The sequence below is a fragment of the Mauremys mutica genome, chromosome 8 (assembly GCF_020497125.1).
Source record: "Mauremys mutica isolate MM-2020 ecotype Southern chromosome 8, ASM2049712v1, whole genome shotgun sequence".
Lineage (NCBI taxonomy): Eukaryota > Metazoa > Chordata > Testudines > Geoemydidae > Mauremys > Mauremys mutica.
Genome location: NC_059079.1, coordinates 63,198,984 through 63,270,630, shown reverse-complemented (window position 1 = coordinate 63,270,630; position 71,647 = coordinate 63,198,984). Strand labels below are relative to the sequence as shown.

The window sequence follows — 71,647 nt, the reverse complement described above, 5'->3', positions numbered from 1 at the left end:
GTATGGTGGATTCTCCATTACTGGCCATTTTAAAATTAATATTGGAGGTCTTTCTAAAAGATCTGCTCCAACAATTATTTTGGGGCAGTTCTCTGGCCTGTGTTATTCAGGAGGTCAGACCTGATGAAGATAGTGGTCCCTTCTGGCCTTAGAATTTATAAATCTATTAACCTCAAAGATCTCTGAACTTTTTACTAACAAAATTAAGCCTCCGTGCTAGGGCTAGGTTAATATTTTTCCATCAGCACTTTTTTTTTTAATGGAAAATTGAGTTTTGATGAACCGAAAATGTTCCTGGAAAGTATCTGCTTTTCCTCAAAATCTTGGGTTTTTCACCAGAAACCTGTTTGGCTGATAACTGAATTTTTCTGGCAGGTTTTGGCCAAAAATGTTCATGTTTTGAGTTTTCATTTCTTTCAATAAGTCAGAATTTTCTGGGGGAGGGGGAACCTCACTTTCCAGCCAGTTCTACTCACAAGGGCCAAAGGAGGGAGGTGCTATTGTCTTATCCATTTTGCGAAGTGGGAAACAGAAGCACAGAAAGATGAAGCTACCTGACCAAGGCCAAAGCATGAGTCAGTAATAGAGTTTAGGAGTAGAATCCAATTGTACTGCCTCCCAGTCTGTAGTTTTAACCCCCAAACAGCAGCTCGTATTTCACAGCATGGGACTGTGCTGAAGAAAACTGAGTACCCCGTTGCTAGAAGGTCTCTCTTTTAGATGAGACCATAAACTGAAGTTCCTTCCAATCATTTCCGGCCCAGTTAAAGTTTGCCGAGTGCTTTAAAGAGAAAGGGATAACCTAGCCACTGGCCCTGATTTTAGTGCTCATGGGAGTTGAGCTGTTTTGAAAACTTAGCCATGCCCTGGCGCACACATTTACCCAGCTGGTGTGGAAAACATTTTTTTCCTGATCAGAAACAGAATGAAAAATCTGCATTCAAAATGTTTTGATTTTCCCAGGGGAAGCTTCATACTAATTCAAAACAAAAATGTTCATTTAGAAAAACTGCAATAAAACAATTGAAGCTGAAGCAAAACGAAAATGTTCACTTCAAATGTTACTACAAAACAAATGTTTTCATTTTAGAAATTTCCAAGGGGGGAGGGAGGAGAAATTCAGTTTCAATAAAACCATATTTTTCAGCAGGAAAACTTTTGGCATGCAAATTTTTGAATTTTCTACTCATAAGCTTTTCTGAAAAGTGGCTTAATTTGGATGTGGCAATGAATTTTGTAATCCAGGAGACCTTAATACTCCTGGTGGATCAGCTTTTGCCTCATATTCACTTCCATTAATCTCAATATAAACAAAAGCTCTGAAGAGGAAAGTTGAAAAGCTCCTGGGGGTACACTTAAATCAGTCCTTTCTAATAATGTCTGTCGGCCTCTCTGTGGTAGCTACCGCTCCCCCAGGAGAGGGCATGTGTATGCAGCACTGTGGTGAAACACGGAAGGGTGTAATTAATTCTGACCTCTGGCTCCTGCTTGCTCTTTCCTAATATTAAATTTGACTAGTGATATTCTGGTTTTCAATTATCTTGGCTTTCTTGGGGGGTTTCCTGCTAGTAAATGGAGTTGGTTCAGGCTGTGCCTTCTGCCATGCAGAACCGCAATTAGGGAAGCGGCAGGCTGGGGCCAAATGCTTAGATGATGTAAATTAGCAGAGTTCCATAGACTTCAATGGATGATTGGCAATGGTGGATCTACAGTGATTTTATATCAGCTGAGGATTTGGTACTAGCACAGGCTTTATATTACTATAGACCAGCTTGTCCTAACTTCGTCGCAACCCTGATCCGAGTGCTAGGCTGTTCAAGGTGAGAGCTTCAGGTGAGATCCCGTTGGCTTTTTGTGGACATGAAAGATCTCATGATAGGTCCCTCAGAGTAGAGATTTGCACCAGGCTTTTGCCCTCAGCCAAGGATTTCTCTTTCCTCTGTTGCTTTTGTGAATGTGGTCTGTCTGGCTATTGCTTTCCCATCCCAGAGGCAGTCACATGATTCCTGTGTGCACAATAGAGAGACCCCCAGATTCTGCCTCCAATGAGTTCAATGGGGGTTCTGATAATTTATTTATACTGGAGCAGGCCCATGGCTTGTGAACTGTTATGGGGCTCTCAGGGATTAAAGACCCTATAAAATATAAGTGATTATTATTCTTACCCATTATCCTTATCAGTAAATGTTAATATTAGAAAACCCTTTGCCACGCCCTGCCTTCAAGGTGATGTTTGCTTCTTTGTATTATAAACAAGGCCTGAAAGTTGTCAGGTTTTTAAGTTTTTTGTCTTTTAACACTAAAATACAAGGAACATCAGCTGTTCCTTGGTTGTCCTGGGAGGATCATTGGAATGTCTTAGGTTGTTAGTTCTGACACCTTAACCAAAGAATAGGGACAGAGAGGTCCTTTCTCCAACATGTTAATTAGACCTTTAAGTTCAGGAGGATTCAGCAGAAAAAAATGAGAGTTGTAAATAGCCAGGCAACAAAAAATCCCTCTCTGTTGCTCATCTTTCAGTCCTTGGGTTTTGTGATCTCACCATTTCATGAGTTCTCTAGTCACCATCAACCTCGTCGAAAGCAACTGCTGCTGACAAAGGGGTGCCCTCTATGAAGCATTGTTGATGCAGGGGTAGACAATGGCAAGTTGTTTCCTGGGTTTGGTTGCTAAACCCTTGCTGAGCACAGTTTGCAGTGAATCTTGCAACTGACCATGAGTATTTTGGGTCATGTGGATAAGCCTAGAGAATCTCACACAAACTTCTGAAATTCGGAAACGTTTAGACACCGTGTTATTAGTTCTATGCCATGCTTATGCACTTTCGAGACCAACCGTCAGCTGGTGTGCATTGGCATAGGAGCTCCACTGGGTTCAACAGCACTATGCCCAGGGGCTGGTCTGGCTCCCGGGTTCTAGCTCAGGCTAGGACTGAAGACGTTGCAAGCTCTTGAGAGGCTGTGATTGTGGTATTTTCCTCAGGAAGGAGAAGGGCCAGAATTTGGCAGCGCTTGAGTATTGAAGGCATCACCTACCTTGTTCAGCAGTTTGGAGACACCCAAAAGCTTCCAGGTGAGCTGGAGTCTGGGTAACCAAGGTGGCAACTTTGCAGAGTTTGAAGGCTTGAGCTCAGGGTTTTCCTCATCCTCAGTGCTGAATTCAAATCCTGCAGCATGGACAGCCCCAGTTATAGAACTGAAGTGCCTTCCTCCTGCTGGCTTAGCCACCCAGTCCTGGGGGAGCTGGCCAGCAGTTTTTATGGCCAAATTTGGATATAATGTGGTAAAGCAGCACTTGGTGGGGTGAGGGCTGTGCACTCTGGTGGATCAAAGCAAGTTTGATATAACGCGGTTTCACCTATAACACGGTAAGATTTTTTGGCTCCCGAGGACAGCGTTATATTGAGGTAGAGGTGTATATGAATCTCTACAGTGCAATGCCATGGGAGTCTGCCTTACTGAATTTGGCAGCCCAAGAGGTTTGGGCAGTGCAGATTCAGCTGAGGAAATTTGATATGATTGCTCAGACCTCATCTGAACTTTGAATCTTTTATGGTTCACCTGAAGTGTAGCAAAGGGCTCAAAATTCAGATCAAATGCTCCAGAGTTTGGAGCTGAGATTTTGGTTCACACCCATCTCCACACCAGCAGCTTGTCTGCAACGTTTTAGTCCCACTTAGCATCATCCCTCGTTACCCTTTCCGAAAGGGAGACGCTGAATTGCCAGAGCTCTCATGCCATGGTTGTGACATGGGAGAGGCTAACGTTAATGCACTTGATAAAATAATATGATTTACCCTTGGTTGCTAAGTCCCCTCCAAGCATGAGAGGATGCATTCTGCTGGCAGGAATGAGGAGGAACTGAGACAAGGGAGCTGGGTGGGGGGAAGGAGGGCAGCTAAAAACCACACTTGCTGCAAAGCAATAGAATTCCCCAATAAACCTGAATCTGCTGAGAATACATTTTACTAACATGCAGCTGAGTTGGCTGCTTTTGTTCTGGGGTTTGTTAAGCATTAGCTAAAGAATGCGATGGTCCAGCCTGCTCGGTGTGAAACCTAATTCTTCCCCTTTCTGGAGCCATGGCATGGAGCGCTCAATTTTTTTCTCTCCATAGGGCTGCAAGCCCTCCGGTACTCCAGCCAAAAACCACTCATATTTTAGCAAGCTTAGCTCCAGCCTGGTTGCCAGGCAGTCAAGCAAAACACTTGTCCGCCCCAGGGGGAGGGGACGCAGACATGGGGTGGGGGGGAAGGGTCATGCTAACGACTCAGAAAAACATCCCTCCTTAAAGCCATTTGAGAAGTGTTTTTTTTTTCCAAACACCTTTGGATATTTTTTTCCCTATGGAGAGAAAATCCAAATAGCAGCAATTGCTATGGGTTAGAAAGGGTTAGAAAATCCATGGGTTAGAAAATCCAAATAGCAGCAATTGCTATGGGTTAGAAAGGGTTAGAAAATCCATGGGTTAGAAAATCCAAATAGCAGCAATTGCTATGAGTTAGAAAGGGTTAACGTTTTATACCTATTTGAGCTTGCACTGGGGTGGAATCCTCCAGTGAACCCCATTGACTTCACTGGAGCCAGGATTGCATCTTAAATTTCTGTTATCTATTTTCTAGAGATGGGCCATACCTGACCCTTTAACCCCATTTCCCTCACCCCCTTAACCAGGGAGTGGGATTGCTCTCCCTGTGCCTTGATTCTGCAAACAGCCAAACTGGCCAGAAGTTTTGCCAAACCCAACCCACCACCACCTCCTCAGTCCAGCTGAACCGTAGAGGAAACCGGAAAAGCTGTGAAAGGTGTTGAGTTATCAGCCCTGAAGACTGATCCCTTCCCCTGCCTCTCGCCCCGTCACCACCACAGGTCCCCTCTAACCACCCTGCTGGGATGCTTTCACCCAGGGCGAGAGGCGCTGCACTCGGAGGGCAGCCCTTCAGAGTTACCAATTCCCAAAACAGCTGCATGCCCCCCGATACAATTCTAATGGGAAAACATGCCCCTTTTCATGCCGTGGCTGTGTGTATGTACCTTATGCAGTGGTGTTGTCACTGTGTTGGTCCCAAGAGATTAGAGAGACAGGGTGGGTGAAGTAATATCTCTTGGACTTAGTTTTGTTGGTGAGAGAGACAAGCTTTTGAGCTACACATGAGTAGAACCATAGGTTAGAAGGGAGTGCAAGGGTCAGCTAATCTAACGCCCTGCTAAGATGCAGGATTTGTTCTATAGTAGCAATCTTCTGCACAGGACCTGAAGAAGAGTTCTACGTAGCTTGGAAGCTTGTCTCTTTCCAACAAACTTGGTCCAATAATAGATATTACCTCACCTACCTTGTCTCTCTGTATGTATCCTACTCCTTTGGCCAGTGTTCTGGGAGATAAAATGGAGGGAGATGTTTCACTTGGGCCATTTTGATCTTTTAATTATTGTTTTTTCTTTTCTGACAGAACCAAATTTTTAAAGGTCCCAGGTTCTAGGAAAGGCTCTCGTACATGCCCTCAAAAGTGGGTAGAGGGTTTATGTGACACATGCATTCTCCTCCCCTAGCAGTCGGACAGAGGTCTGGGATAGCTTGGGAGATGGAGACATGGCATGATCAGCGTGGAGGGAGTGTGGTGGCTGATAGAGGAGGTTGGCAGCTGGAATTGAGAGAGAGAATACCTGGCATCTCAGAGGAAAGGAGCCAGGGTCTCTGTGTCCTACCTTCTGTCTCCACCTTCCCCTCCCCCCCCCCAACGAAGTAGAAGGACCCCCAGATTCTTGCTAGCCCAGTGGCTGCTGCACTGTCTCTGCCACTCCCGCACTGCTAGGGGAGCCATCTCTGCTTGGCGCCCCTGCTGGGCAAAAGGTGGACTCAGCACAGTGCAACAGGTGAGGTTGCTCCTGCTGGGTCAGCACAACATAAGGACAGCTGCAAATCTGTGTGAGTGCAGCCAGTGTGAGTGCCTGGAAGGTAGCGTTGCCAGTTTTGGTTGGACGTATTCCTGGAGTTTTCATCACATGATATAATCTTTAATTAAAGATTAATCTTTAATTCCCGGAGACTCTGGGGCAATCCTGGAGGGTTGGCATCCCTACTGGAAGGTGGTTTGAGAAGGGGGTCAGGCATCAGCAACCTGACACAAATTGGAAACCTGATTCCTTTTATCTGCCAAGCCTTCCCTGAGAGCATCGTCACAGGTATTTTGTCAACATAATGAAAGCTCTGCACCTGTCTCTCTCCCCCATTCATATGTACCCAGATGCATGTAGAAATAATGCAGAAAAGGAAACGCACCGTAACACCATCACCATCTTCTCCCAGCTCAGGCCAGCATGATCTGGAGGTTCCCTACCTGGAAAGCAGATTCTGGCTGTTTCTTTCAATAAAACCCTGTTGTGGGCCAGTTCCTCAGTTGCTGACATCTGGTGTTGCTCCATAAATGCATAAAGCTATGCTGATCTACACCAGCTCAGGACCTGGCCCCCGTCCCTGGTTTGGAGCTGTGACAGTGAATGAGAAGGCAACCTGATGCCAAGACAACTCAATCCAACATAATTACCTCCTGCAGAGCAGTTCCACTAGCTGCCTGCTGCAGTCTCCACTGGCATCTACTCCTGTCCTTTTTGCTCTGTACATCACTGCCACGCTCGTTCCCAGGGAGATCTCTGCTCTCACCAGCTGCCTTTCCACTCCTCCGTCTTGCATGTATTCAGATCTCTCTTCACAGCACCTAGGCAAACAATACCACATGCATGCTTGTGCACTGCTTTGAATACACATGCTATCACACCGTGGCACTTCCATACTTGCTTACATACACACCCATTCACGCTAGCGCCTCCATTCACCCAAACACACATGAGTGTGAATGTCTTGTCATCTCTCACTCATCAGTGGGGAGTTATGCCAGGGCCAGTCCCTAGGCAAAAGCTGGCCAAAATCTGCTAGGGAGTGTAGCCCCTGCTTCTTGCCTGTGTGCCCCCACGAGTGCCAGGTGCACAAAAGGCGCAAGCGGCAGGCACAGCATTTCCCCCAACTGAATTGTCCAGGCACAGATTGGGAACACGCTGCACCTTCTCCAAGGGTGGAACAGCAGGTACGTGGATGTGTGCTATCTGGGATGCATTCTGGCTGAGTCAGATTAGGGACCCAGCATGCCCCACTCAGCTGCCAGCATGGAGAGCCCCCTGGCTGCATCACTGCAAACTGAGCCACAAGTGGCCAGAGATGCTTATTGAGAACGACAGCCAGCAAATGGGTGTCCAACTATCTAGCCTTCAGCTTGCCACCTTAGGTGGGTGTGTCTTACATCAGTGCTGGAAGGAAGGGAGGGGGAATTACCTTGTGGGAGGTATCTGGAGTACGGATGAGCAAAGCAGGGGCTGCTCTCTAGTCTTTATCAGTGGGTATTGGCCTGGAGAGGACAAAGAGAGACTATTTAAATAACTTATTGTGACTTAAATAACTGAGGGTCTATGTCTGGAAAGGAAAAACAGAAGCACATGCTTGGCCTTGTTATCCAGGGACATTGTGCCTGGAGGATCCATTCACACTATCGCAGCCTTCCTCCAGAACAGCTTCTCGTTCATGTCCGCACTGTATGCAAATACGACAGCTCATGAGCTGGCGTCCCTTTCTGCAGCCTCCCACGTACAGCCGTGATTATTCTCTCACACAGCATCAGCGGAGCTGTCTGCTGTGCAGAGCTGGCTAATGTTCAACTCTGGGGCTGCAGGGGGAGGGACATGAAGGAATCTGTAAGAATGAGCCAGTCAAAACCCCCTTGGTTTTTTGTTTCTTCCTTAGGAAGTGGCTGTGGAGAGCCTTTGGCTGGACTGCCTGCACAATAGATGTCTCTGCCCCAGAGATGGGTTAATCAGTGTTTGCTTGGCCTCTGGACTTGTCCTGTGAAGGAAGAAGGGTGGTGCTGAAAAGTCTGGCACCTGCAGGGGAGGGGAAAGCAGAGGGAGGCCTGGGGGAAGGGAAGCAGTCCCTTCTGCTAAGTACTATTGTACTGTATACTGTCAGAACCAAAAGTCCAGCTTCATTGCTGAACAATTCCCCACAGCTCCTCATTCACGGCAGTTCAAGAGCTTGGGGTCTGCATCATAGCCCCTGTTTCCTGGGGGAAGAAAATGCTTGTGTATAACCCACATTTTTGGTTGTTAGGAACATCTCAACACCCTCCCACCCCCCCGATTCAGCATGGTTTGGGACTGAGGGTGCGGTCAGGCACGTTATGAAGAGAGACTATTTGCAAAACTGGCTGTTCGCCTGGATTTGGATTCTGAACAGCACCAAGGGGGCCCAGGTTCATGATTCAGATCCATCTCTAACTTAGTGCTGATTGAAGGTACCAGGTTGTCAGCCCTGGAGGTTGACTTGCTGTTTTTTACCCCCAGAAGACGTACAGTCAGGAAGTGTGATTGCAGCAAGTGGGGATCAAAGCTAGCTCCAGTAACACTCGCCATGAGGCCGCGGCTGCTCTAATATGTAACCAAGCTCTTTAGCAGATGAAACTAGTCCTTGCAGCTGCCCATCCTGCCGTGGCTTCATTGCTGTGTTACCCAAGCTAGCTTTGATCTAGCTATGTCTACATGTGCTGCAGTCAGACCTCCTGCTTGCAGTGTAGACATACAGCAAGGGCAAGGATTCCAGCAGTCCCTCACATGTAGTACTCCGCCCCACCAATGAATCCTGAACTCTGGCAAGTCCATCACTTTGTCCCTTTTGTCTTTCCGGTCTTTGGCCCCACTGGGCATGGGATTGAAATAACTGATTCATGTCCATGTTGCACCAAACACCCATTTCTGATGGGCTGATCTAAAATGACCCATCCTGACCTTTGCCCAAAGCCAAACTGAGACTTCTTGAGTTACTGGGTTGTTTGACATTATAATGGTTGCATGCCTCTCTGATCCACTGCCACTGCTTTCTGCAACCAAGTACTAGAAATCTGACAAGAGCAAACCAGGTTCAGATATGCTGTCTTTCTTGGTCCAAAGTAACTGCAGTGTACATGATCACAGTGATCCCTTCTGGCCTTAAAAGCAATGAATCTATAAGAGGGATGAACTTGTCCCCTCTTTTTTTTTTTTTAAATAAATTGCTCCAGAGAACTTCAGACAGACACTTTTGCTCTTCTATCCCAGTGGTTTTAAAGCTTCAGGTCATGACCCAGTACTGGCTCGCGGAATGCAAGGCACTGGGTTGCCTTGCTCAGCACTGAGGGACCTTGTCAGCTGGCCAGTAAAAACTACTAGTGCCTACCTCTTCTGACACCATGCTCTGCCCCGGAAGCAGCCAGTAGCAGGTCCGGCTCCTCGGTGTGTGTGGGGGGCTATGAGGCTCCACATACTGCCCACCCCCCAAGTACCTGTTCCGCACTCCCATTGGCTGGTTCCCGGCTAGTGGGAGCTGGGAGGGCGATGCCTGTGGGTGAGAGCCACGCAGAGCTGCTTGCGCACCTCTGCTTAGAAACTAGACCAGCTGCTGGCCACTTCCAGGGTGCAGCGCAGTCCGCGGTACTCAGAAAGGTGGGAAGCCTGCCCCTGAACCCTGGCTGCGCTGCTGACCGGGAGCTGCTGGAGGTAACCCTGTGCCCCAATCCCCTGCCCCAGCCCTGAGCCCCCCCAAACCTGGAACCCCCTCCTGCACCCCAAACCCCTCATCCCTAGCCCCACCCCAGAGCCTGCACCCCCAACCAAGAGCTCTGACCCCCACCCCAACCCCCTGCCCCAGCCCAGGGCCCCCTTCCACACCCTGAACCCCTCATTCCCAGCCCCACCCACAGCCCTCACTCCTGCACCCCAATCCTCTGCCCCAGCCCTGAGCCCCGTCCCATACACCAAACCCCTCATCCCCAGCTCTGTTGGGCTGTGGGCATCAACAATTTTCTTCAACTGGGTTGCCAGAAAAAAAGTTTGAAAACCACAGTTCTAACCCATACCCACTCCTTCCTCTTAAGTAACATGGGCTTCTTTTCTCCTTTTCCCCATTGCTGGTGCAAGGCTCTTCCCCACTGCAACCAGTGCCATCAGTAACAACTTCCTTGTAGCTTTTCACCTCGCCTGCTCTCCATCTCCTCTATAGCGTTTGGATGGCTCAAAAGAGTGAAATCAGCTGATGGGATTTTCATCTCCGCATCACCTGCTTAGAATCCTTTGATACTTTGAGTTGTGACCAAAAGTTACTACAGACTCAGGTTGAGCTGGTCAAAAAATATCAATTTTTCTTGGCAAGAAAATTCAAAAAAGATTCATTGTTTTCATTGGTGATGAAATTTCCTGTGGAAAATATTTTGGCTTTGCAATGAAATCCCCAAAATTAAAACCAAAAACTTCTGGTTTCCCATAAAAAGCATTTTTTTGCCAAGAATTTATTGGGTTTTGGTAAAAATGTTCAGAAACTGAAATCCAAACTGGACTATTCACTGAAAACAAAAAAAAATTGACTGAAAAACCTTTTGGTTTTCTATCCTTTTTTTTCCCCAATGAAAAAACTGAAAAAATAATAAAAAAATTGAATGTTTTTGGCAAAAACTCTCTTTTTTGACAAAACAATCATCTGTCATCGAAATTACCATCAGCAAAGAAACTTCAGCCAGCCCTAGTCTCCCGGCTTCTCATTGTGCTGTGCGGCCAGGTGCTTCCACCCCCAAAAAACCACAGCTGGGATTAACCAGCCTCTTTGTCAATGCAGGGACGGAGAACTGCATGGCACATGTAGCCCATTGGACTAGCTTGCTTATGTAAGTAAGTGTGTAAGTGTAAGGGGGAAGTTTGTCCATAACGACACCAGCAAACCACAGAAACATGAGCTAACACCAGCTTTTGGAAAGAACATCTAACCACAAGAGTACCATGGCAACGAATTGATGTATATGATAATAAGTTGAGATCACTGATATACTAACCTATAGAAGGACACCTCAACATTAATAGAGTGAGGAAATACAAATATCAGGTAATCACTTTGATTACCTGTTCTATCATTCCCTCTGGGGCATCTGCATTGGCCACTATTGGAAGACAGGACACTGGGCTAGATGGACCTTTGGTCTGACTCAGTATAGCCATTCTTATGTTCTTAAGGAAGAGTGGAGAAACCCCTACTGAATATGCATAGGCATAGTGGCATCAGCGTAATATATTATGAAAAGTTACATCTCAGCCTGTGGGTAGGGGAAGAGAGAGATGTAGCCCTTGGGAGGTGCCAGGATGATGGCCACTGGTGGTGACGAGGAAGGTGATGGGTGATGAGGAAGACAATGGCTAACTTTTCAGGTTGTTCTGCAGGGGATGGTATGAGTATATGGATGTGCAGATGTGCATGCTGTAGTCTCTCTATCTACTTTACTGAGTTAAAGTGTTTGACTTTGCTAAATGTATTAATAATAGGGCTGTCAAGCAATTAAAAAAAATAATCATGATTAATTGTGCAATTAAAAAATCACGATTAATCATGCTGTTAAAAAATAATAGAATACCATTTATTTAATATTTTTGTATGTTTTCTACATTTTCAAATATATTGATTTCAATACAACACAGAATACAAAGTGTACAGTGCTCACTTTATATTTATTTTTTATTACAAATATTTGCACTATTTGCAAAAGAAATATTTGCAATTCGCCTGATACAAGTACTCTAATGCAATCTCTTTGTCATGAAAGTTGAACTTACAAATGTAGAATTATGTACAAAAATAACTGCATTCAAAAACAAAACAATGTAAAACTTTTGAGCCTACAAGTCCACTCAGTCCTACTTCTTGCTCAGCCAATCACTCAGACAAACAAGTTTGTTTACATTTATGGGAGATAATGTTGCCCGCTTCTTGTTTACAATGTCACCTGAAAGTGAGAACAGGCATTCGTATGGCACTGTTGTAGCTGGTGTCACAAGATATTTATGTGCCAGATGCACTAAATATTCATATGTCCCTTCATGCTTCAACCACCATTCCAGAGGACATGCATCCATGCTGATGATGGGTTCTGCTCGATAATGATCCAAAGCGATGTGGACCAATGCATGTTCATTTTCATCTGACTCAGATGCCACCAGAAGAAGTTTGGTTTTTTTAAAAAAAATGTTGGTGGTTCGGGTTCTGGTGGTTTGGTTTCCGCACTGGAGTGTTGCTCTTTTAAGACTTCTGAAAGCATGCTCCTCCACTTGTCCCTCTCAGATTTTGGAAGGCACTTGAGATTCTTAAACCTTGGGTCGAGTGCTGTAGCTATCTTTAGAAATCTCACATTGGTACCTTCTTTGTGTTTTGTCAAATCTGCTGTGAAAGCGTTCTTGAAACAAACATGTGCTGGGTCATCATCCGAGACTGTTATAACATGAAATATATGGCAGAATGCGAGTATCACAGAGCAGGAGACATACAATTCTCCCCCAAGGAGTTGAGTCACAAATTTCATTAACTCATGATTTTTTTTAATGAGCATCGTCAGCGTGGAAGCATGTCCTCTGGAATGGTGGTTGAAGCATGAAGGGGCATACGAATGTTTAGCATATCTGGCATGTAAATACCTTGCAATGCCTGCTACAGAAGTGCCATGCGAATGCCTGTTCTCACTTTCAGGTGACGTAAATAAGAAGCAGGCAGCATTATCTCCTGTAAATGTAAACAAACTTGTTTACCTGAGCGATTGGCTGAACAAGAAGTAGGACTGAGTGGACTTGTAAGCTTTAAAGTTTTACATTGTTTTGTTTTTGAATGCAGTTATGGAACAAAAAAAATCTACTTTTGTAAGTTACACTTTCACAATAATGATCTCACACTTCAATACTTGTATGAGGTGAATTGAAAAATACTATTTATTTTATCACTTTTACAGTGCAAATATTTGTAATAAAAATTAGAATATAAAGTGAGCACTGTACACTTTGTATTCTGTATTGTAATTGAAATCAATATATTTGAAAATATAGAAAAACATCCAAAATATTTAATACATTTCAATTGATATTCTATTGTTTAACAGTGCGATTAAAAGTGTGATTAATCACTATGTAAAAAATTAAGCACGATTAATTTTTTTGAGTTAATCGCATGAGTTAACTGTGATTAATCGACAGCCCTAATTAATAAACAATATGTAAATACAGAAGAGTTCCTACAATATGAGTGTAGCAACTGTGCGCATCGGGCTTCCCCATTATATAGTAACTTTAATAATATTGGGCCTGATCTTGGGACAAGAACCTATCAACCCTCAAAGTGATAACCAGGAATTCTTAAGCAATCAATATCATTAATACATAATCTATAGATCAGGCTACAGATATTGCACCCTAATAGGGCCAGACTTCCCCCTTACACGCGATTTCCAGTTTCTCAAAACTTAAGAGTGACCATTAGATCATTTATCTGTGCCAAAATCCATAGGCCTCACGCTAAATGGTGAATCCAATGGCTTACAGGATACAGGCCTGTAGGTTCCTTGCAATACTGCTTTATATAATAAAGACAAGGAAATGAATATAATAAAGGCAAGCTAGTCCTATGGGATACAAGTATTCAGACTGAGCTTCCTTCTTATCCCAAGCAGTGGTCAGGATTGAAGCATGGTGCCAGAAGACAGGGTAAAGCTGGTGTATTGCTGTCTGTGCTAGATGTCTTTGATGCAGAATCCCCCAGACTGTCAGCTGCCACCCAAGAAGAGGAGAAATTCCCATCTCAGCTGAGTGCCTCTCTTTCCCCTTGTGCCTGTCTACCTTTTAATTTCTCTCCCTCCACTCCTATTAAATATTTAACTCTGAAAAGCTTCTGGGGTGCAGCTGATCTGCAAGACAGCTCTGCCAAATAAAGTTGTAATGCATTAGGCATTCAGAACTGAAGCGAGCCTATGAATCTTTTGAGATTTGTCCATCACTATTTAATAATGGAATCCCTGACCCACCACAACCCATGCTAGAAGGCTACAGAGGCCATTATTCATATGCTACGCAGATAGCTAGTGTGCGGGCAAGACAGCAGCCTGGAAGCGCCTGTCAATCACCCCCCCTCTTATTGTGTCACATTAAAGTGTTCTCGGAATCTCATTGCAAATGCCTCATCCCTTGTGAGAAACGTTAGCTTGCTTGTCAAACACCATCTTCTCCGCCAGCCCTGCTTTACACTTGGTAACTCCCCACACTACAATCCCTGCTGAGGACGCCAGCAAGATTTCAGCAGAGGATTTTCCCCTACCCCGGTGGCTTGGACAACCCACCCAATCCATACCTGTGTGCATGGATCCCCTAGAAAGCTGATCCCCTAGAAAGCTTTATTCCACCTCTTGGGTCTACTGGCATTCATCAGAGCCTCTGATTTCAGTTTATCAGATGGTGAAAATGGACCAATTGACTTCTCATCCCATCCCCATTGCTGTGCTCTATCAGTTTTGATGGAGAATTCACACACGCTGGGCTTATGTGCATGGTGAGAGAGAGACTGTTCCTGTCGCCGATAACTCATCGGCTTGGCTGCATGAAGTGAGCCAACAAGGTTGGCTGGTGTTCTGCCTGCTGCAGTAACCAGAGCTTGATGGGCTCTTGAAAAATGGAGCTGTCTGCAGGAGCAGTAAATGTTTGCAATTAACTTAAATATGTGGTGGATTTTGTGTTTGTGTGTTTTTCGAGCAGGAGAAGAGCCAAATATCTGGCACAAAATGCAACCAGTGTATGTCATTCACTCGTCCTGATCAAACCACAGGGTTGTCAGAATTTGATGGAAGCTGGCCTCCTGAAACACCACTTAATCAACAGTTCAGATGGCTTCAAAGCCTCCTGATACCATTCAGTAAATCAACACCATCTCCATTTCAATGCTGTGTCCATTAGAGTATCTGAGGTGTCCCACAGCAGAAGCGGCAAGCGTTTGACCTCTCTCTCTCTCTTTCTTTCCAGTCTCTGCAGTTGAGCCTTCCTCTGGATGCTGGTAGCTTCTTCCTCAGCTTTGCTCTTTGTCTGGTGCCTCAGTGATTCAGAAATCATTTATTGTGACTGTTCTCCTGTTGTATTAAATTTATCCACATAGGTGGAACCTGCTGAATATGCCAGATCTTCAGCACTTCACAAATAGTAGTACTAATATAGGTTGTGATGCACCTGAGCATACCAGGGAGGTTCAGGCAAAATCCACTTGCCATGCTGCTAAACGTTCTAGATCCACCCAGGTCACACACACCCGCTGTGCTGCTGAATGTTCTAGTCCCACTGCAACAAACCATTGATTTATATGGAATGTGAGTGGACAGTTGCAGCTCTGTGAGTGCGCGACACTCCAGCAGTGGTCAGCTCAGGTAATATTTTTTTGGTGTAGGCGGTAAGTTGGAAGATTGCTGTAATTTATGAGACAAGTGAGAGATTAGGGTTACGAAAGATACTCAGCTGTTGGGCTGTCTGGAAAACAGTCGTTCCCTTTTGTGAAAAAATGTAAGCTTTGGGCATTTGTGTTTGTTCTGGAGCAGAATAAAACTGAGACTGCTTGAAATTTTTCACAAAATAACCCAAGAGCCCTGCCTCAGAATAGTAAATAGCCTGGTGGTTAGGGCACTCAGCCAGGACAGGCAGGACTGTGGATCAAGTCCCAGCCATGAATCAGGAAGATCAGGGACTTGAACCTATTAGAATTGTTTGAGGGGGTCAGCCAGCATGTGGACAAGGGGGATCCAGTGGATATAGTGGACTTTCAGAAAGTCTTTTACTAGGTGCCTCATTAAAGGCTCTTAACAAAGTAAGCTGTCATGGATAAGATGGTAGGTCCCCCCATGGATCAGTAACTGCTTAACTGATCTGTAATTGATTAAAAGAAAACAAAGAGTAGGAACAAATGGTCAGTTTTCACAATTCAGAGGTAAACAGTGGGATCCCCCAAGGATCTTTACTGGAACCTGTGCTATTCAATATATTCATAAATGATCTGGAAAAGGGGGTGAACAGTGGGATGGTAAAATCTGCAGGTGACACAAAATTTCTCAAGATGGATAAGAACATAAGAATGGTCATACTGGGTCAGACCAATAGTCCATCTAGCCCAGTATCCTGTATTCTGGCAGTGGCCAATGCCAGATACTTCAGAAAGAATGAACAGAACCGGGCAATTACCAATGGATCCATCCCATTGTCCACTCTGGCAGTCAGAGACTTAAGGACTCCCAGAACATTGGGGTTGCATCCCTGACCATATTGACTAATAGCCATCGATGGACTTATCCTCCATGAACTTATCTAATTCTTTTTTGAACCCAGTTATACTTTTGGCCTTCACAATACCCCCTGGCAAAGAGTTCCACAGGCTGAACTTCCTTTTGTTGGTTTTAAACCTGCTGCCTATTAATTTCACTGGATAACCCCTCATTCTTGCATTATGTGCAGAGGTAAATAACACTTCCTTATTCATTTTCTCCACACCAGTCATGATTTTATAGACTTCTATTATATCCCCCTTAGTCATCTCTTTTCCAAGCTGAACAGTCCCAGTCTTCTTAATCTTTCCTCATATGGAAGCTGTTCCATACCCTTCACCATTTTTGTTGCCCTTCTCTGTACCTTTTCCAATTCTAATATCCTTTTAGGGTAGGTCTATACTTACCTGCCGGGTTGACGCATAGAGTTCGACTTCTCGGAGTTCGAACTATCACGTCTAATCTAGACGCGATAGTTCGAACTCTGAACGCGCTCCCGTCGACTCCGGAACTCCACCACCGCGAACGGCGGTGGCGGAGTCGACGGGGGAGCCGCGGACTTTGATCCCGCGGTATCTGGACGGGTGAGTACTTCGAACTAAGGCAGTTCAACTTCAGCTACGCTATTCGCGTAGCTGAAGTCGCGTACCTTAGTTCGACCCCCCACCCTAGTGTAGACCAGGTCTTAGAGATGGGGTGACCAAAGCTGCACGTGTAATGCCGAGAGACCCAGGTCATCGTCAGCCAGGATCAAACCTGTGATCTCTGCAGCTTACTGTATGAGCCTCTACTGCATGAGCTAAAAGACATGTGTCTTCTAGCCAAGGCTGTAGGAGGCTTATCAATCTCTAGCTGATCTAGCTGCCACTAGAGGGGAACAGAGCGCCACTCGAAGCAGGCATGGGTTACACACGCAGTTTTCAAGTTGTGGGCATACCATAGATTTATATGGTGATATTATGATGTTTTGTTTTATTTTCTATCCCTTTCCTAATGGTTCCTAACATTCCATTAGCGGTTTTGACTGCCGCTGCTCGTTGAGTAGATATGGTTAACAGAGAACTATCCACAATGACGCAAAGATCTCTCTGGACTGGTAACAGCTAATTTAGATCCCATCATTTTGTATGCATTGTTGGGATTATGTTTTCCAATATGTATGACTTTGCATTTATCAACACTGAATTTCATCGGCCATTTTGTTGCCCAGTCACCCAGTTTTGTGAGATCCCTTTGTAACTCTTCCCAGTCTGCTTTGGACTTAACTATCTTGAGTAATTGTGTATTGTCTGCAAATTTTGCCACCTTACAGCTAAGTCTGACCTAGTATGGCCATTTTTATGCCTTCTACATCCTGGGCTACTGGCTCTTACAGGGTGGGTTGTATTCTCTCTTTGACCAGAAATTCCATTCTGGACCTGAGAAACCTAATTGGTACTTCCTGATCAAGAAGGCAGTGGGTGGTTACAAAAGCTGTATAAAAAATGCTGCTGTTGGTCCACTGAGAGGTGTAGCTATGGGTAATAATAGAACCTAGCTCTCACATAACTACTGTGCTACGGTTTACAGCCCAAGTCATTCATGTTTAGAAGCTCATAGGTTCAAGCCTTTGATTCACAACAAATGGTACAGACACACTCCTGAGGAGGTGTCAAGTTGTCAGAGGTGTCGGCCTTCAAAAAGAGCTGTTAAACTGCAGCAGAGGTGGAAGGCCACCTGGTTTCAGTAAAATAAATGAGGTCCCATTGCTTTTTCTGGATGGTTAATTTGCTCTTTAGTGAGTCTGCCCCAGACAGATGGGAAGGATTCCCACTGACTTCAATGGGCTTTGGATCAGGCCCTAGGTTTGCCCTTACTATGCACTCTGCCACTTTGTGTATAATCATTAGCGCTCCTCGCCCTTCGTCTTGGAGGAATAGAAAGCAGCAGTGCATGGAGAGACTAAGGGCAAGCCTACACTACAAAGCTGTTGTAGTCCTTTGATGAAGACTTTCTAAGCCAATGGGAGAGAGCTCTCCCATCGGCTTAGTTATACCACCTCCGCAAGAGGCAGTAGCTATGTCAACAAGAGATGCTCTCCTGTTGACATAGCACTGTGTACATGAGGGGCTAAGGTCGGTATAACTATGTCACTCGGGGTGGATTTTTCACATCTCTGAGCGATGTAGTTATACCGGAGTAAGTGTGTAGTGCACCCTGGGCATTCTGCCTTCCACAGAACCCAGAACGTGTGGGGGAGTGGGGTGTCTCTGCATATACAGGAGGAAATGAAATGGAAGCAGTTACGGGAAAGTTTGGCAGGAGCATTTTCTGTAGAGAGAGAAAGTAGTTGTTAGCACTTCCCAAATCCTATTAGATCCATTTCCAATGTTTCCTTTCAGATATGATAAGGAGCATTGTTATAAACCATGTGATCTTCTCAACAACCAATCAGCATCCAAAAGTCCCCAGCAGTCTGAAAAGTTCTGAGTTTGCTCTAGGCGGTGTCTTCACCAGCTCTAAAGACCCTGGTGAATAATATGAACTGTGCAAAATAAATTGATTTATAATAAATTATTTCCTGACAGCTAGAGTATGGAAGGGCTCTTTGATTCATGATATGGGTGCATCATTAGACAACAAAGGGGAATATTAAGCAATGAATAAGAGGTTGATGGTATAATAACATCTTCAAGTGTCTGAAGCAGGTAAGCACCAAGGAGAGAGAGCTGGGAATGGAAGGGGTGTAGCTAGGAGAATATGCCTCAATGTCTGTCTGAAAAGTGTTCAGACAGTTAGATCTATTATACTTTGTAATAGTTGCCCAAGGAAAGTTGTGGGTCATTTAAAACTGGACTATAACGTTCTGAAGAACATGCTGGAGAGCAGTCCTCCATCGGCTCTATTCCAAACAGTCAGGTGAAGTGACTTGCTCGATGTCATGTTGTAGGTCAGTGGGTGAGCTGAGATTAGACCCTAAATCACCTGACTTCCTCGCCTAGTCCCTTTAATCCTTAGGCTGCACTGCCTTTTTGGCAGCAAATAGCCTGAGGGGCCAATTACAGGAGATTCATGTAAACCATTTCCCTGTTGTTCACTTCAAAGAAAAACTCCCCATCTGCATGTTAATACCTGAAATGAGATTAGGAGACAGAACCGCTTCAATAAACTGGATCAAAGTATCTGGACGTTCTCTTGTTAAGAAAGAAAAGCAGCAAGATGGTTCCTGGAGGTTCAACCAGTAGGTGGCGCTGTTAGTGAACTACCTTATTGAAATGAACCTCAGCCACACCTAGCAGAGGTGATGATGAACATCTCTGGTGTGGATAAGCAACCTCTGCAACCAGTCCCTGTCTGGTAGAGGAACACGGTATGGAGTCAGGAGTAAACTAAAAACAGAAACAAAAGGAGCATAGCTACAGAGGCTGAAACATCTCCTCAATATGCGCCTCTTCATTGCCACAGAGGATATCACCTTTGACAAACCTTCACAATGCACAGCCTAGACGCTGTATTTTTGCAAGATTTCAAATTGCAAACTCCACAGAGAAACTGGAGATATACAGGTATCTTCTTGCTTCCCTGCAGCATAAATTAAAGCAGAGTTAATCTTTAAATCCTCTGATTTTACTGAAGATGGTCACAAAGATGACTATGAAAGGGTTCTGGCTATGTTTGATGCATACTGTATATCTCAGAGACATGTGGTTTATGAAAGAGCATGTTTTCACCGGAGAACTCAAGACTAAGGAGGGAAATGTTGAATGTCTTTGTAAGAACTCTGCCATGCATTGGCTGAAAACTGATTTTGGGAAATACAGAACATGAAAATATCAGACAGGCTGGTTATTGGGTTAACAGACAGAAACCTTTCACAGCAGCTACAATTGAAGTGAGATTTGACCTTAGGCACAGCTGTACAAAAAGCAAAGCAGTGTGAGCTAGTGAAACAGCAATCCTAGAGCAACTTGAAAAACCTGCAATGAGCTTAGAAACTGTAAACAGACACCTGAGTGTTAAATCATGATCATAAAACCCCTGAAACAAGAAGAAAGAACTCCCAGGCTATGAGGAACCAATTCTAGACTATGTGCACAAAGTGCGGAAAAAGTTAGATCCTAAGAGATGACGCATGCCCAGCACAATGTAATAAATGCATGAAATATGGACATTTTGCAGCTGTTTGCCACTCCAAAGGAGTCAGGAAACTGACTTGTCTTATGGACAATCAAGAGCCATTGTTTCTGGGATCTATCACATGTGATGACATAGAACCTGCCTGGAGAGTGAAACTGAATATTCATGGCAAGACAATTGACTTCAAAATTGATTCAGGAGCTGAGGTCAGTCATCTCAGAAGAGACTTACAATCACCTTCAACCCCTCCCAGAGCAGAAGTCACCTGACACAGCTCGGACTAGCCCTGGAGATTCTGAACTGCATGGGCCAGTTCACCACAGAAACCACTTACACTCTGAATGCAAAACTTTTGTCTTTGTGTGTGATCAAAGGACCGCAAAGCAACAGCCTTCTCAGCCACAGCATGGCAGCCATGATGGACTAGTAGGAAGTGTGAAAGAACTCGATGGAATGTTTGGTGATATTCAGGGGTGCCTTTAGGGAAGGGGGAGTACCTGTCCCCGCTGAGTTTCATGTCACATTTGGGTGAAGTTTGCAGCAGGAGGGAAGATTATGCCCCTCCTCCTCCTGATTCCCTGCTCCAGGGCCGCCCAGAGGGGGGGGCAAGTGGGGCAATTTGCCCCAGGCTCCACAGGGGCCCCCAAGAGAACGGGTGAGGCTCCCACCCCGGCCCAACCTCGCCTCCGCCCCTCTCCTGGAGCCTCAGCGCATCCAGGAGCGTCCCTGAACAGCTGTGCAGCATGCCTCCAGTGGGGCCTGAGCTCCGCCCCGCTCAGAGCCGCATGGTAAGGGTGCAGGGCTGCGAGCTCAGGCCCCGCTGGAGGTCGCAGCCCTGCCCCCTTACCATGCGGCTCTGAGTGGGGAGAAGCTCAGGCCTCGCCGGAGACACGCTGCACAGCCGTTCAGGGACGCTCCTGGATACGACGCACTGAGGCTCCGGGTGAGGGGGGAGCCAGAGGTAAGGGGCTGGCGGGGGGAGGAGGTTGGATAAGGGCAGGGAGTTCTGGGGACAGTCAGGGGACAGGGAAGGGGCAGAGGTTGGGGGGTGGTGGTCAGGGGACAGGGAACGGGGGGGGGTTGGATCGTGGGTGTTCTAGGGTCTGTCAGGATTCAGTGAGGGGTGGACAGGGGTTGGGGCAGGAAGGGGACAGGGAGCTGGGGTGGGGTCCTGGGGTGGTGGGGGTGGGGTCTCTGGGGGACGGTGAGGGGGCAAGGAGCAGGATGGGTCGGGGATTCTGAAGGTGGCAGGCAGTTGGGGGGCAGGAAGTGGGGGGGGGTCAGATAGGGGCAGGGCCAGGCTGTTTGGGAGGCACAGCCTTCCCTACCCTAAAGCTCATTCAGCAGTTTGAGGCTTGCAGAAGAGCCAAGCTGTTAGCTTTTCCATTAGGGCTACCATCCCTTTCACTTCTCAAATGCCAAATTATAGTCTCTATTTAATTTCAGTGCCATAGGGAGATTCATGTCAGGGGAGGGTAGCTTCATTTAAAATTAGCCACTGGGGGAGGGATCACATGAGAAGAGCAATATCCTACACCACCTACCTCCTTTCCAACCCTACCAAGGGAGACCCCCCCCCCATATTCTCTGAGGCTTCAGAGAGGTTAATTCAGTGGTTCTCCAACTTTTGTCCTGGTGACCCCTTTCACATAGCAAACCTCTGAGTGCGACCCCCCCCCTTATAAATTGAAAACACTTTTTTATATATTTATCGCTATTATAAATGCTAGAAGCAAAGCGGGGTTGAGTTGGAGGCTGACAGCTCATGACCCCCAGTAATAACCTTGTGACCCCCTGAGGGGTCCTGACCCATAGTTTGAGAACCCCCGGGTTAATTTAATTTTAGCACCCTGTGTCCATTCACATGCATGTGCTATTTTGAGCGTGTCAGTTTTCACAACATAGACTCATCCCAGATTCTGGAACAAGCTCAAATACTCAGTTTGTGGAGTATGTACATAAGCTATACTAAAGACAAACCCATAGTAACTGTCTCCAGTTTGTGAGGGACCCCAGGGAGCCAGTCTCTAGGAAACAGATAAATGCATGGAGGTTAAGTCCATTAATGGCTATTAGCCAGGATGGGTAAGGAATGGTGTCCCTAGCCTCTGTTTGTCAGAGGGTGGAGATGGATGGCAGGAGAGAGAACACTTGATCATTACCTGTTAGGTTCATTCCCTCTGGGGCACTTGGCATTGGCCATTGTCAGCAGACAGGATACTGGGCTGGATGGACCTTTGGTCTGACCCAGTATGGCTGTTCTTATGTTCTTATGTTCTAACCTAAATTAACCCAAAGTTATGGAGACAGATATGAGTCAAGGAAGCCAGCAGAGTATCAGAAACCTGGAAAAATCTCTGCCTGGATGGGCTCAGGTGTTTGGTTACAAGCTGAGGTGGTTCAAAAGTTTTGGATTTTTTTTAAGCAGATTTTTTTATTGTTTCTTTAAACAATCAAACACAGCAAGCAGCAAATATTTGGCCACACACTTCTGAAACCCCAAACCATATTCAGGTTTTGGCAGACTAATTTCAGCTTTTCAATTAAAAAAAACCACAACAAATTTTGAAGGAAAGCAGACATTGTCCATGATTTTTTTCTGCTTTTTAAAAACCCCTAGTTTTCGATCCAAAAAAAGTTTTGATGGAAAATATTTGTCCAACCCTTTTAATGAGCTTTAGTGCCTTTTAGCACTAGCTGATTCTGAGAACCAGTGATACCTTGTAAAGAAGTTTTCTCAAAACTGAGTTTGTACCAAGATGCAGAAGGTTTATTTTTCCCAGGGCCACCCATGGGGGGGAGCAAGTGGAGCAATTTGCGAATATAGTATTGCAATTTTTTTTATGGAAGGGGCCCCCAAAATTGCTTTGCCCCAAGCCCCTTGAATCCTCTGGGCGGCCCTGCCCTGCTCCACTGCCATCTGCATCCGCAGCACTACTATGGGGCTGCCACTGACCAAGTTGTTCAGGACCCAGAGCCTGCCTCCTGATCTGCTGCGCATGTACCCTGTCTCTGCTGAGCTGGGGTGGGGGAACAGGGAACCTCTCTGTGCCACTCAGGAGTGGGAGCTGCGGCTGCTGCTGCAAGCATTCAGATTCTTGAGTGCTCTGCTTAAAGAGACACACTCCTCCCAACACACACACTCCCCCCAACACACTCTCTTCTTTTTCACACACACACACTTGTGTTGTAGTTGTTATAATTTGCTACTTCCTGTCAAAATTCGCAATGCATATATGTTCTCTGTAATTTTATTCTTTCAAAGATCGTTAAGGATTACAGTGCTGTTATTTTAGTTTTTTGACTGGTCTGTGCATTTCATAATTTAATTTCTCTTATGCTTAAATTTAATTCTTTGAGTAGTGAGTTCTAAAATGCCTAATCTGTCCTGGCTGGAATAATTATCATTATTACTTTTATTACCATATTGTGCTTTGTCATTCATTATTTAAAGTGGTACAATCAACTAATAGTATCCTTGTAGAATGTAAATTTAACGTGCACTCACCTTAGCAGTGCCAGTTTAAAAAAAATAGCTACACACATAACTTTAGACACTGGGCAGATGAAGGTTGCTTATTTTCAAATTGTATTTTTAGTTCTATCTGTAAAATAACTTAAAAATGGTATGAAAATAAATGCAGTTCCACGACTGATACTAATAGTAATAATGGAGTCAAATGTTAGTGAATCACATACATGATTGTGATTGATAAACTTAAATGCCAAAATAATTAGAAAAATAAATTCCTTTTCTTAATAAAAGATTTAAAAACCTTAATTATGTATGTTAAAATTAAATAAATATGCTTTTAATGGAGTGAAAAACAATTGACTAAAATAGAGGAGATAATGTCAGTAACACAGAGTGTGTCTGTTAGAGGAAGTAAGCAGATTTTATTTTAATTTATCTCTACCAAAGATAGTGTACAAAGGATCATACCTGTGCTTCTGAAATCTCCAGAATTGATACTTTAAGGTTTGGGATTGGGCATATCTTGCTGTATTATCTCCTGATTGTTCTAAATTTACATATAAGCTTAAAATGTGGCTTTAATTGGTGTTTGTATATATTTTTTCTTTCTTTATATGGAAATTAGACACAGTGCTCCTTTCAACTAATTTCTAAGTTATCTGCAAAAAAAACTAGAGTTGTCAGGTGTCTAAGTAGCCCCTGGAATCACAGTTAAAGTTGTCCCCCCCCAAAGAGAATCTGAAATGGCACCCCTGGTGATACTGGATTTTTTTAAAGGAGAAGTGGTACAAATCACCTTAAGAGATGATGCTGAACCATATAGTGTACATGCACCTCACAGCCTTCTTCCCCCATTACATCATTAAATAGAAAACTTGTTAAAGAGACTGGAGCTGATTGGCATAATTGAGAAAATCTCTGTGCCAACAGCATGGTGTACCCCAATGGTACCAGTATAAAGAAAAATGGAAACATATGAATGGGTGGATCATAAAAGACTTAAGTTGTGAGAGAAAAATCTATCTTCCCAATACTGGACGGCTGCGTCCCCAAAGTGAAAGGAGCTACAGCAGGGGTAGCTAACCTATGGCACGCGTGCCAAAGGCAGCATGCGAGCTGATTTTCAGTGGCACTCACACTGCCCAGGTCCTGGCCACTGTTCCAGGGGACTCTGCATTTTAATTTAATTTTAAATGAAGTTTCTTAAACATTTTAAAAACCTTATTTACTTTACATAAAACAATAGTTTAGTTATATATTATAGACTTATAGAAAGAGATCTTCTAAAAATGTTAAAATGTATTACTGGCACGCGAAATCTTAAATTAGAGTGAATAAATAAAGACTCGGCACACCACTTCTGAAAGGTTGCCGACCCCTGAGCTACAGTATTCTCCAGGATGGATGCTGTGAGTGGATTTTGGCAAATCCTTTAGCCAAAGAATGTATTAAACTGACTACATTTATCACACCTTTTGGGAGGATTTGCTTTCAAAGATTACCTTTGGGATTACCAGTGCACCTGAAATTTTCCAAAGAAAGATGGCAGAATGGTTAATGAGCACAAATGGAGTTGTAGTTTTCCTGGATGACATTGCGATATATGGATCTTCAATGGAAGAACACAGCAAAACCCTCAACGAACTCCTAAGCCTAATAGATCATTCTGGACTGAAGCAACACAAGGGAAAATGATTTGAGAGTAGGCAGAAAATGCAAGTTTTTGGGACAGGCAACAAAGATGGAATCAGTCCTAGCACTGAGAAGTTAAAAGCAATTTGAGCATTGAATGCACCAATGAATGTACCAGAACTGAGATGTATACGGGGTATGGTAAAATAGTTTGGTCAATACCTACAAGACCATTCCCCAGTGACAAAACCACAGGATGAACTATTAAAGTCCAACACATCTTGGCTATGAGGCCCAAATCAAGAAATTGCCTTAAAAAAGAAATGATCTCAGCTGCTCCAGTTCTGAAGTACTATGATGTGAACAAACCCACGATGGTCAGTGCGTATACAAGCAGTTATGGCCTAGGAGGTGCACTGTTGCAACGACATGGCTATGAGTGCAAGCTAGTTGCCTTTTGCTCTCGCACACTCACAGAATGAAAAGGAGTGCCTGGCAAGCGTATGGGCGTGTGAACACTGTTACAGGTTTTTGCATGGACTGGACTCGTTTACACTAACAGACCATAAATCACTTGTAACTTTCATCAGTGGAAAAGAGCTAGTTCAAGCACCACTGAGATACCAGTGTCTATTGCTAAAGGTTAATGCAATTTAACCCAAGTGCTAAATATGTTTCTGGGAAAAATCTGGTTGTTGAACATAATTACCCATGTGCTCAAAGATGAGGTAAAAGCATACGTGGATGCGTACAGACCAGTGTCAGAAAAGAGACTACACGACCAGCTACAAAAAGCAACCTCAACAGAGACATAACTTCAGGATGTTCTAAGTTACTTTAGGGGCAGCTGGCCAAAGTATCATAAGGAAGTGACGAGACTGCTTTCTGGAGCATGGACTATTAAGTGAGTCAGATGGACTCATGATTAAAGGCACTTGCATTGTAATTCCAAGGGAAATGAGAGGAGAAACCTCATCCAGGAAGGAATCAAGGATTAACTAAATGCTGTGAATGGGCTAACCAGTCAACATGGTGGCTGGGTATCAGCAAGGACATAAAGAATAAATTGTCCGCATGTGACGATTGCAGAATTAACAGACCAACGCAAAGAACCTTTTTAATAACAACACCTTTACCAGACAGAACTTGGAAGAAGCTGCACATTTATGCAGATTCAGAGGATATCATTACCTGGTTGTTGTGGACTATTTTTTCAGGTATATAAAAATATAATGTTCTTGAACGACATGTTGCACTGTTATCGAGAAAATTAAGTGGACTTTTGCTCATTTTTGTATTCCAGAACTTGTGATGGACCATGGACCACAATTCACTGGTGCAGAATTCTGTCATTCTGAACAAAAAATGATTTTGATCCTATTACTAGCAGCCCACATTACCCTCAGGCAAATGGAGAGGCTGAGAGAGCTGTTCAGACAGCCAAGAAAATGCTACAGCAGGAAGATCGATTCCTTGCTCTTCTGAGTGACAGATCAACACCAATAGCAGCTCTTGGATATAGTCCAGCACAAGTCCTCGTGGGAAGACAATTCAGACTCTTTTCCAAAGTTGGAACGGTAGTTCTGTCTCCAAAGTGAAGAGAGGAGCCAAATCAGATAAAAAGGCTAACAGAATTTATGAACACATTTACAATGGACATCACACAGAGAACAGCTAGATCTAGAACCTGGTGACTGTATTCATCTCAAACTGGATGGAGAAAAAGGATGGACAACTCCAGCTGTCAAAAAGAAAAGGAATTCAGCACCCAGATCATATGTCATTTGAGAATGACAGGGGAGAGTTCAACAGAAACCATTGACATCTACAGTTTGTTCCACAGAGAGAACAATCAAAAGAGCAAACTCTACAGGTAGCAGATGCAGAAAAAGAAGACGACAACTCAAGGATTCTGGACCGACCATAGCCTGTTGTTGCAACTAATGGACAGCCAGATGATCAAGTAGTTACATGTTCGGGCTGCATAATTAAGAAAGCAGTACAATTCAGAGACCCTTAACAAACCAATACATATTGAACTTCAATGACAGAGTATAGTGTAAATATTATAAGTGGTAGGAATGTCAAAATTAAAGGGGGAGACAGAATGGAATGCTAAAACCTATTATACTGTTCAGCCACTGTGTGTGTGTGTGTGTGTAGAAATACCTTATTTAAACAAACTCCAGCTATACCTGGCAGAACATTAAAGGATCTTAGGATGAACAAAGTTGGAGTGTATTCGCAAGCTCTGTGCCCAGTCCAGATCTGGTACAGGAAAATGACAGTTCCTGTTTCCAAAGTGTCAAGAGCCCAACATTTCCATGGGATGCTCTGACCGGGTGGCGTAGGCGACTCAGGTAGCTGGCAATGGGCAACAGATGGTTCTCATGTGGGCAGGGGCGGCTCTAGCAATTTCGCCGCCCCAAGCACAGCGGCACGCTGCGGGGGGCACTCTGGCGGTTGCCGATCCCGCGGCTCCGGTGGACCTCCTGCAAACGTGCCTGCGGAGGGTCCGCTGGTCCCGCGGCTCTGGTGGAGCATCCGCAGGCACGCCTGCGGGAGGTCCACCGGAGCCGTGGGACCAGCGGACCCTCCGCAGGCACGCCTGCGGGAGGTCCACCGGAGCCGCCTGCCGCCCTCCCGGTGACAGGCAGAGCACCCCCCGCGGCATGCTGCTCCAAGCACGCACTTGGCGCGCTGGGGTCTGGAGCCGGCCCTGCATGTAGGCAGCACATGGAGGGACAGCTCTGTTTCTGAAATCTGAGGCCTTGTGTGTTTCAGTTGACTGCCACACAGTGACTGAGCGAAGGAAATGAGACAATGAGCATCTCTGGCCACTTGTTCCTTGTTCTTCATTCCGCTGTTGTGGAGGAGAGAGAGACCAGACACTGGATGGGCTCCAAGGCTACAATTCTCCTTGTGCTAATGGATTTGAAGGAGTTAAATCTGGCTAATAAACTCCAGCCTCTGGGGCCTGATTCTCCTCTGGTTCAATGCTGCTTGAACTCACCCGATCTCAATGGAGCTACTCCCAGCTTTAAACCACTGAGATCAGAATCTGACAGCGGATGGGCTACACCCTCCTGTGTGCACAGTCTGACGCCTACGTCAGACATTCGGACAATTCCCTCAACCCCAAACCGCCTTCTACGGTGGAATGAAGGAACCTGACAACACGTGCTGCTATTTCCTGCGACACTTAGTTCAGCTGTGAAGGATCAGTGTCCAATATCCTCCCGCAGCTTGGATACAGCATGTTTACAGCCCCCAGAGGAGCCATAGCTTACTGTGGGGTGTCTGAGAATTGTTGGCGGGGGGAGCTGATTTATGCAGGCATTTGTCCCACACTTTCTCTGACAGAGTGCTATCAGCAGCATACTTGCAAGGTGACTATTGCTCACCAAGCATTTATCGAGTGAATTCCCTCTCTCTCCCGTCATAGCTTAGATAATCCTCATGTTCGCGGAGGCACTGAGCATGTTTGGAGTGCGTCTAGGGGTTGGGGTTTTTTGCAGTGTGTACTTTCAAGGGGTAAAGCAGGGCCTTGCTACCACACAGTAGGTGGGCCTGGGAAGGGGGACAGCATGTCTGTTGGCTCAAGAATGATGAGCATCTACTGGCTGAACCAAAGCGGTGACAGAAGCTACTACAGATTGGTGGAACCTGGTAGGGCAGATCCCATCTATCTATTCCTCCACCCCAATCACTGCAGAACCCCACCCTTGGGTGCTCCCTGTTGAGGGGCTTGGTGCAGGGCCTGGCATGTGGCCCATCAAATGTGGGTTCCATTGTGTCTGAGGATAGTCTGTGTGCTGCGATGCATCGGCCAGACCCTAAAGCAGTGCCGGTTCCCCCGCCTCCCCCCCCCCGGCCGGGGGTTAGTTCTCTGTGTTGTAACATGAAGAGCACAGATTCATTCTCTGTGCTTGGATTCTCTTTTTACAGTCCACGTAGTCCCTGTCCCTGGTCTCTTTGCGTCTTGTGGCAGCAGGAGAAAGGAGGGGGTTGGGGATTCCATGCTCCGTTGCTGGTCCTCCTCGCTCTGGCCTGCAGGTGTCGGTGGGCCCATGAACGAAGCATGTCATTTTTCTCTCTCCCTCGGCTGGCCAGCATTGGAAGGTTTTTGTAGGCAGTTTCCCTCTTAGGGTATGTCTATATTGGAATTAGACACCCACGACTGGCCTGTGCCAGCTGGCTCGGGCTCAGGCTAAGGGGCTGTTTCATTGCAGTGTAGATGTTCTAGCTGGGCTGCAGCCCCAGCTCTGGGACCCTCCCACCTCACAGGGTCCTACAGCCCAAGCTCAGTATTGGACCTGAATGTCTACACTGCAGTGAAACAGCCCCTTAGCCCGAAACCCAGGAGGCTGTCAGCTGGCCCGGGCCAGTTGCAGGTGTCCAACTGCAGCGTAGACACACCCTATGTCCCAGTTCCAGTCTCTCCAGGGTGGTCAGAGTGGAGATCTCAGTGCAAGCAACATGTTCAGCTCCCAGTTTCTCACCAGCAGGGATGGATGGGCTGCAGAGCAAGCACACTCAGCCTCTGCTCGCCACCTCTCTCTGCCCTGGGCTGGGCAGGTTGAGGAGACAGAAGGCCGGCTTCATCACTGTACCGCTCCAGTTTCCCATCAATAGGTCAGATTGACACTAGGGTAGAGCTGGAGCAATACACTGGCCTGGAGCGAGATGGGAAGGGAGCATTTTGCACCACTCTGCAGTGCCCTCTGTGGCTGAGCAAGAAACTATATGGCTGGGGGGCTGTGACAGGGACCCAGCTCCTTAGCAAAGCAGGGATGGCAAGGGGGGTGCAGGTGCAGGAGGGAAGGAAGGATGCAGCATTTGTTCTGTGTAAGTAAGAGACACAGGAGGCTCCTGACTTCAGACAATTTCTCCTTACCATCCAGCGGGATCACTAACAGGAAGGGAAGCGCAGGCTGAGTGTTAATTACATCAGGAGCTTTCTAAAGGGTTTCCCCCTCCTCCAGCCCACCTTGGCGGAAACAGCTGGCAGGTGGCGTGTTCAGCCACTGGGTCAGTTGTGGCACCCAGTCAGCTGTGCGCACATCTGGCTCGCAGGTGTTTGGTTCTGTACTTCGTAGCTTGGCAGATGCTGGGGGTGGTGGTGTCCCCGGTGTTACCTACATATGGAGAGAGACTGAGGTTAATCATCTTCCCCTCCCTTCTCTGAAGACAGGTTCAGGGCTGATACTGTCGCTTACTCCCCTCCCCTTGCCTGAGTCAACATGATGCTTTGAGAGAAGAGGTTAATGAGATTGGCACAGATGGCACCAGCTGCTGCGGGCTCTGAAGTGCTTGTTGACTCCCCAGCAGTGTTTGTCCCAATCTCTTGACAGTTTATTCAGCTGACATGGGTGGGGTGGAGGCTGGGCAAAGGGAGGCAGAAGAGAACAATGAGCCCTCAGTGTTGCTCATTTAGGGAGCGTTGCTGGCTTGGGCCGGCTGGCAGCAGTGAGCCCAGTGTCCGCACTCAGCGTGTGAGGAGTAACAGTCATCAGACTCAGGAGTGGAGAAGCAGGTGGATACGGTGCTTGCTTGAGAGTCCTGGGTTCAGTTCCCAGCTCCAGCCTAGGTTTTCTGTGGGCCAAAGCAAGGCACTTAGGGCCAGATTTTCAAAGGCATTTAGGCAACTAAAGATGTAGGCTGTCGCCTTGTGGAAGAACTCCCCAAATGCCTGACTCCCGTTGATTTCAATCTGTTTAGGTGCTTTTGAAAATACCACCAAGCACGTATCTAGCGCTCTAGGTGCCTAAATACCAGTCCATTAGTCTCTCTGTGGCTCAGATCCTCAAAGGTCCTGAAATCTGGGCCCATTGGTTTGCCTGAGCCTCGGTTTTCCACCTGTGAAGCACTACCCTCTGTCACAGGGGGGTTGTGAGGCAAAATGCGTGAGTGTGTGGTGCTCTAGTGATGGGGCTCTGAGTCTGAGCTAGGATTGATAGATGCTAGAGGTGAGGGCATGGGAATGTCTTCGCAAGAGCTCTTCCCCCCCTCCACCAAGATGCTCTGTAGCTCCGTGAGGGGCAGCTGAGATGTCTCCCAGCGTTGGCCATTCCCCAAACATATGTCTGCATCAATAGCTAGCGCATGGTGCACCAGTAGATGGCGCACAACAATAGGCAGCCTAGCTCCTGGATTTTATTGGACTAATAAAACACATTGGGCAGTGCAAATGGCTGCCTTCGGGCAGCTCTTTACCTCAGCTCTTAACAGATAAGTCTGGCCTTCAGTCCAGCTGTTTTCTGTGGCCTTGTGGGACATGTATGCTTGGGAGCTCTCTCAGCTGGATACAGCACATAGGTTATATCTGTCTGCATATACACCCCCCACACCTCTTTTTGTAGGTGCCTTGTCTGTGTCTCCTGGGAATGCATAATCTCATCTCTAGGATCCCTATCGTGTAACTGGGTCTGCACAGGCACTGTGTAGGTGCTGGGGTCCATCCACATGGGTCCAGTTGCCAGGACCATGGCCTAGAAAGGTGCAAATTAGCACAATTTTTGTTGTTGTGGTTCTTTTTGTTTGGTGTGATTTCTTACAGACACCCCAAATTGTGCTTGATGCAGAGTGACTATTTAGAGATTTTAAAATGGCGGGGGGGCAGAGGGAGGATTTCTGTGTATCTCTATGTGAGCCCGTCTTTGCAGTCTAAAACGGGTCCAGGTTGTGCTAATTTTCTCTCCAAAAGGGTCTCTGAAGCACTCAAAAAATGGACAGGACACAGCCTCAGCAGATGTAAGTCAGCCTAGCTGCACTGATTTCAGTTATCCTAGGCTGACTTACACCAGCTTAGGATCTGGTCCGATGTAGCTGAGCAACTGTTTTGGCCTACAAGCTTTCATGTTGGTAATGAAATCTGAAAATCCCAATGATCACAGTGGACCCTTCTGGCCTCGGAACCGATTCATCTATTTTCTGGTAGTTTCTGCATTTTGCTGTCAATATTCTGCACACATCTGCTCCTCTCCTTGTTGGAATGAGACTGATTCAAGACTGAGGCATTTCATTTCCTCTGTGTGTGGGGTTTTTTTCAATAGATTTTTTTTAAAAAGTATCTACTCTCTAAGAACCTGATGAGGAATGTTATCATCTGGTAAAGTCTGCCAAGCTGTTCATGGGAAACCCAGGGAAATATGAACTATTCAAGGGAAGTGGCAAATTCATCATTGCTTGAACTCTTTCAATACAGGTTGGAGGCTTTCTAAACACCATGCTGTAGTTCAAGCCCAAGTGATTGGACTTAATTAGTGTCATGTAGTAACGAAGAATTATTCTCTGGGTGTTTATGCAGAAGGTCAGACTAGAGGATCACAATGGTACCGTTTGTCCTCAGTATCTATGAATGTCAGGATCCCAGCTATGAGATGCAGATGGAGGCCAGAGGCAGCTTGGTAACTAGGTTCTGAGTTCAGTCCAGGGGGTCCAGGCCGGAAGCAGCAGTCTATACTAGTGTCACGCTGTAGGGTAAGGTCATGTTTGAGGTCAATGAGCCGCACTGGGTTGGAGCCAAGTAGGTCAGCTGAGGTATGTGAGTGGAACAGCGGCAGGGTGAGAAATCAGAAGTGGAGCAGGGGCCAAGAACCACGAATTGGGACTAGGAGCAAGACTAGGAGTGTGCAGCAGGGTCTGTCGCAGCAGCAAGAATGGGGTCTAACTAGTTTCACAGCCAGCCTGCAGATGTCTTCCCAAGGCCTTACATAGCATGCCTGGGCCACTCAGGGAATCTGGTAGGCACTGCCAGTCAGGGCCTCTGTGGTAGAACAGTGGTAGTTGAGGCCATAGGGCTAATAGGCAGCTGTTCCCCACTCAAACAGACCTTTTTGGGGGCGGTGTGTCCAGGAGCCAGAGAGCCGGGTTCCAGACCCCTGGAGCCTCACAGGGAACTTGTAAAATACTGGTAGGGTGCCGTGAAGATGAACACGTTAGCTTACGGTGCCTGTGTTTCATGAACAAAACCAAGAGGTAAGTGCAGACCATAGACGCTGGTCTCATCCCACAGACACAAGTGGTACACCACAATTTGGGAAACATCTGAATGATACTCCGAACCCTCCACCCAAGAACAACCCATCACCTTCTGTTTTCTACAGTTCTTTTAAACACTTCAGTGTGTGGGGAAGTGCTGGTTTGAAAGCCCAAGAGACTAAATGCCAAATGGGCATGTGCCTAAACTGTGCATTGCCAGAACAACCTACCAAGATGCAAACCTCGCTCTGTCTCCATGACCTCTCTGCTGAGATTAACATCAGTGGCTCCAGTTGTGATGTGATCTGTAACTGGACTCTGATCAGCATTTGTATAGGTCCATTGAAGGCCATCAAATGGTCTGAACTTGGCTGATTTTGAACCAGTGATCTACAGGTGAAAGGCGGCCTAGGAGGTGTGAGCACCAACCAACAGCCTAGTCCTGGAAGTATCCCGTACCATGGAACCACCCACAAAGGTTACCTTGGTTCTTGGACAAATGGAGGAAGTTGAAATGCAAAGGCAGGAAGCTGGAGGACACCTCCTCAGAATCCAAACAATGGCAACATAAGGAATTTATACAAACTCAGGCAATGTCTCTGGCCAATTACTCATGGGCCTCTGCTCTCCAAATTCCACAACACCCTCCAAATTCCAGCCTTGGAAGCTGTTCTGAATAGTCAGTCAACCCAAAGCCCAGATTGTGTCCACTCTACCCCAAGCTCAGCCACTACCTGCAATGAGCAGCTTTCCTTTCTCTCTTCTAAACAAATCGAGTGAACCCATCGCAGCCTCCTCGGCCGCGTGATCAATGAACCTGTGCAGAAGGAGACTCACAAACCAGACACTTCATCAGAATTGGGCACAGTGCTTCAGCTGCTGAAGCTCAGAGTGAATTCTGTGGCACCATCTGGCACCTGGACCCTACCCCTCAGGGGTGATCAAATCCAGCCTGCAATGCCTGGTTCCTCTGCTGATAGAAATAGTGAGCTCATCCCTCAGGGAGGACACCATCAGTCACCCTGAAACACTCAATAACCCACCCAATTCACAACATGCCACTGACTGAGTTTCAGTCCTCTCCTTCTGGGGCAAGATCCTCAGGAACCATTGGAACCATCTGCCAAGAGTTGTGATGGATTCTCCATCATGGGCAATTTTAAAATCAAGATTGGATGTTTTTCTAGAAGATCTGCTGTACTTCAAGGAGGAGTTATTTCAGGGAAGTTCTCTGGCCTATGTTCTGCAGGAGGTCAGGCTACATGATCACAGTGGTCCTTTCTGGCCTTGGAATCAACCTGGATCCTTCAAAGTCTTCTTCAGGCCATTGTTGTTCGTACTGCTGAACTTCCTCCTCAAGGAGATGGGTCAAGCAGTATCAGCATCTTTGTCTGACTTCTGAAGTGCTAACTCACTTACCAGATCCAGAAAAAAAAAATCACCATAATTGCACTGAGACGGCTTTCTTCAGTCCTTCCCAACAGATTAGGTGAGCAGGCACCTCCTGCTCCCCAAAATCTCTGCCATCCAGAGTTGCACAAGGCTTGGTCTTGTTTCTGCTCCTCTTACGTACTTTAGTACAAACCTCAGTGATAGAGTGAGACAACATAGGCTGTCAACAGTATGCTAAGTATCCTTTCCCTCCACTGTGTCCTCATATCATCCAGGGCTTCAGGGAGATTCAAGGCAAGATGGAGAACAGATGGCTTAATCAGAATTCTGGAAGGACTGAAGTAATGCTAATTTGGAGAGGTAAATAGTTGGAGGTGTTGGCCAAAGCTATCACCTCTTTGTCGACTGTGCATTCTGGCTGGTGGGTAAGGGAGTATGCAGCTTCAGGGTCACTCTGGATTCACCACTAACCCTGGTGCATCAATCAGCAGCAGGCACTAAAGCACCTTCTCTCACCTTTGGCCAACGAGAGATTTTCAAAAGTACTCAGCATTGACCTAATTCTGCTCCCACTGATGTCAATGGACATGTTACCACCAATTTGGCTGGAGGAGCAATTGGGTCAACCCTGACGTCTCCACCCATTCCCCTCAAATGGAGACCCAGCCGCTGTAATTCATACATGACTAGACTCTTTCAGCTCTCACTCCTCTGCCTAGACGAGACATCCAGAAAGGAGCTGCACATGCTGATCAGTGGAATGAGCCAAAGAGAACACTTCACATCCCAGCATGCCGCATCCAGCACGGGCTGTCTGTGAACCACAAGATCTAGCTGAAGTTCTGCTGCCGATTTTGGAAACCCCAGAGGGTCTAGGCCATTGTGATATAAAAGACCAGCCTTTGTGGCAGCCACAGTCGCTGGGTGTGTAGCAAGTAGAGATTCAAGAGAGCAAGAACCAGAGTCAACACCTTCTCAAAGGCAGCTGAGAAGAGTCCTACCCGTGATATTTTCAGGTCATTTCTGTAAGACATGTCTTCAGAATAGCATTCCTCAAAGAGCAAGAGAGGAAGAAGACCTGGCAGCACATGCAAAATAACAGCCTATGACTGAGCTGAAATCAGGATAAAGAAATAACATCATGTTCAAAATCATGGCCCTTGATTACACCTGGAGTATGTTGGACAAATGCACAGACTGCGCGCTGGGTGGTTCTCTGCATTTTAACCTTGCTCAGCACTTAGTTTCTTTGTAGATTCGATTGAGACACAGATTATATGGGAGACTCTGTATCCCACTCCCTCGTCCCCCTGCAGAGCTGGCCTCCTGCGGTAATGACAGCTATTCCAGTAGGATGGGCGTTGGTGCTAATTGGTGGCAGCTGCTGTTGCTGTTATGTTTACATGGTGCACTTGAAGAATTGATGCCAATAAACCAAAGCAGCCTTGTAATGTATGGCATTAATGGAAATAGCCTGGATCACAGCCCTTCTCTCCAGAGATGTGAATAAGCAAAGGGGGCAGACTGGAGACAAAGGGTGATTTCTGTGGTTCCTACACTGAATGATGGACAATAGTCCACATACCATGTTAATGAGGGGGAATAGGCACTTGTAATGTTAATGGCTTTATGAATGGGGGAATTGACTCCAGTAATATTAACCAGGGATACACATCCACCACAAAGGGAAGTACACACCGTTCATATTAATAGAGGTTTCACCCACCATACCCATGGGGAGCTCACCCCAATAATGTTAATAGGAGATGGAACCTATTTTTCTCAGTGTGAGTCTCCAATAGGGAGAGTCAAGTGTCCCTGTTGAACAGGTGATATTCCCTACTAGTGCTAACAAGACTTATTCCCTCTCTTGAAAGGGGAAAAATTCCATTACAGTTAGTTAATAATCTCTTGCTCTTATGACTAACACCTATTACTTAATAACCCCTAGCACTTTTTCATATGTAGATTTCAGAGCACTTTACTTAAGAGGCCAGTTTCATTAGCCCCTTTTTACAGACAGGAAAACTGAGGCACAGAGCAGGGGCACAACTTGTCCAAGGTCACCCAGCAGGTCAGTAGAAGGGTCAGGTCTTCTGAGTTCCAGTCCATTGTGCTACCCACTAGGCAAAAATAAATATGGAGTACATTTCATGCTACATTACAGGATCGTGATAATTAAAGATGGGTAAAACAACCTATTGTAGCCTCAAATGCATCATCCTACAAGGGCTAAACATAGGATACGCGGCTGGTGTAAATTTGTTAAAGATCCTTTGAAGTCAATTTACAGGCTGTGCTGCATTGAAACATCTATGTCCAAATCAGGAGGACAATACAGTCTGCAATATATTACATGTTCTGAATTCAAAGACAAAATTTTAGCCATAATTATTATTAGAGATAAATGAATTTTTTCAAAATAAAAAGTTTAATCAAAAATGGTCTTTCTTATCAATTGACAGTTTTTGTGACACATTTTCACTTTGATTCAAATTTTTTTTCTTTATTTGATGAAACTGGAATTGAAAATTGTAGGTCCTGATCCTGCAAACACTTCTGCAGGTGCTTAACTTTCCTAGCAGGTGAGGCCTCATTGGAATTAATGAACCTGCTCAGGGAGTAAAGTTGAGCACACAAGGAAATAGTTGAAGAATCAGGGCCCAGGTCTGTGGTTTTTCTTTTCTTTTTTTCCTTTTGCTGCTCTGTAACTTTGGCAAAAGTGTTCATTTTTTTTGTAAGTGTCAGAACTGTAAAAGTAAAAATGACATGAAAAAAAGTGGGAAAAAGAGAAATATTGATGACATTTTAGTGCATTCAGTAGAAAAAAAATTAAAAAGGGAGAGATAAGATATTTAAAAACCCCAATTCTGAAACACAATTTTTTGGACACAAAATTGAACATTTTCCAAAACTTGCCAAACGAAAATGGCTTTTGAACTGTTGTTTGCAGTATTGTAGCCATGTTAGTCCCATGATATGAAAGAGACAAGATGGGAGAGAGATCTTTTATTGGACCAACTTACATAGGTGGAATAGACAATCTTTTGAGCTCTGCAGAGCTCTGCATTCCTTGTGGGTAGACATAGGATACCTTTTGGACCTAATATAAGGCATAGATGCTTATGATGTGGTCGGGAGTTGTGTTTACCTTTAACTCATGGGATAAAAAAGTATGTTTCCATTTAGCTTTTATCAATTTAAATAAACAAAACCCTCGTGCCTTAAAATTTGGGAAATACGTAAAGGAAATTTCAGATAATTTTATTTCAGAATCTAGAAATATTTTTCAGCACTTCTAGCTTTTATTTTGTGTATGTTAGTACTTGTTTTACTTCTTAATGAACCACAGTCCACTACCGACCTTAACTCTGACTTTATTCTTGTTAATATCTTGAGTATAAATAAACCAAACACTTCTATTACTTCTGATAATTAGTAAGATGGACTTTGCTACACTCTATTACCCACAGAGATTAGAAATGTATTGCAGTTTAATTATGGTATGTACTTTTTTTCCCAAACACTTTAGGTAATTGAAAGTTGTGAATTACTTCATTTACATAATTCTTGACTCCACTATTTTCTTATTTGTCAGAAGTAAGCACCGTAAAATGGAGTGATAGGCCCGTGGATACTACAGGTTGCATCATGCAGTGCTCCACCTTGAACTGATGGTGTTATGTTCACGGCACACCCGCAGAAAAGTTAGATTAGAAACATCAAATAATCTTGCTGGAAGATTGCAGTGTAACATTACTTTATTTCTCAGTGGTCACAGCGATAACACACGAGAATCCAAAACCAGAGAGAGACAAAGCAGGCTGCTCCATAAAACAGGGACACAACTCACCCCGCCATGTTCTAGGCTGCTCCTTCCAGCCTGACTCTGCCTCTCTGAGCCCTGGACCTCATGCTTCACCAAAGAGTCATCTAGACTGCAAGCAGGACCAGGAAACCCCCCCAACTCTTAAAGTGATAGCTTGCAATTCCAACACAGTCCTTAATAGACCACAGAGGGAAGGTGGAGCATTGGACACTGGGATTTGCAGTGCAGGCTCAACAAGCCACTGCTCCATATTAAAGACGAGGACAGGTCTGTTTAATGTAGATTTGGCGTGTCCCTCCCATCAGGGGCAAGGTGACAACCAGCAGAAGGGGTCACGGTGCCCCCAAGTTGGCAGCCCCGCTGGAACGTGTTCCTTCTCTCTCTCCTGCCAGGCTGTTCGCTGTGAAGTGCGGCGGCTGCTTTGAAGGCATCGCGCCCAGCGAGTTCATCATGCGGGCCCAGAAGAGCGTCTACCACCTGAGCTGCTTCTGCTGCTGCGTCTGCGAGAGGCGGCTGCAGAAGGGCGATGAGTTCGTGCTGAAGGAAGGCCAACTGCTGTGTAAGAGCGACTATGAGAAGGAGCGGGAGCTGCTCAGCCTGGTGAGCCCGGCTTTGTCGGATTCCGGTAAGGGGGAACCCGGAGCAGAGAGGAGCTTGTGGCCTGTGCTGTGGGGAGTGAGTCCAGGCCCCCACAGAGACATGCCTGACTATTGTTATTGATTTGTATGACCTTAGCGCATAGGAGCCCCAGTTGTGGCCCAGAACAAAAAGACGGCCCCAGCCCCAGAGAGCTTATGAGAGATGGACCCCAGCTGGGACATATAAATCCAAACTGAGAACCACTCCAAGCTGTAGGGGTGGGTATGTAACCCATGATAACAATGTGGCTGCTTTTCCCACTCAAGTCATGTAATGAGACTCCTTCTTGGCTCCTGTGTGATGACTGAACACATACCTCTGCCTCTAAAAGCTCCAGCTTCTATGTCTTACATCCAATAACATTAGTTTGTAGGGAGAAGCAGGCTTTTAAATCTCTAGGTGTGGCCTAGCCACTAGAGGGAGACAGAGATAATCATGGGAGCCCCAGTCGTGGGCCAGGATCCCATTGCGCTAGGTGCTGTACAAACACCAAACCAAACAACAATTCCTGCCCCGAAGGGCTTTACAAACTAAGCACAAGCCAAGAGACAACCAATGGAGACCGACAGAGGTGGGAGCACTAGGAAGTGAAATCACTCCCGTCCGAATGATTGGCCGTGGGCTCTGCACACCCACAGCCAAACCATTATTAAGATTTCTGTAGGCCTCATGGAAGAGAGGAGTTTTAATGAGGAATCCGAAGGAGAATAATGTGTTAGTTTTGTGGCTGTTCACAGGGTGCTTCTCCAAGCACGAGGAAAAGCAGGGAAGAAAGTACCAAGGTGCGGGTTTGAAGATATAAGTGGGTGATGGAGGCTGGCATCATGAGCCAGTCGGAGGTGGGAGTCAACCTTTCACTACTGGATGAGACGGAGGGTGGAGAAAGCCCATGGAGGATCCTGAAAGTGCAGACAAGTAGCTTATGTTTTATACAATCGAGATCTGGGGCTGGACTGTCACTTCCCAGTCTGCCTGAGGCAGAGATGGCACGTAGCTGCACTGCCCCAGGAATAGACCTGGGAAGGAATTGTGAGTCTGGTTTCCCTCTTGCTTCACGGGGGAGGTGATCTGCTGCAGATATATACTCCAGCCAGTGTGTCAGAGGGATGGACAAAGATTTGACTGAGGGTCTGCCCATTCCCTGCCCCTATCTACCTACTCCTCCACCTTGCAGGTGGAGGAAGAGTTGCTCCATGGAGACCCCTGCAGTAATCCATGATGCAGCCTGACTCCTCTCTGTGCTGTCGTGAAAGCAGGTCACACTCCTTCCCTTGATGGACTGTTCATTGATAGGTTTTTACACCATCCCGCCAGCTCTGACTGTATTTTACAAGGGTTATGCAGAATTATGGACATGCAGAAGGTTTGTGGGACTTGGAATGTTGAAATGATGGACAGATGCCTTCCCTATGCAGTGACAATAATACTTAGCAGCTTACTTTGGTAGATCTCTTTACAAAAGTGAGTTAAGTTATTATAATGAGTATGTATTATTGTGCGGACAAGGTGGGGGAGATAATAGCTTGTTACTGAACCAACTTCTGTTGGTGAAAGAGACAATCTTTCAAGCTTAAGAACTTCAACTGATTCCAGGCCTTATTATGCTGAGTGCTGTACAAATACATAGTGCAAATGCCCATAACGCTGTGCAACAAACTGATCTTTTGGTTCAGTGGCGGATCTGAAAAATAAATTTAAAAAAATCTGTTTCGGATTGACCTGAAATGAAATTTTTTTGAACTTTTCAGTGAAAAGAAAGTTTTTAAAAAAAATTCATTTCAGGTCTAACTAAATGTTTCAGTCAACACGAACCAAAATGTTTTGTTTCGTTTCTGAGGGTTTAACCTTTTTTATGAAATAAAATGGAAGTAAATTCAAAATGAAAAGTCGTTCGAACAGAAAAATCAAAACATTTTGTCTTGAAAAGGTTGAAACAAAACATTTTGACCCTTTTGGAGTTCTCTTCCTTGTTTGGCCAAAGCAATTTGTTTTCCATGAACGAAAGAACAGCATATTGGGTCAGACCAATGGTCTGTCTAGCCCAGTATCCTGTCTTCCAACAGTGGCCAATGCCAGATGCTTCAGAGGGAATGAACAGAACAGGGCGATTACCGAGAGATCCACCCCTGTCATCCAGTCCTAGTTTCTGCAAGTCAGAGGATTAGGACACCCAGAGCATGGGGTTGCATCCTTGATCATCTTGGCTAATAACCATTGATGGCTGTATCCTCCAGGAACTTACCTAATTTTCGTTTAACCTAGTTATAGTTTTGGCCTTCACAGCATCCCGTGGCAATGAGTTCCACAGACTGACTGTGTTCTCATAAACTTTAGGTGAGAAGGGACCATCATGATCATCTAGTCTGACCTCTTGCCCATTGCAGCAGAACCTCACTCACACCAATATTGTTGTGTTAAGAAGTTCTTTCTTATGTTTGTTTTAAACCTGCTGTCTATTAATTTTGTTGGGGGATCCCTGGTTCTTGTTACGTGAAGGGGTAAATAACACTTCCTTATTCACTTCTACACACCATTCATGATTTTATAGAACTCTATCATATCCCCCCTTAGTTGTCTCTTTTCCAAACGGAAAAGTCCCAGTCTTTTTAATCTCTCCTCATACGGAAGCTGTTCCATACCCTTAATCATTTTTGTTGCCCTTCTCTGCATCTTTTTCAGTTCTAATGGGTGACCAGAACTGCACACAGTATTCAAGGTGTGGATATACCATGGCTTTATATAGTGGCAGAATGATATTTTCTGTTTTATAATCTACCTCTTTCCTAATGCTTCTTAATATTCTGTTAATTTTTTGACTGCTGCTGCACATTGAGCGGATATTATTTTTAGAGAACTACTCACAGTGACTCCAAAATCTGTCTTGAGTGATAACAGTGAATTTAGATTCCATCATTTTGCATGTATAGCCGGGATTATGTTTTCCAAAGTGCATTACTTTGCATTTATCAACACTGATTTTCATCTGCCATTTTGTTGCCCAGTCATCCCATGTTGTGAGATCCCTTTGTAACTCTGCACAGTCAGTTTTGGATGTAACTATCTGGAATAATTTTGTATCATCTGCAAATTTTGCCACCTCGCTGTTTCCCCCTTTTTCCAGATCATTTATGAATATGTTGAATAGTACTGGTCCCAGTACAGATTCCTGCGGGACACCACTATTTACCTCTCACCATTCTGAAAACTGACCATTTATTCCTACCCTTTTGTTTCCTCTCTATTAACCACTGATTCATGATTTCCTCTTATCCCATAACTGCTTACTTTGCATAAGTGTCTTTAGTGAGGGACCTTATGAAAGGTTTTCTGAAAGTCCAAGTTAACTATATGTACTGGATACCCCTTGTCTGCATATTTGTTTGACCACCTCAAAAAATTCTAACAGATTGGTGAGGCATGATTTCCCTTTACAAAAGCCACGTTGACTCTTTCCCAACGAATCCTGTTTACTTATGTCTTGTATTCTGTTCATTTCTATCCTTTCAACCAGTTTACCTGGTACTGAAGTTAGGCTGACTGGCCTGTATTTGCTAGGATAATTTCTGGGGCCTTTTTTAAAAATGGATGTCACATTAGCTATCTGCCAGTCATCTGGCACAGTGTCTGATTTAAGTGATAGGTTACATACCACAGTTAGTAGTTCTGCATGAACTTGTGAAATATTTTGATCAAACTGACTATATATTTAGTTTGGGTGGGTGTGGAGTTTAGTTTGAAAAATGTTGCCCAGGTCCAAAGCCAGTCTCTGCCACAAAGAGCTTCCAATCTAAAAGTAAGTTTTAATATTAGGCAGCGTGACCTAGTAGATAGAGCACTGGATAGGGAGACCTGGGTTCTAGTCCCAGATCTGCCACTGGTGTGCTGGGTCACATTGGGTGAGTCACTTCCCCTTTCCCCTCAGTTTCCCCATCTGTAAAATGGGGTCTAAGGATAGTAACCTCCTTTGTAAAGTGCTTTGAGATCTGGGGATTAGAAAAGCTAGGTATTTTTATCATTATTTCCATTTTTACAGAGGGGAAACTGCGGCACAGAGATGTGATGTACCTTGTTCAAGGCCATTTGGTGACTCAGGGGCAGAACTGGGACTAGACTCCAAGTCTCCCAAATTCCCTGCCTATTCCCTAGCCTCTGAACCACAATAAATAGCCTGACTCCAAAACTGAGCCTGACATACCCCGGATTTGGTGACCTTGCAGGCATATGGCCAAAGGAGCTGTTTGATAGGATGTCTGGAAAGGGCTGAGGGTGTGCTTCCCCAAATGACAAAGGGCTGGGATGGAGTTTCGGTAGGTGCGTGGCTGGCTGAGTTCCCGTTGAAATGGTGACTTTAATGCTGCTGGAATTTGATTGTGCTATTAATGATGTGTTAGGGTGCCAGAGCCTTGGATCGGCCTCTTTCATTATTTTACATATAAATGTTTAACATTTCCTTTAAAAAAAACAACCCACAAACCCTAAATAAGAACAGTCCCGCAGCAAAGGCTAGAAAAAGAAAATGAACTTTAAGCAGAAATATTTCAGTTAAACAGTGTCCCTAAAGCCAGGCTGCAGTCCCTAACGACACCATGTAAGAGCAGGGGCAGACAGACACATGCCATTTGCCTGTATCTTGCAATTGCATCTGATTTTCCAAAATACTGTTTGCTTCCTTTTTGAAACATGTTGTCAGATGATAAGGTGCTAAACACCTGGAGGCCGGAGCCCTGTGAAAGGAACAGCCGGCAGTCATTTGTAGCAAGTCTTTGTTGCTGTAATAACAGCTAGTTCTTCTGTAGCAAATCTCAGGTGCTTTGCAAAAGGGGTCAGCATCATTTCACAAGCGGGGAAACTGAGGCACAGAGCAGCGACGTGACTGGTCCGAGGTTACCCAGCAGGCCAGTCGCAGAGCTGGGAATAAAACACAGCTCTCCAAATCCTAGTCTAGGGCACTGCCTCCCCTAAGCCATTTGGAAAACAAATAGTTCTCATTATCCTCTGACTGGGAATGTCCCTTTCCAGTACAGGTGTGATGAAGATGGACTGGGACCTTTCTCTGCACTTGTAATGGAGGTGGAAAATCATTGCAGCTGTTGTAGTGAGTGTCTTGCTGATTTCGCTGTTATGAGGGTTGTATGTTTTAGATGCAGCGGTTATGGTGAGTGAGTATCCAGAGAATGAGTGAGATCCCTTATAGCCAGTGGATCTCCTGGAGAGAGAAGCTGATATTCTACAGATTTGGATGGCCCGTATTGGAGGGCTTCCATGCCATGTGATATTGAGTCAATTAGTGTCACAAATGATGAACGCCAACAGCTGAGGGTGCAGTTGCAAGTATTGTTGCTAGAAAGTCAAGTAGATGATTGTCCAATATTGGAATGTATGAATTGGGAACATGGTGCTGTGAGGGTGCTGAATCAGACCTTGGAAAGTCAACTGGCAAAAAATCCCTCTTTCCTCCACTTTTAACTTACTGGAGATAAATATCTATATTTATCGAGGAACAAGCGAGCCAATTCAGATAAAATAAGAACCAACAGGAAGCCTCACCCCAAAAGTGAACCAGATCTGATTTGTGAGGGGTGGGTTTGTTTTTTTTTGGAGGTTTGAAAAAGTTTGGCTAACTTGTTCCCAGGTATTCCCAACAACCTCGGTTTTGCTTACAGTACTTCTAGCCCAACCAAAAGGAGTGGCAGAAACTTCAGGGGGAAAAAAGTCTCTTCCTATGAAAACGCCAGCCAGATTCTGGAGACCCAGGAGATCTGGAGGGTTGGGACAAACTTCAGAACAGGATCCAAATTTTTGAACCTATCCCCAAAGCAGACTCAATGCCTAAACCTTTACTGATGGTCCACCATTGCTGCTTGTGATGTGACTGCTTTGTAGCGCAGTCCAGGATGTTCATCTCTTTGCTCCTCCCATCCAATGGGTACAGTAGTGGGAGCTCACTGAATGTGGTGGTGTGCATGTGACATGGTGACTTTGATTTGTGATGCCGTCTGGCAATCCAACATCTCAATGCGCCTTTTTTGAGGTGGAGTGAAAGGGAAATGGGAGATACGCTGCCCTCTTCTGGAGAGGGATGGCTTTGCACTCACCATGGCTGAGCAGTTGTGTGAACCAGTGGACTGCTGCCGTGCCCTGTGGAAAGGAGACCAAGCTGTAAGCCCCAAAGCAGAGCGGTGCTCCAGGAAGGTGGGGTAATACCATGTCATGTATGAAGAGGACCAGGCTGTGCTTCCGCAGGCAGAACCACAGTATAAGCAGAGCTCTAGTGCGGCCTTTCCTGAAGGAGTCACCTGTGCAGTCTGGCCAGCCACCTCCGTGCTCCTTTAACCCCTTCCCATGGCTTCTGAGTCCCTTCTCAGGCTGCTGGCCTGATTTCCAGAAGGGCTGAGCAGCCATAAATCCCAGTCAAGGCAATGGGAGCTACAGGCATGAAACCAGAGAGTTCCCCCCTATGAGGTTGTGACTCTCCTTCACATGGTTTCCTGTCTCTCGAACTCACCTTGGGTGGAGTGAGACCCTGAGGCCTTGAACCTGTCCCCACAGCCAGCTTTCCCCCAGTGCCAGGTGAACCCCATCGAGATCTGCAATGGAGCTTGATCTCTGACTTTCCCTGTGCTAGAAGAGCTGTGAAATTAAGAGCTGTGTATCCAGCCGGTGGCTGCCTTCCCAAAGGCCCTCCAGAAATGTAAGAGGCTGTGAGGGAGAGACACAAACCGAAGGCCATTTTGTGAGAAAATGCAGATGAAAAGCAAGGCTGTGGAAGCCATATGTTCTCTTTAATCTCCCAAACCCTTGCTTCAATTACAGCCTCCCCTGAGCTCCAGTGGCCAAGCCTAAGTAAACAAGCCCTTCTGAAAGAAGACCCTGGTTTCCAATTAAAAGTGTACTAACATTTCTCCTCTCCCTAATTCCCTCCAACCAAAGAATTTTTTCATCTCCGCGCATGAAATTGAGTAGCCCTGGATTGCCTCCCCACACCACCCGGCTCCCTTCCCCATTGAGCTGTGGGGTCACCCAGAGGTCACCACAGACAATATAAATGGCCCCCAGCCCTTTCCCATGTGACGTCAGGAGGAGCCTTAAAGATTAATTAATTCCTACCTCGTTCACGGAAGGCTTTAAAGGCAGAGTTAATTAAAAGTATTACCACACTAAATCCGACTCAACTTTTTTTCCCACTCAGATGGATTCTTGGAGCAGGTGTTTGGGGAGTTTGGTCCCCTTTTCATCACTTGCAGAGTAGAGCGCAGAGATCTGTTTGTTTTCAGTGGTTTTTTTTTTAATGTCTTGAAAGCTGTAGTGGCTCCAGTATCATCCACTGAGCTGCACTTGTCATACACTAACAGCAAAATGTCCTGCTGCACTCTAAAATCATGTGGTTAGAAATAGTAGCCAGATGCTAGCTGGGAAATAGCGTCAGGGCAGTAGAACACCTACAGGCATCGCCATAAGATGCTCTCAAGCACTCAGCCTTCCTTTAGTGAGATCAAGAGAGAGAGAGAGTTTTATTGCCATCACCTCTGCGGTGGGATATAAATGAAGACAACACAGTCACTTGTCCCGAGCAGAAAAATCTCAGGTTCCTTATTCTTAAGTCTCCAGCAATGGGCTGAAGCCACCAAGTTCAGATCTTGGGGTTTCTTTTAAGCCGTATATAATTATTGATAAATTACACATAGTGTTAGACAAACATGAATAGGTTCTGAACAGAAATGGGCCTGACCCCTTTAGCTTTGGGAAAGTTCAGATCCAAAAGCAGTTTCTTTTGCAGAAGCTGACATAACGCTTAGTGGAATATAGCTGTTATATAGGCATCGCTTTACCTGCTACTGAAATACAGCCATCTCTGGTGTGGAACGCCCCTCACAGGTGTCTAACAGCATAGTATTGCTGCACAGTGGTTTAGGATGGGCATAAGAATGCCATGTGCAGTTGGAACTGCAAGTGGAAGAATGTAATTACCCACACTGGAATGTAAGCAGGACACTGGCATTAATGCAGCATTACACATACACAAAGTGGCAAGGAACCAAGAAGTGGCTAGCTCTGCAGTTACATATTGCATCTGAAACCCAGTGAGCAAACCCTCTTCCTTCATTTCCCAGTAGCCTGCAAGGAGAGTGGGTTTCTTTCTTGGAGAAGGAGGGAGAGAAAACCCCTGCAGCAGCAGCCAGAGATTGGTGGGAATTAGTGTGACCGGTCTGCCCCCTGAACCTAAGCTGCCTGTGGGGTGGGAAAGGAAAGCAGCTGCATGCTGCTAATAAAGCATGTTGTTCCATGTCAGCGGTGCCTATTAGCCACACCAGGTGTGTGTGCTCAAGGAAGAGTGGGGCTGGAAGCATGCAAAACGGCAGGGGTGCCATAGGGAGCTAGTTAAGTACAGTGGTTAGGCAGCTGCGCTGTGGCGGCTGCTTACCACACCAATCATAGTCTAGTTACCTCGTGCTCCTCCCATCTGCCTGCCCTATCCCGCTGCTGGCTCTTGCATATAGGCACTGTCTTTTTGTCATGTGTAGAGCCCTGATCCTGGACTCAGGCCTCTAGGCACAGCTATAATAATAATAGCGATGATGATGATGATATGCCAGCCGCAAAATCTCTTGAGCAGTACTGTGCCACTCCTCTCCTGCTGACTAATGCGGTCCTTGGATGAATAAACAAGGTGATATCGAGTAGGAGACAGGAGGTTTGTTAACTCCGTGTGATACTGACCTCCTTTGTACTGCACCTGAAGACCACTGATGAAAAGTGCTGTGTAAGAGTGAGGGATTAGTTAGTTAGTTAGTTATTTGGCACTGGTTCATTTGCTGCTGGATACGGTGCTCACAATTCAAGAAGGATGCTGATAAATTGGAGAGGGCTCAGAGAAGAGCCACGAGAATGATGGCAGGATTAGAAAACCTGTCTTAGGCTCAATCTATTTATTGTAACAAAGTGAAGGTTAAGGTGTGATTTGATCACCGTCTATCAGTATTTACACAAAGAACAGGGATTTGATAATAAAGGGCTCTTCGGTCTAGCAGCATAAGATATAATAAGCTCCAACGGCTAGAAATTGAAGCCAGACAAATTGCAACTGGAAATAAGGAGAAATTTTTGACAGAGAGGGTCGTTAACTCTTGGAACAACTTACCAAGAGCCATGGTGGATTTGTCATTACTGGACATTTTAAAATCAGGATTGGCTGTTTTTTTCCTAAAATATCTGCTCTTGTTCAACCATAGCTATTGGACTGGAAGCAGGAATCATAGAATCATAGAATATCAGAGTTGGAAGGGACCTCAGGAGGTCATCTAGTCCAACCCCCTGCTCAAAGCAGGACCAATTCCCAACTAAATCATCCCAGCCAGGGCTTTGTCAAGCCTGACCTTAAAAACCTCTAAGGAAGGAGATTCCACCACCTCCCTAGGTAACCCATTCCAGTGCTTCACCACTCTCTGAGTGAAAAAGTTTTTCCTAATATCCAACCTAAACCTGCCCCACTGCAACTTGAGATCATTACTCCTTGTTCTGTCATCAGGTACCACTGAGAACAGTCTAGATCCATCCTCTTTGGAACCCCCTTTCAGGTAGTTGAAAGCAGCTATCAAATCCCCCCTCGTTCTTCTCTTCTGCAGACTAAACAATCCCAGTTCCCTCAGCCTCTCCTCATAAGTCATGTGCTCCAGCCCCCTAATCATTTTTGTTGCCCTCCGCTGGACTCTTTCCAATTTTTCCACATCCTTCTTGTAGTGTGGGGCCCAAAACTGGACACAGTACTCCAGATGAGGCCTCACCAATGTCGAATAGAGGGGAATGATCACGTCCCTCAATCTGATGGCAATACCCCTACTTATACAACCCAAAATGCCATTAGCCTTCTTGGCAACAAGGGCACACTGTTGACTCATATCCAACTTCTCGTCCACTGTAACCCCAAGGTCCTTTTCTGCAGAACTGCTTCCTATCCATTCGGCCCATAGTCTGTAACAGTGAATGGGATTCTTCCGTCCTAAGTGCAGGACTCTGCACTTGTCCTTGTTGAACCTCATCAGGTTTCTTTTGGCCCAGTCCTCTAATTAATTCAGGCAAGTCCTATGGCCCGTGTGATGATGCAGAAAGTCAGGCTACATGATCACAGTGGTCCCTGCTGATCTTAAAATCTATGCTGCATCTCGCTGAAGCCTTAATGATCATTATTAGTTATGTTGTGGTAGCCCTTCGCAACCCCCGCCTGAGAGTGAAATGTGCTTTCAGCCCAACACCCATCAGTAGAATAGAGCTTCTCCTCATTTCAGTTTCCCAGGATCCATCCTTGGCTGTCCAGCGGCTGCTGCAGACATCAGGAGAGGAAAAGCTCAACACACAAACATTGTATTATTATTTATTTATTGCTATCCCAGTAGGACCTACTGGTCCCAATGGAGGTCAGGGCCTGCACTGTACAGTCATATAGCAAGAGCCAGTCCCTACTCCCAAAGAGCTGGTAATCTAAATAGCCACAACAGAAATAGAGTGGGAAAATGAACCATTAACTCCACTTTGCAGATGAGGAACAGAAGGATCAAGTGAGTTACCCAAGGTGACACATGGTGTCTGTGGCAGGGCTGGGACGTCAACTCAAATCTGCTGAATTGCAGTCTAATGCTCTAAACACAGCGCCATCCTTCCTCCCTTTGCCAGGAACAACTTTTGCCTATTTTGCGAATACACTTTTTGTAAGTCTGTCTGATGTTGAAGTTACGTTTTTCTAGCGCAGTCGACAGAGAGGTCATGAATGGGTGTGAGATCCTCACTGAATTTGTGATTCAAGTTATTGTCCACTGATAGAGAAATTCCCTGGTCCCGCATGAATGTATCTTCTGTGGACTGCTGCTGCCTGGAGTAATTCCCAGTTTCTTAGACTGCCTTAGTAAGGCATATGCAGTGTTGCTGTAGCTGTGTTGGTTCCAGGACATTAGAGAGACAAGGCGGGGCGGGGGGTAATATCTTTTACTGGACCAACTTCTGTTGGTGAGAGAGAGACAAGCTTCTTAGGTCTTGGAATAGTGCAAATACCAGGTGGAACGGATTGTTTAGCATAAGTAGTTAACACACATTTCAAGAGACCATGCACGGTGAAGTAAGGTTTGACTGTTTCTTATAATTAATTGAAAACAGAACAGAAATATGTCTGCAAATCTGGGCATTTCAATGTGGCCCATTCTATTTCAGAGCCCTGCTTAACCCCCCCTGATTCTTACTGTGGAAATGGGCCAGAGAGATCACAGCCAACTGCCTGCTTTAAATTACAGCTTGCCAGGTGTGGAGCACAGCTGGGGTTTCCCCAGACCACACCCATGTCTGTCAAAGACCACACTCACCTTTTCTGGCTTCAGTGCAGACCTCCTAGAACTGCTTTTCAGCTTGCATTGCACTGACGCAGAGTCAGTCTCAGCTCCCCATGAGCATGGTCCCCACCTTGTGGGCACATGGAAACATAGAGGCTGGGAGACTCTTCCCAGGGCCTCCCCAGAACCTCTAAGGTTGCCCTTAATTACTGCCATTTTGCTTATCCCTACAATGAAGCCCCTTCCAAGCCTGCCCACACTGTATGTATCATGTTGTTAAAAGAAGCCGCTTAGCTTCATTATAGGTGTAATTACCATAAACACTTCCCCAATGGATCCTAGAGGAGCTTTGCTGGAAAGGTTATGATTGATTTACAGCACATTAGAGGGGAGTTCGTACACAGTACAATGGTCATTTTACAAGTGCTTTCATGGTGCTCCTCTGAGGATTAATAACCGAGGTTACCAATACAGTATTTAAGTCATAAATAAGGTCTCTTAATTATGCAGCGCAATAAAGTGTTCATTGCATAGAATCTTCTGTGCAAGCTGTGTCCCAAAATGCCACACTGAGTTAAGCATCGCAAAGCAGCGTGGGACACAAGCTAGAGAGAACAATTGTGGGGAGGCACTGAGGGGTGAAGAAATTAAAGCAGTTTGGGCTAATAACCGAGGAATTAAAAAATGATAAGGGAAGTTTTGTTATAGAAAATTACAGTGGAGGGTATTAAAAATCACTAATTAATGGTTTAATTTTTTTAAAAAGCATGCCCACGTCATGGATTACTATTATTTTAATCAAGATAACTTCAGCCTTGGAATAAAAACGGTTTGAAACAATTTCCTAGTGCTTAGTGATTTTCAAAAGCATGTCACATCCCTACCTCTGTGGCTTCTGGTTCAACCATGTGGAAGCAGAACGGGACCGCTGGTGGTTACCTTCCTGCTGCAGTCTCTGCTAGCTTGCTATGCAGACACCACTTAAACTGGTGGGCGAGCGCCATGGATTTGTTCCCAAGTAAACGAGCAATAATAAAATCCAGGCGGTGTCAGTGCGTGGGTCACGGGAGACTACCATTCTGTACCTCGCTCTGCCACTGACCTACTTCGTGGCCCTGGGCGAGTCACAGCCCCTCTCTCTTTTCTTCCCCAACCTTTTTCTGCCTTGTCTCTCACCATGTGTCTGTACCACACCCAGCAAAAAGGAGCCCAGGTCTCGGTTGGGGCCTCTTGGTGCTGCCATAAAATAAATGATCCTAAAATGACTTTTGGGCCTGATCCTGCTATCTGATGAGCGCGCACTACAGGATACCAGGTGCTCTCAACTCCCACTGAAGTATTGCAAGTCCAAAGACTCACAGATTCCAAGGCAGAAGGGACTGTTGTGATTATCTAGTCTAACCCCCTGTATAACACAGGCCAGAGAACTCAACCCAAAATAATTCTGGGAACTGATCTGTTAGAAAAACATCCAATCTTGACTTTAAAATGATCAGTGATGGAGACTCCACCACAACCTTTGGTAAGTTGTTCCAGTGGTTAATTACTCTCACTGTTAAAAACATTTACATCATATTTCCAGTCTGAATTTGGCCCACTTCAGTTTCCAGCTATTGGATCATGTTAGTCCTTCCTCTGCAAGATTGATGAGCCCATTATTAAATATTTGTTACCCACGTAGGTACTTATAGACGGTGATGGAGTCACCCCTTAACCTTCACTTTGTTAAGCTAAATAGATTGAATTTCTTGAGCGTATGTCTACACTGCACTGTAAGCCCAGAGTTTGTGGGACTCAAGTCAGCTGACCCAGGTTAGAGCATCTACACTGATTGTTAACCCTAGGTTAAGAATTTTCAAACCTCGGGCTCTGGCATCCACACTGCAGCACGCAGACCCGAGTCAAACCAACCATACCGCAGACTCCCTACCACTCTCTCGAAATGGCAGCTCTAGGCCTTTGACTGTGGTGCACCATGGGAAAGCTTTATTGTGCACCAAGCATGTTACAGGAAGTTTTAACAGCCTGCCAACCTTGCCAGCCAAGCAACATGGAGAAGGCTCCTTTTCAAGTTCTCTTGCTTGCACTTTCACTCCTGTGTCAGAAAATGGGCAGAGCTTCCATGAGGCATTGGTGGGCATTTAGGCTGTGTTTTCTGACCCACCAAAGGCATCTGACAGAGCTAAATATGGAGGAGGATGAGATGTATCCAGGCATGGCAGACTTGCACTCGCTAATGCTGCTCATGACACTCAATATAGCCGCTGATGTCCCCTACGTAGGCTGGTGGGATCCCATCATCATGAGGATCTGCAATGACCAGCAGTGGGCCAGAACTTTTGCATGAAGAAAGCTACATTTCTGGAGCTTTGTGGGCAGTTTGCCCCGACCGTCTGGCATAAAGACACATGCATGAGGGCACCATTCCCAGTCCAGAAGAGGGTTGCTACAGCCATCTGGAAGCTGGTTACACTAGACTGCCACAGGTCTGTTGGCAACCCAGTTTGGTGTTGGAAAGTTAATTTGCGAATAAATCAGTGGTGGAAATCACAGGCAATCAGGTGTATGGGTTACCCCAAGGTGGTGGGCATTAAAGATATTCCTAAGGTAATTGCTGACTTTCAGAGAATGGGGTTTCCTATCTGCGCTGAAGCCATTGGTGGGACTCATGCCCATAATTTGCCCTCCACAATGGTACTACCCCACTGTTATGCCGGCCCTTGTGGATCACAGAGGGAGATTTAGTAATGCCAATGTAGGCTGCATTGGGAAAGTTCATGAGACCAGGGTTCTTCGCTGATCAGGAGCCTATGTTCATGGACAGGCTGGGACACTAGTCCCACCACATGACATTGTCATCAGTGGAGCTACTGTCCTCACCATTGTTCCAGGGGACCCTGCATTCCCCCTTTTGCCTTGGCTTATGACTCTATACCCTAATTGCAAAGGCCCTGGCAAAAGACGGTTTAACTATGCTCTCGGCAGGTGAAGAATGGTGGTTGAATGTGCTTTGGGCAGATTGAAAACCCATTGGAGGTGGCTTCAGACCCATTTGGAGGCCAGTGTCATCAATGCTGTCCCCCTCACCGTGGCTTGCTGTGTTCCTCCCAATCTTTGTGAAGCCAGAGCCATTTCCCCCTGAAAGGACCTGTGTGGGCAAGGGGCCACTGAGCCGATACACACAGCCAGAAAGTGCAGCTACCATAGCTGGAGCTGGCTGTGCCCAGGCAACAGAAGTCAGGGATGCTTTGTGCTCCCGTCCATGTTACGGGTGTGTACGGCCCAATGGAAGAGGGAGACTAGCACCTTTATGGATGTGCTTTTAGGGGGGAGGGGATGGGATTAATTGACTTTGGGGGGGCTCAGTGCTGCAGGGGTGCTGGTTACCATGCAACGTGCTTGCAAATGACAAGACAATTTATGAAATGGGCGGGGGGCATGATTCACAATATGGATTCATATAAGGGAGTGATTGAAGTGTGGCTTGCTGAATGGAACCAGATAGAGGCTTAGGGTCTGCTTACTAATTCCTCATTGTCCCTCATCATGTGTTCACCTTTATTTCACATTGGATTGTATCATGAGATGCAGGGACAGCAATAAACTTTCTTGATGACATAAAAAGCTTTAGTTATAAACATGTATTAAAACCGTACAACATTCACCCATTGCCAGGCAGGCAACACCATAACACCAGTGACAACAGGATCTTTCTAAAAGAACAACAACAAATGAGCATGAAGTGCAAACTCTGAAATCATGTACAAGACAGAAACCCCCTATCATGCCATGTCCCCTGGCCCCGCTGATCTCCTTTCCCTTCCTTCCCTCTTTTCGCACACTTAACACCAGGGAAAGGGGGTGGAAGCATCTCCAGGAGAAGGAGGTTCAAGACTAAGGCCTGCATGGGGTTAAGCTGTCCTGCCCGGCTGCTCATGGGACTGATTGCATGGGTCACCCAACCAGGGAGTTTTCTGAGCTGTTTCTGGAATGAGGATACGCTGCAGGGGACTCAGGCCGTGGTGAGGGAGAGGCAGCAGGAGCCAGTATAGATATGAGCCGCTCAAACGGTTCTCTCTGCTGAGCAACGTCCGCCTCCCTCAGCCGCTGTTCCTGTTCCAAGAATTGGGAAGCAAGTGCCTGCTCCCGTGCTGAAACCCTGTCCTCACTCTGTGCAGCCAGCCGGAGTCTTTCCGCTTGCCTCTCGCCATGTCTTTTCCCTAGCCACAAGTCCTTGGAACTGGACCTGCTCGTTGGCCCTGCCCAGAACTTCAACTGTGAGTTCATCACGGAAACGCTTCCTTTTGGAACGGTCCATGGAGGTATGTTGGCCCAGGCTTCTGCTGCAGTGTGGGCAAGCTGTGAAGGTGCTGCAGCTGGTAGACGTCAAGGGGCTTGGAACAGGACAAGAACCAGTGGGTTAATGTCTCCAACAGCTCAGTGCAGGAGCACAGAAAAAATCCTTGTGGAATTTCAAGGACATAAAATGTTACTTTTCCAAACTGAACCTCAGTATATTGTGAAAGAGATACTTCAGTCTGGAGTATCTCCCTGGACACAGCCTGTGGGGCAATGAAATAAGTGCAGAGACCAGGGTAAGTTAGCAAAGAGTCCTGTGGCACCTTATAGACTAACAGACGTTTTGGAGCATGAGCTTTCGTGGGTGAATATCCACTTCGTCGGATGCATGTAGTGGAAATTTCCAGGGGCAGGTATATATATGCAAGCAAGAAGCAGGCTAGAGATAACGAGGCTAGTTCAATCAGGGAGGATGAGGCCCTCTTCTAGCAGTTGAGGTGTGAAAACCAAGGGAGGAGAAACTGCTTTTGTAGTTGGCTAGCCATTCACAGTCTTTGTTTAATCCTGAGCTGATGGTGTCAAATTTGCAGATGAACTGGAGCTCAGCAGTTTCTCTTTGAAGTCTGGCCCTGAAGTTTTTTTGCTGCAGGATGGCTACCTTAAAATCTGCTATTGTGTCTCCAGGGAAATTGAAGCGTTCTCCTACAGGTTTTTGTATATTGCCATTTCTAATATCTGACTATCAAGGTAAGTTAAACATTCTAAGCTTTCTTCTGGTCTTCAGGAACTTCCCATGTTCCAAGACTTACTGAAAATCGACATGAACAGTCCAGAGAGCAATTCAGACAGCTCTTTTAAAACTCTTGGATGCGAATCTTTCAGACGTGCTGATTTAAAAATGTGGATTTGATAGTGGAGTAGACAAAGTCGGCATCTTGTAGGAAGCACGCAGGCCTGTATTTTGTATAGTGTCTTTCTTTTAAGCTATATCCCAGAATTCTGTACTTGCTTAGAAAATTCCATTATGGAATTGAATAATGCGGGGGGAGGAGCAGATAATGAGTTTTTCAGTTCACTGGCAATGTCGGAAAAAAAAAGGTTTGGGGTTGAACTGGAAATGAAATAGTTAGTAATTTTTGGCAAACCATAAAGTTAAAAAGAAACAAAAAATCTTCATTTCAGTTAGAACAAAATGATTGGTCTCAAGAAAATGGAATAATTTTTGCTTGTTTCTAATAAAACAAAAGGAAATTTTGAAATGAAGAGTAATTTTGAACCAAAAAGCAAAACATTTAATTTAGGAAAAGTCAAAATGAAATGTTTTGATTTAATTTTTTTTGTAGTATTTTCGACCCAAGCAATTCAGCAAAATGAGCCCAGTTTGGTGAAACTTTTTGATGTTTTGGTTGAAAAATCTCAGCCAGCTCTACTGAATAATAAATGAATATTGATGTCTGTTGATGTGAAATTGACATTTATTAACCCAAGAGGTAAATATTGACTAATATGACCTGCATGGGAAAGAAGGTCTTAGGCGGTCTTAGGCCATTTGTACCATTAGTTGGGTGGCAGGAGATAAGAGTGGATGGATCAGTGAACTGGTCTGGCACGCTAGGAGGTTGGCTGCTGTATAAAATGGAACAATAGTTTGCTGTGGTATAGAACGGGTTTCAAATTAGACAGACCAGTGATCTAGACTGTTGGAGCAAATCCTATGAGCTGTTAGTCATGTGGAACAGCTATTCCAATGGCTCTGTGCAGGGCGTCCCACGCCCTGGCCCCGATTTTTAAAGTTGTCTTTCAGTCCTGTGCATTGCCATTGCGAAGTCCTGATTCGGTTGCTCAGCCAGGTTCCTATTTGTGAGATGCATGTCTTGGTGCGTGATGTTGTCACACCAGTCACTGCCATGCTGCAAGCAAGTGGAGCAAGGGACGCCTTGAGGGCTTCCCTACACTGGGGGAATGTGCCCAAATTCCTCTCAGAGCCTGAGCTCAAGGGCATCCTTCAGGCACCCGTGTTGGCTTCCAGGGCCAAGGAAGGGGCAGCCGAGCAATTGCTTAGCACCTCCCTGGACTGCTTCTCAGTCACCTGCTTCCTTGAGTAGTTGGACATGGAACTGCCTGTGCTGGAGCTTGGCTGGCTGGGTTTTTCCAGTGGCTTGGATTGCAGGCTCAGGTGAGTGGAGGCACATTTCCAGTCCAGCTTCAGGGAGACCATCTGCAGCTGCAAGGATGTGGTTTGCAGGCAGATCCGTTCTGACAGGGAGGGGGATCCCCTGCCCATGCTCTTCCCTGTAGCCAGGGCCATCAGCATCCCTGGGGAACTGAGGGGCCATTGCATTGATCCACCTGCTCCCCTTTTCTATGAGCTACAAACTTGGATCAAGAAAACTGGAGTTGCCATAAAACCTGCCCCTGTCACCTCACTCCACAGTTTGGAGCTTGATCTTAACTGTATGGGTTCATCCTAACATTCTTTCTGTATTATTGTATTTCATTAGTATAAAAAATCACTAATTTGCTTTAATGTTTTGCTCTTCCAAAGCCCGTGATACTCATGGCTGAAGGTAAAGGCTATGGCCAAGAACCAGACTCTAAAGAGACAAGCACTTGCATTATTTTCATCTTAGCATCTTAAGTATGCGTTTAGTGCACAGAATTATTATTTAGTTTCATCATCATAAGTTCCAGGCTATTTGTATGCTTGTACTTTGATTTAAAAACAAACCTAGTGTGTCCAATAAAAAAAAATTGTCCCTCATTTTAAAGTGGGTTGTCCCTCATTGTCTCTCATTTTGAGTGTCACTGTCCCTCATTTCAGAGTCTGGGGGTTGAGAGGTAAGTTACAGCCTTTGAAAATACAGTGAATTCATCAGCTGAACTCCGATCCGTCTGTATTTCTCATGCTGCCAAAATTACTTCCCTTCCTGCTCCTCTGTTTGGACAATTCAGCTTTTAATCTGCCACCTGAGGCACTAAGCAGGGAGTTTATAAATTGTTAAGTATTTTAGACCTCCAGGGAAAAAAGTCCAACTTGTATGGCTTCAGGCTCCACCTCCTGTCCTTCTGTAGAAAGTTCAGTTTTCCTCGAAATGGATTTATAATTCGTCGTTCCTTTTTCTAGTGCTGACACTGTTGTCTCAAGCAAGGCTCCACAGGTGTCTAGCTCTCACAGGATATAACCTTCAGTGGAGACTGCTCACATCATAAATTGGTGGTATGAATAGAGGAAAAAAGGGAAAGAGAAAACCCTCCTCAAATTCCTTCCAATCTTTAGCAAACATATGAAACAAGTTTAAACTTCACATGGCATTAATTCTTGTTTTTCCCCAAGTGCCTGAGTTTGGGTGGTTTTATGTCAGAGAAGAGATGTATGCTCCTATTGCCGACAGTTCTGCAAACATCGAGCGCTAGTCCTTTCATCTCGCTTTCACATTGTCAGGTTAAATTATGAAAAACATCTAGACCAGGGGTCGGCAACCTTTCAGAAGTGGTGTGCAGAGTCTTCATTTATTCACTCTAATTTAAGGTTTCGCGTGTCAGTAATACATTTTAACATTTTTAGAAGGTCTCTTTCTTTAAGTCTATAATATATAACTAAACTATTGTTGTATGTAAAATAAATAAGGTTTTTAAAATGTTTAAGAAGCTTCATTTAAAATTAAATTAAAATGCAGAGCCTCCCGGACCGGTGGCCAGGACCCGGGCAGTGTGAGTGCCACTGAAAATCAGCTTGTGTGCCGGCTTTGGCACACGTGCTACAGGTTGCCTACCCCTGATCTAGACCTTGGATTTGGGGGTCAGAGCCTGTCCCCTCTTTATCTCTCTCTAATATTCGACTGCTACAGCATTTTTAGTTCTTAAGAGAAAAATTCTCCCACATGAATTCTAGGGAGAAGCTTTACAGTTTCATGTTTCACCTTGGATGTATTCCTGACCCAAAATCATAATGTCCTGTTATATAAACTGCATACGTGCACATTTAAATCTGTCCTGATCTATGATCTGTAAGTGAATGCACAGCAATATCTTTTGATCAGTCAAAAATGGCGTCGCCCTTCTTTTATATCAATATAAACTGTCCAGGCACAGTGTGTGATGATGAGACCCACAAGACAACAACAGAAGGGTAGTTTGAGGAGGTCATTGTACAATAGAGACACAATCCAGTGGATAGTCCTGGCTTCTAGACCCAGCTTTACCCCGATCTGGTGTGTGACCTTGGTTAAGTCACTTCATATCTCTGAGGCTTAGTCTCACCATCTGTAAAATCGGAATAATGATACCTTTGTAAAGTGCTTAACACAAGAATCTGGAATTATGGGAAGTGTGGGTTGAGCCTCCATAGCTAAGGCTGCATCTAGACTTCCATTCTAAGCCCTATTATGGTGTAACCAATCCATGTGATTTTATTATGAATCTCACAATATTTGGTGGAGTTTGTTTCACATGATCCTGGCATTCAAACTTGTGAATTTCCCCTTGTTCAAAATGGCCACCACTTTCCCTTGCTTTCAACAAGGCTGAAGCCAAACGTCCCCCAGTCAAGATGGCAGTAATTCCACAATAGTTTTGCATGCAAAAGTGAGGCTGCCTCTAGTGAAGGTGGCCGTCCCCTCTGCTTTCAGCGAAGCCAGGCTGCCCTCAGAGTTCAAAAGTGGCCAAGTGCTTTAGATGCCTAAATCCCATTTTCACAAGTCACTTAGGAGCCTAAAACTCATTGAAAGTCAATAAGTCTCAGGCTCCTAAGGCAAAGTGGGAGTTGGGCACTTAAATCCCTTTGAGGATCTGGGTGCTAAAATGTACAGTTCAGCTAAACTAAGACACACCATCCAGAAAGCTGGCATGCTCTGTCCATCACCTTCATGGGCCTGCTTAATTCTTTCAGGTAAAAGTGACGATGAAGAGAGTCTATGCAAAATGGGTCATGGTCCTGGGAAAGGCGCCGAGGACAGCAAAGATCACAAGCGTCCCAAGAGACCCAGGACAATCCTGACAACGCAGCAGCGGAGGGCGTTCAAAGCATCATTCGAGGTCTCCTCCAAGCCATGCAGGAAGGTACAGTGAGAAGAGAACCGTCCGCATGTTGGAAATGTCGAGCCAGATCCTCAGCAGGTGTCACTCCATTGAAGTCACTGGGGCGGTGCTGATTTACACCGGCTGAGGATCTGGCCTGCTCTGTTTCTGTTGCATGTTTGTGTGTGTGTGTAACATGTACTTGTGCAGCCAGACGTGCCCAGGGAACCCACCTTTCCAAAACACCTCCAAATGTGAGCAAATTTCCCAGCTGTGCATGCAAGAAGAAATGAAGGTATGTGCTGTAAGTGTATACATGAACACCTGTGTGCGCACAGCATGGTGGGTAGTTCTTTGACTCTGGGCCAACCCCCAAGCGGCAGTAAATCCTCCTAGTTCCACTGAAGTCATTGGACCAACACCGATTTACACCTGCTGAGTCCCAATCCCATGCCCTGTTCACTGGGGGAGGGCGGGTGGAGTTACTTCTGTCTGTGGTATGCAGGGCCGGCTCTAGGTTTTTTGCCACCCCAAGCAAAAAAAATTTGGCTGCCCCCCATACCCCCCTGCTGCCCCAGCACTGGGCTCTCCCCCACACACACCCCCTGCTGCCCCAGCACTGGGCTTCCCCCTTTCCCCCCCACCAGTGCCCTCCCCCCACCCCACTGCCGCCCCAGCCCTGGGCTCCCCCCTTCCCCCCCACCAGTGCCCCTCCCACACCTCCTGCAGCCCCAGCCCTGGGCTCTCCTCCCCCCCTACCTGCACCCTCCTCCCGCTGCAGCCCTGGGTCACTGGTAACTCGCTCCCAGGGCGGGTCATTCAGCAGGAATTTTGGATGTGCACAGAACAGACAGGATTGGTTCCCATATGGTTACAGAACTGCAGTAAAGTGGAACAATTTTCAGCTTGTGTGATTGGAGGATATCTGGATGCATATTATAAGACTGTCCTACATCAATGAGGAAAAGTTGAGGTGCCTTTATTATTCTTTTGTTCCACTCTTTCTTTCTATGGGGAATTTGCCAATGCAATATCACTGTCTTCCTTTTAAACAAACAAAAAGGCAATGGCTGTTGAAAATAGCAATTCCAGTCCTAATAACCACTGGGAAGCATTTCTTGCTCAATTTTATCCTACTTTTTCTACAGCAAGTTACAGTGGATCAGTAAAAAGAACAGGAGTACTTGTGGCACCTTAGAGACTAACAAATTTATTTCAGCATGAGCTTTCGTGAGCTACAGCTCACTTCTTCGGATGCATAGAATGGAACACACAGACATGAGATATTTATACATACAGAGAACATGAAAAGGTGGAAGTACGCATACCAACAGGAAGAGTCTAATCAATTGAGATGAGCTATCATCAGCAGGAGAAAAAAACTTTTGAAGTGATAATTAAGATGACCCATAGAAGGTGTGAGGAGAACTTAACATAGGGAAATAGATTTAATTAGTGTAATGACCCAACCATTCCCAGTCTCTGTATATCAGTATATTTGATTTGGGAGAAATGAAGTAACAGCTGCCCAAACTGAGCTTGAGCACTCCTGAATTTTGAGGTGTTCAAATCTGGAAGGCAGGTGCTGGGTGTGTGTGTGGGGCAGGCTTTGGGCTCCGCGGGGGAGCACGGCAGCATGTATGCAGCAGCGTGTCTGAAGCTGCACGGACCCAGACACGCTGGTCTGAGTGGCACAGTAAGGGGGCTAGGGGGTTGGAGAAGTGGTAGGGAGTTCAGGGGGGCAGTCAAGGGACAGGGAGCAGGGGGGGTTAGATGGGTCAGAGGTTCGGGGGGGCAGTCAGGGGACAGGCAGCGGTTGGATAGGCATGGGAGTCCCAGGAGTTTGTCAGGGGATAGGTAGGGGGTGGGGTCCTGGGGAGAAGTTGGGGGGGGTGTCAGGAGGGGGCAGTTGGGGACAAGGAGAAGGGAGGCTTAGATAGGGGGTGGGGTCCCAAGGGGCAGGGGTCCCAGGAGGGGGCAATCAGGGGACAAGGACCAGCGGCGCTTAGATAGGGGGTGGGGTCCTGGGAGGTAATTAGGGTCAGGGGTCCTGGGAGGGGGTGATCAGGGGACAGGGAGTTGGGGGGGGAGTTGGATGGGTTGGGGTTTCTGTGGGGGGCAGTCGGAGGGAGTGGGTGGTGGCAGGGTGGGGCTTCCCTCCCCCTGGAGTGTCCTGTTTTTTGAATGTTAAAATATGGTCTCCCTACCATTCACAGCACTCACAGCACGCTGCCGCATGAGGTCCCCCTCCTTCCTTTCCAATTGGTAGTGGCCAAGAGAATGCTGGGAAATGTAGCTCTTTCCCTGCTCCAGGGCTGGCTCTATAGGCAGGGAGCTAACCAAGGAACTACAGCTCCCAGAGCCCCCTGTTGGTTCTCAGCTCCCATGCCGCCCCTGCAAATGGGCTGCCTCAAGCAAGTGCTTGCTTTGCTGGTGCCTAGAGCCGCCCCTGATGGTATGCATGAAGTGCACCTACCAGTGCCCCAGAAATTCCAAAAAGCTTGTGGAAGAGCCTGCTTATATCTCACTGGGTGCTCAGTATCCTAGTGGGAGTCAGGTGGAATGGTATTGTCCACAAGGAAGGTTAACAAGTAATATCCTATCTTTGGAGCGGGTTTGCTTCGTACCACTGATACACTTAGCTGGGGGAAGAAGGGTCTTGTAGTTACGGCCAGGGGCGGCTCTACCTTTTTGGCCGCCCCAAGCAGTCATGCGCGGGAGGCGCCCCGGAGCCGCGGACCTCCCGCGGGCATGACTGCGGAGGGTCCGCTGGTCGCGCGGCTCGGCTGGACCTCCCGCAGCTGCGGACGGTTCGCAGGTCCGGCGGCTCCGCTTGAGCTGCCGCAGTCATGTCTGCGGGAGGTCCACTGGAGCCGCGGGACGAGCGCCCCCTCCGCAGTCATGCCTGCGGCAGGTCCGGTCGTCCCGGGGCTCCGGTGGACCTCCCGCAGGCATGACTGCGGCAGGTCCGCCGGCCCAGCCTGCCGCCCTCCCGGGAAAGGGCCGCCCCACGCGCGTGCTTGCCGCGCTGGGGTCTGGAGCCGGCCCTGGTTACGGCACCGGCACAAGGCTCAGCAGAACAGGTTTGGTTCCTCGCTCTGCCCCAGACTTCCTGTGTGAACTTTGGCAAGTCCCTTGTGCCTCAGTTCCCTGTGTGTAAAATGGAGATTTTAATTCCCCTTTGTCTTGTCTATTGAGATTGTAGTCTCTGTAAGGCAGCGTCTGTCCCAGACACTGTGTGCTAGGTGCCGTACAACACATAGTAGAGGATATGAACCCTGTTGCAAGGACTTTCTGGTGGAAAGGATCTCTTAGATCAAGGGTTCTCAACCCTTCTCTTTCTGAAGCCCCACCAACATGTTATAAAAACTCCATGGCCCAACTGTGCCACAACAAAAAAAAATTCTGCATATGAAAGCCAGGGAAGGCATTAGGGGGTAGCAAGCAGGGCAACTGCCTAGGGCCCCACACCACAGAGGGCCCTGCAAAGCTAAGTTGCTCAGGCTTCGGCTTCAGCCCCTGGTGATGGGTCTTGGGACCCCAGGCTTCAGTCCTACATGGTGGGGCTTTGGCTTTCTGATCTGGGCCCCACCAAGTCTAACATTGGCCCTGCTTGGTGGGCCCCTGGACTTCTGGTTCAGAACTGCTGACTTAGATCATCCAGGAAAGTTAGAGGTGGAAAGGATCTCTTAGATCATCCAGGCTATTTCCTGAAAAACACAGGATTGCTTCCTTCCTATTGTACATTTCTCAGTGTTTTCAGTCTAGTTTTTAAAAAGGTCCCACGCACCTGCAATTTCTGCTCAGATTAGGTGTTTGCTGGACCTTAATGTCCTAGAACTTCATGAAGTTGAACCCAAAGAAAGCAGGAGCTCTGATTATTGACTCCAATAACATCGATTCAGTTGCTGAGCAGTGCATCTGTCCTGGTGATTCCATTGGACAATAGATCCCTGACTCCATCCTCATCCAACTCTGAGATTCATATTATCCTCCAATTGGCCGTCCTCCTGGGCCAGCTACTCGGCTGATGTAAATCAGCATAAGTCCATCAAAGACAATGGAGCTGCACCAACTGACACCCGCTGGAGATCTGGCCCCTTCTCGCCATTTCATCATTAAAAGGGCCTTTTCCCACCAGTGCTCCGGCAGATAGATTTAGAGTTACGGCTAAATGGCTGTGTTTTTTCAAGGCTCGATTACAGTAATTGTTTCTTATACGGGGCTCCTTCTCATCACCTATCGAGGCTAACGGCTCATTCAGGCTGCTGCGGATTCCATTCTTACGGGCATGGAGCTGCCCGAGGACATTACTTCGCTGCAGAAATTGTTGTCCTCACTCCCTGTCAAGCTAGACATTGATTTTCTTTAAAGTTCTTCTATTGTGTTTAAGGTCCTGAATGGCTGTGGGCCAGATTATAGATCCCATCTCGGTTCTGATGTTCCCAGCCAGTTCTTAAGATCGGAAGCTGCAGGTAGCTGGACTGGGCTGTGATCTTATGTCCATGGAAGAGAGAGCATCTTACAGTCACATGCCCGGTCGCAACAGGAGATGCTCAGTCTGTCCCACAGCTGAAACCTGCCTGGGATTCCCCAGTACTACAGCCCTCCCACCAGCCCCATCTGCCTACCCTCCTGCACCTTGGAAGAGCCTCGGCCTTCCAGCATGACCTGAAGGTCAACAAACTCAGGCTCTGGTGAACTGATGGGGAAGCTGGTCAATAGCTGAGAGCCCCCCAATAAGAAGACCCTGCCTCCAGTCACACCCAGGCTCAACAGGAGGAGTTCCTGCTCAATGCTGCTGTATGATCACATGAGATAGTCTTTGAGATAACCAGGACCCAGTCCATATAGGGCCAGATTGTATCTTGCTGGCACTGCCCCACTGGTGGGGAGCTCCATGGGCTCCTTCCAGATCACACGTGGGTGTAGCTACTCCATGACTTAGCTGCAAGGGATGGTGAGGGAAAAGGAGGAGTGAATGGCTCCCATCTCTTCCCTGCCCCCTTGGGGGAGCTTGTGCCCCTGGAAGAGCTAGGAGGGAACAGTCCCTGTGCTCCCCCAAACACAAGCACTGCACTGGTGCCCTGTCCCCACGTGGGGGTGTGAGGGAGAGGGCAGGCACCAGACATCCTTCTCTTCTCCCTGGGCCCCTGTTCTGGGCCGGGGCACGGAGTTGCCATTAAGGTGAAATCCTGGCCCCATTGGCATCAATGGCAAAACAGCCGCGGGGAGCAGGATTTCACCCCCAGGCTTCATAGGCTAAACTAAATCCCTTAAATTCCAGCCAGTGCAGACTGCGGACTCATTCCTAGGCATTTGATTGCTTGTGTGCACATGTGAGGCAGAGAGCAAGCCACATTGTGTGATTCCTTATTCGTTATTATTTTTACTACAGAATTACCCAGAGGGCCCAGTCAGGGATCGGAGTCCCATAGCGCTAATTGTTGTACATGTAGGTCATTTAAAAAAAGAGTCCTTAGCACAAAGGGCTTATGGTCTAGACTAATCACCAGACTAGAGTGACCAGATGTCCTGATTTTATATGGACAATCCCAATTTTTGGGTCTTTTTCTTGTATAGGCTCCTATTACCCCCACCCCCTGTCCTGATTTTTCACACTTGCTGTCTGGTCACCCTACACTAGACCCAAGAGGGAGAGCAAACAAACTGAGGGGAGACTGTAGGAAGGCAGAGAAGATGGGGATAGTGAAACAAGCGCTTCGTATGGGAAGCAGCTCACAGCTCACCATCTGTGTGGCCAGCAGGGCCGGCTCCAGGCACCAGCGAAAGAAGCAGGTGCCTGGAGTGGCAATAGAAAGGGGCAGCAGTCTGTCCGTTTTTGGAGTGGCACGTCTGGGTCTTCGGTGGCAATTTGGTGGTGGGTCCTTCAGTCCCTCTCTTCCTCCTTGGCGGCAGCTCAATCGCTCCGCTTCAGTCTTCGGCAGCAGCTCAGTTGGGGGGGGGGGGTTTCTTCACCGCTTGGGGCGGCAAAAAAGCTGGAGCCGGCCCTGGTGGCCAGCTGCAGGGTTCACAGGCCTCGAGGCAAAGCCTCCACCCAAAGGGATCTGGAGGGGATGGTGCAGTCCATAGTTCTGTCTCTGAGCTGGCTCCAGTGGTAGGAAAACTCCCTGCCAGCAGGCTGCTAGCTAAGCATGGCTGCCTGCCAGGCCTCCTGGGGACTGTGTGAACTGGAGACTCCCTGATGTTCTGGGTCACCGGGGTTTGCCTGATCGCTGTTCCTCCTCTGGAATGAAACTGCAAAGCCGCTGGTTAAAAGACTGAGGACGTCTGCTGTGTCGTTTATCCCAGGTCAGAGAGACGCTGGCAGCCGAGACGGGGCTGAGTGTGCGAGTCGTGCAGGTTTGGTTCCAGAATCAGAGAGCGAAGGTACGTAACCTTGGGGGACGATATGGGGCCTGGACTCAGTGACCCAGGAGGTCCCTCCGGCCCTGTATTCTCCTGAAAAACACTGTCCTAGAGCTTTGCTCTTGCCTCCTCCATAGATTGACTTGTTTCAACCCTCTACATTCCTTTCTTTCCTGAACAGATGAAGAAACTCGCAAGGAGGCAGCAGCAGCAGCAGCAAGATCAGCAAAACACCCAGCGGCTCAGTTCAGGTACTGCCCAAGGCCCCCCTAGCACCCTTGCTGCATGAGACCCTCACAGAGCTGCTGCACAATGCTACCCCCCCCCCAATCTGTGGCACTGGTATTCCCAGTTTAATTGCAGAGCCCACTTTCTGCTGCCCGTGTCCCGTTTCCTGGCCAAGAACCCCAACTCTTCTAGCTGGGATCTCCCATTCTGCTGCAAAACCGGCCCCTACTGCACTCCAGAACTCTGCCCGGGATCCCCCAGCTCTGTGGTGTGTTACCCCTAGATCCACTAGCCCAGGGGTTCTCAAACTGGGGGTCGGGACCCCTCAGGGGGTCACAAGGTTATTACATGGGGGGTCACGAGCTGTCAGCCTCCACCCCAACCCCGCTTTGCCTCCAGCATTTATAATGGTGTTAAATATAGAAAAAAGAGTTTTTAATTTATAAGGGGGGGTCACACTCAGAGGCTTCCTATGTGAAAGGGGTCACCCGTACAAAAGTTCGAGAATCACTGCACTAGCCCATTGTACAATGCCCTACATGTGTGGGAGAGTCTCCCCCTTAGCCAGCAGAGCTGAAAATGTTACTATCTGTCATAAGATAAACAGCTCACTTAGAAGCCCAGCCACAGCATGAGACTTGATAATCTCTTTGCAGCAGTGAGTTCCACTGGTTGTTTACATGCTGGGTGAAGTAGCGTTTCTTTTTATTACATGGCTTACAGCATAAGGGTAAGGGGCCGGAAAGGGCAGCTACCGTGGGAAAGGGGGTCAGGGTTCTCGCTGCCACAAGAGGTGAGGCTAGGAAAAGGTGGTTTGGCTTTAATTAAAACAGAGGCGACTAACGGCTCGATGCTTCTCTGAGGACCTGCCTAGTGCATTGGGGGTGACAAAGCTGCTCCTGCCAGCGAGGGAGAGTTTCTCATTTCTGATAAGGCCCCTTGGTGCTGCTCTGGGAGTGGAAAGGAGCCTGAAGGGGAATAGGAATGGCCCCCTGGCTGGTGCAGAGCTGGTGAAAGGGCTCTACAACAGTCCTGATCTACAACCCGGGGCAAGGGGTGTTTTTGCACTAGGGAGCAGGAGGGAGGGCTACGCTCGTGGCGGGGGGCAAGAGGGCAGATGGCCAGATCACACTGCTCTTCATCTGTTCTCTGCATCCCAAGGCCCATGGGGAGTCCTGGGAAGCCGAGAATCAATTAGAGCAGCCCTGAGGAGGTTCTAACTTACACTGCAGGGCATGGTGGCCCCAGAATGACCCCAGAATACATGGTGTGTGAAGGTGACTTCAAGCCACCTTTGTGTTACCCCTCCATCCGGGCCCCAAGCATAGGGCCAGAGTGACTGACAGAGCATTCTCCTGGGAGCATGCAGGGCTATGACTTGTCCAGAAGTCTGGAGTGGACGGAGCCTGACATCTCTGCCCATTTCTGCAGGGAAGGAGGGATGACAGCAGCACAGCACAGAGAGACGCTGATTCTGGCCAAAGGGGGCCAGGAGCTTAGGTGACAGGGCAAGAAGGGGGGAGCTGAGTCCTGGCGCTGGTGGGGTAGAGTAAGGGGTGCCACTGTGGGACTGCGGGCTCAGGGATGTGGTGTGAGAGAAGAGCCCAGAGGGGTGAGAAGGGACCCTGCACTGCTGCCTGGGGAGGGCACTGTGTAGCAGCCCAGGGAGGTTAGAAACAGGGAGGCCCTACAGCAGCATTTGGCTTTGACATCAGTTCTCCCTTTTCTTACAGCTCAGACAAACAATGGTGGGAATGCTGGCCTGGAGGGGATCATAAACCCATACACCACACTGGCCCCGTCACAACAGCTGCTGGCTATTGAGCAGGGCGTCTACAGCTCGGACCCCTTCCGGCAAGGCCTCACCCCGCCCCAGATGCCAGGAGACCACATGCACCCCTATGGTAAGAGCCTCTGGGAAATTGCAGTGCTCATCTGTAGGCACCTCTGCAGCGGGTCTCTTTCCACCCGCCAAGACAGGGCCAGAATGGAGATTCCACCCTGACTTACACACACACGCCAGTTCTCACCTTCCCCGCGAGTCTCCATGGCTGGTGAGATTGGCACCTTCCCAAAGCACATGTTGCCTTCCAGATCTCCAGCTGGAGTGTCGTGGATCAGCAGCGCCCCCTAGTGTGGGCAGCTGCTGAACGCCCACACTCCAGCCCTGTAGCTCTGCTGGGGGTCAGCGCTATGTCACTGCGAAGCACTTTGCTAGGACTGTCCATAGGCAATAATACTTCAACATTGTTTGTTTGCCTCACTTTAAGGTGCTGAGCCCCTTTTCCATGACCTGGATAGTGACGATACCTCACTTAGCAACCTGGGCGACTGTTTCCTAGCAACTTCAGAAGCTGGACCGCTGCAGTCAAGAATGGGAAATCCCATCGACCATCTGTACTCCATGCAGAACTCCTATTTCACTTCTTGAGCCTTGTCTGTGTCACCTGGCCAGGCACAGGCGCCTATGACATTACAGGCTAAACCCACTTCAGATATGGCAGGCAAGGGGTTTGTGTTGCTGGAATGCTGTCAGACAATATTTTGTAGCGCAGTATTTCCAAAGACTGACTAAGTTATGGATCGCATAGTGTAATGTTTTTATTAGAATCCTAGTATTAGATACTAAGTGTTTGTTAGAGCTGGGCTGCTAGGTGTTTTCAACTTGAAATTTTAACAATGGGGGGAAAAACAGGTTAAACATTTCTATGAAATTTTGACATCCCCCATCTCCTGTTTACCCCCCTGTCCGGCTATAGAAAGGGTTGATTTAAAAAAAAAAATTCATGTATTTATTTATTTTTTATTTTGAAATTTAGACTGAATTTTGATGGGGAAAGAAAAAAAACAGAGAACACTTTGTGCAAAGTTTTCACAATTCCGTTACCCGCACCCTCCTCCTGCGATTTATGGGATTTATTTCAGCTAAGTTCTCTGGCCTGCGATATACAAGTCAGACAAGATGATTGCATCGAGTGACCTTCTGGCCTTAGAGCCTCTGACCATATGATTTCAGTCCTCCTGTAGAAATAGTCCAAAACTTTTCAAATTTTGCAATTTTGGCAATATTTGATGAAAAAACTGGAAATTTCAAAGAAATGTTCACCCTTTTTTTTCCTGTTTCTCTACCAGCTCTAGTGTTTATTGATAAAAACAGGGACTTTTAATATAGACATTCTCATGCAAGTTTAGATATCTAGAAACTCCTAATCTGTCTCTCACTAACTGGGAAACTCCTGGAAAGAGGTAGGTATGTTTGGGTGTGTGCCTATGTGCCTGCACATGGGGTGTGTGTGTAAATGTATGTACTGCACAGACACACCTGTATATACTATCAACAAAGTTTATTCCTAATTCTATCAGAAATGTACTGTACAGCAAAAGTAACTTTATTTTCAGCGTGAACCATATTTAAGGAAATGCTTGATGCACTTAAGTTATAAGACAATAATTTACTTTTATAAAGGTTATGTTTAGTTTGCAAAAGCCCAGCGGCAGGGAAGGAACACTCGATTCCTTGCAGTCGAGAGGTCTTTGGTGCTTTCTATCTGCTTGGTTGCTTCTAAAGGTTGGTTATAATCCAAAGAGTGTCCGTGTCAGTCGTTGGAGCCTGATCCTGGGCCCACTGAAGCAAAAGGCAAAATTCTCATGGACTTTAATGGGGCAGGATTGAGCCCTGTCTGTGCTCTGCTCCCTCTGTGTCTCTGAGTCACAGCTGCTGGCTTCACTGACCATCTCAGGAGTTTTCCATTCCTAGCCGGGTAGGAGCCAATAAAGCTATGGAAAAGTGAGATGGAATATGTTCTGCCCCATGCATCATCAGCAAGTGAATTAGCCCTAGACAACTGCAGATCTGGTGACCAGCACAGGATCTCGATTCTCCCAGTAAGGACCTGATCCAAGGCCCATCAAAATCAGTGGAAAAACTCCCATTGGTATCACTGTGCTTTGAATTGGGCCCTGGAAGGAGAAGGGGAAGTAGTTTTTCATGATCTTGGGGAGAGTATGCAGATCCTTGGGTGAACATTTACAGGGGGCTGTATCTGACCTTGGGCCAACCCTGATCAGCTAAGCTCAGATGGCAGAATCTAAGGGCTGGTCTACACTGGGAACTTACAGCTGCACAGCTACACATAAGTGCTGGAACTAGGGGTGCTGCCGCACTCCTTGGCTTGAAGTGGTTTCCATCGTATCCGGGGTTTACAGCTTGGTTCAATGGCTCTCAGCACCCGCACTGTACAAATTGCTCTAGCATCCCTGCAGCTATGTCGCTCAGGGGTGTGATAAATCCACACCCCTGAGCAACACAGTTAAATCGACCTAATCCTTTGTGTAGACAGTGCTAGGTGGATGGAAAAATTCTTCTCTTGACCTAGCTACTGCTTCTTGGGGAGGTGGATTACTTATGCGGATGAGAGAACTCATCCTGTTCAGCACAGGTAGTGTCTACACTGAAGCGTTACAGCTGTGCCACTGTAGCGTTTCAAGTGTAGACAAGCCGAGCACAGATGGATTTCCAGTACTCAAGCGAGGAGTGTGAAGCCGGCACTTTGGGTTTGCTCATGCGAATGCTTAGTTTGCGGCCAGCTGGGGTGTGAATCTACACTGCACTAGCTGTCCATGTTCCCTAGTGCATTTTAATCTGCTCCAGTTGCAAAGCAGGCTAGATCAAAATGCACTTACAGGGCCTTTGATGCTCAGCAGTAGGGTCGAGACGGACACATAACTTGCAGCGAGCCCAGGTGTCAATCTACCCAGCATTAGCTTGCATAGATGAGCCCTGAGAAACACCCTCTGTTTGCACCTGATCCAAAGCCCATTGACATCAGAGGGTTTCCGATCAAGCCCTTCATTTGAAAACGGAGGCTCAGCTCTGGATCCACATGAGCTATTCTTCCGCCTCTGGAAGAGAGAATACGTATGGAGCCTCACACGGTCACTTTTCTTGAAGCAATGGGTTACCCTGCTCTTTGCTTCCCCAGTGCAGCACAAAAGCATGAAGTGTCAATGTCCCAGTGGTCTTTGGGACAAATCAAGTGTGGGAGGGCTGCCTGCTTTCCACCCACATGCTCCGTTGAACCGCTGGGGAAGCCACGGGCACCTTGGCAGAGTTTTCCTTAGAATCAAGCCCTCTGCTGAGGCAGGTGCAGACGAGTCCTTATCCTATTATAGTTTATGTGTTGTGT

General features: G+C 46.6%; 1 protein-coding gene across 2 annotated transcripts; it reads left to right on the top strand.

Moving 5' to 3' along the window:
• Positions 1–15,219: 15,219 nt before the first annotated feature.
• LMX1A (LIM homeobox transcription factor 1 alpha) lies at positions 15,220–69,220 on the top strand. Of its 2 annotated transcripts, none has more exons than XM_045028049.1 (7): positions 15,220–15,283; positions 38,988–39,220; positions 59,737–59,906; positions 66,177–66,254; positions 66,415–66,484; positions 68,195–68,365; positions 68,732–69,220. In XM_045028049.1, exons 2-7 carry the CDS (start codon positions 39,046–39,048, stop codon positions 68,890–68,892), a joined length of 825 nt encoding a protein of 274 aa, XP_044883984.1. In that variant the 5' UTR covers positions 15,220–15,283; positions 38,988–39,045; the 3' UTR covers positions 68,893–69,220. The 2 variants fall into 2 exon arrangements, with proteins under 2 accessions (XP_044883984.1, XP_044883985.1); XM_045028050.1 differs by having other exon boundaries at positions 15,262–15,306.
• Positions 69,221–71,647: the final 2,427 nt, after the last annotated feature.

What these genes read in the sequence shown, in the direction of transcription:
- LMX1A (XM_045028049.1), top strand. Translation starts at nt 39,046, where the DNA reads ATGCGGGCCCAGAAGAGCGTCTACCACCTGAGCTGCTTCTGCTGCTGC. An exon ending in CCCGGCTTTGTCGGATTCCG is followed by an intron (nt 39,221 to 59,736) that starts GTAAGGGGGAAC and finishes TAATTCTTTCAG; the next exon opens with GTAAAAGTGACGATGAAGAG. An exon ending in TCCAGAATCAGAGAGCGAAG is followed by an intron (nt 66,255 to 66,414) that starts GTACGTAACCTT and finishes TTTCCTGAACAG; the next exon opens with ATGAAGAAACTCGCAAGGAG.